This window comes from Quercus lobata, unplaced genomic scaffold (genome assembly GCF_001633185.2).
Source record: "Quercus lobata isolate SW786 unplaced genomic scaffold, ValleyOak3.0 Primary Assembly Scq3eQI_2002, whole genome shotgun sequence".
Classification (NCBI taxonomy): domain Eukaryota; kingdom Viridiplantae; phylum Streptophyta; class Magnoliopsida; order Fagales; family Fagaceae; genus Quercus; species Quercus lobata.
Window position 1 is genome coordinate 1671 of NW_022154761.1, and position 72089 is coordinate 73759.

Consider the following 72089-nt stretch of genomic DNA (forward strand, 5'->3'; position numbering starts at 1 on the left):
ACCGGAATGACGGCTAAGTGCTGCGCGATGCGTGTTGGAGCGATGTCCGAGTACGATAAACTCTAAGTAATTCGTCCGAGAGGGTAGCCGAGTAGCGAGGGGCTTTGGTTGTGCTTTTGGATAATATGTTGCGTCGTATCGCATCAACCCCTTTGATATTGGGGGATCAGAGGGTAGACCGAGGAATCCACGCAATCAAGGTATTAACCCATCTGTTAACGCGGAGCTCTCTTCGGATGGGTTTTGAGGTTTATGTGCCATAGTTTTTTTTTTTTTTTTTTTTTAAGATAGTTGGTTCCCCATCCAGGTAGTTGGTTTCCCCAGAGGCTTGAGTCCGAGGACTATACAATGCCTTGGTTCTGTCCAAAACCTAGTTTTCACATCCAGGTAGTTGGTTTCCCCAGAGGCTTGAGTCCGTGGACCAGCAATGCCTTGGTTCTGTCCAAAACCTAGTTTTCCACATCCAGGTAGTTGGTTTCCCCAGAGCTTGAGTCCGAGGACTATGCAATGCCCTTGGTTCTGTCCAAACTAGTTTCCACATCCAGGTAGTGGTTTCCCCAGAGGCTGAGTCCGTGGACCATGCATCCAAACCTAGTTTTCCACATGGGTAGTTGTTTCTGAGTCCGAGGACATGCAATGCCTTGGTTTGTCCAAAACCTAGTTTTCCACATCCAGGTAGTTGGGCTTGAGTCCGAGGACTATGCAATGCCTTGGTTTGTCCAAAACCTACCACATCCAGGTAGTTGGTTTCCTTGAGTCCGAGGACCATGCAATGCCTTGGTTCTGTCCAAAACCTAGTTTTCCACATCCAGGTAGTTGGTTTCCCCAGAGGCTTGAGTCCGAGGACCATGCAATGCCTTGGTTCTGTCCAAAACCTAGTTTTCCCACATCCAGGTAGTTGGTTTCCCAGAGGCTTGAGTCCGAGGACCATGCAATGCCTTGGTTCTGTCCAAAACCTAGTTTTCCACATCCAGGTAGTTGGTTTCCCCAGAGGCTTGAGTCCGAGGACTATGCAATGCCTTGGTTCTGTCCAAAACCTAGTTTTCCACATCCAGGTAGTTGGTTTCTCCAGAGGCTTGAGTCCGTGGACCATGCAATGCCTTGGTTCTGTCCAAAACCTAGTTTTCTCTTTGTGCGGGGTCTTGGCTTTAGGGGAGTTAGCTCCTCAGCCGAGCCCCTAGAGTTTATCCATACGGTTAACGTTACCAAGTGCCTAGTTTGCTCTTTACAGGGGACCTTGGCTTTAAGGGAGTTAGCTCCTCAACCAAGCCCCTAGTCAAGAAACGCAGTCCCTAACAGGACTTTACACTAGAACTCTATAACCAACGGTTAAATATAACGAAGAAACTCTATCGACCCACTCCCTATACCAACACACAAGCCTTCCCCACAGACGGCGCCAATTGTAAGGACGCGATTCGTGGCGGACCGTAACAGTGTCGGGTTCGCACGTGAAAAGGCCCCTAACAATATCATTTGTAGAGCGTGGGTTTGGAAGGCTAGGCCTTGATCGACAGGCGGTGGGTTTTTCGCGGTGTTCGTGCAAGTTTAAGTTTTCTTACACCCCTGGAGTCTTTCTCCTAGAGGTGGGCTGAGAGGCTCTGGTTTTTGGCCTTTTTTCCCAACCCCCTCTTTTAGGTTCCTTCTTTTTCCTTTTATATTCGCCTACGTTCATTGTCCTTCGTCCACGTATAAGGTCAACCTTTCCAAAATTGATACTTGTCCCATCAGCCCATATTCAAAGTCGTTGGGGGTGGTTGTAAAAGCCAAAGACTGCGGCTCTGTCAGGTTCAGAGCATTGAATGATAGTAAGAGCAGCTTTCCCTGGATATTTTAGATCTTTCGTCCTGGTTTCGGTCTTATACCGTTTTTACCCTTCCTTCAGGGGGGGAAACTTTGGGTCTGCCGAGGACTGAGCCGTCCTCGGCGATATCCACAGGCTATTTCGCCGAACTCGGGCCATAGCCTTCCTCGGCTTGGGCCTTCGGATTTTCCCCAGGTAGATGGGCCTGGCCCGTAAATCATTTGGGCCCCACAATTATCTAAACATCAATCTTGTCATCAATACTCTCATTAAAATCTCTGTTTAAAAATCTAAAGTATGTTCTTCTTCGCTTCCTAACTATAAAATCAAGCCATCAATTGTATCAATTGACAAATAAATTAAAATATATATCCAATTTTAAAATCAAATCATTAATTGTTTCCTTATTGACAAACAAATCATAAGAGGTATCCAATTTTAAAATTAAGAAATAATAAACCAAGCATTCAATTGATTACGATCACCCGAAATAATAAGAAAAACATTATTGAATTCATATTCAGAATACTATCTTTATCAATTGATATAAAGCAAGAACAATTAAAACTACTAGTGAACAATTATTATGGGAAAAATTAAATCTCATAAATAAATATTGGTAATTCTCAACATGGTTTCATCCTCACCTTAATTAGAAATTTAGCTATTCAATTTCATTCAAATAAAATATTAAACAAATAAAATAAAATAGAGAAAAAAAAATAATAGTCACTGTGATTTCATGGAAGCACAGATGCAGCCGCCATTGGCTGCTCTTTCCTCTGCTTCTCTCTCTCCTTCTCTTCTTTTTCTTCCTATTAACAAACTAATCTAAAGCCTTTATATATAAGAAAAGCCACCTGACACTTCAGCCCATTGCTAACACCACACAGCGGAAATCATTCTCAAAAAATCCAAATCGGTGTTGGTGCCGTTGGGTTAGGGATTTGGTGGGTTAGGCACTCAAGCATACTACGGCATTAATTTCTATTTTCTGGTTTTTTTCCCCTTTTACTAACAGCCTTATTATTTTGAAAAAATAATAAAAAATTATTTCTTTTATTAAATAATATAAGTGAGACCAAAACATTGCTGTTTTGGTTGTTTTTAACTGAGGAATGCAACAGATACTAATTTAAAGCCTTAATTGATCAATTTTGAAGTTCAAATGGTTCAATTGAATAAAAGCAAAATTAGAGGACTGAAATAAATTTAATGAAACTTAAAAAATAGTTTTCTCAAAACAAAATTATAAGGGGACAAAAATGTACAATCGTTGAAGATCCGTTGTTCGGCATTTTGTCATCAAGGCATTTTTATTTGCGTTTGGCTTACTCCTGGTGGGTGGTGAGCACAAGGTACTCAACAAAGTGCTCAACAAAATAGACCTAATTCTCTCTTTTTAATAGAGGTAAAGATAAAGAACTTATAGGTATTCAATGAACTTTAAGTTACATTCATACCTTTAAATTGTGATCTTTCAATCGGAAAAAGGGTCATTCGTACTATAGCTTAGTGGCGATATTATAGTTTTGTATTAGAATCTGTTTGGAAGCTTATGAAAGTTTTAATTTATTTTGGTTTTTAGCTTCTTTCTTGTATTTTTCATAGGCCTTGTTACATTTTTTGGTATTATTCATTGGTTCTATTATACTATTTAGCTAGCTTTTAACTTTTTTTTTTTTTTTTTTTTCTACACTTTCAGCAATAAATCTTTAATTTTAACTAACTAAGTTGTTACCAAACGAACCCTTAGTATATTGTAGGATTAGGAGCTGAAAATTGCAGTCTCACACAATGTTTACATCCCAAACGACATGAAATGGGCTGAATATACCAAAGTCCGCACAAAGTTCTAAAATGCTAATGAACATAGGAGGCGTTATAATCCAGTGTGCACCTTTTTTTTTTTTTTTTGGCTGAGAATCCAATGTGCACCTTCATCTTTCATTCTTGTTACGTTATATTCAGACAACAGAGAAACAATTCTATTTATATTGTATATTCTTAATCATTAATTATGGTAAGCAAGATGGAACAAATGAGAACAAGCACCAATATTAGGAGATGGTCTGGTAACTGCAGGCTGTCTTCCATGTTGATCTTGTACGTGCTACTGTTGCGTTCCTTTTATGCAAATTGCGAAGCTAGAGACACAATGAGGCCAGGAGAGTGGATTATCGACAATGGAGAAACTCTGGTTTCGGCTGGAGGGAAGTTTGAATTTGGATTCTTTAGTCCTACTGGAAGCTCTGGCAACAAAAGATATGTTGGAACTTGGAATATGGTACCACGAGTGGGATGATAACCGAACAGTTGTATGGGTTGCCAACCGAAACTTCCCAAGTATCAATGCCATTGGAGTTTTCAACGCTACAGAAGAGCTGGGGCTCATGGTATTAGATACGACTGGAAAGGAATATTGGTCTTCAGATATAGGTACTAATCCTTTTCACATGGGTTTGCTTGCTTTTACTGAGTTTTTAAAATTGCAACCACCTGCTGTTTTTCAGCAGGGTTTTGATTGTTTCAGGTCCAAAATTTCCACCTTCTTTTACATCATAGTTTAAGTATGGATATTCTTGAACAGGTTTAGATTTTCTTACATTATCTCTTTTTTCACGTACACTTTTATGTAATAAAATATAGACATTTTTAAAATATCGATATTCCCGCATTGAATTATTGTAAAAAAAAAATTTAACTTTCTTGAAAAATATGAATATTTACTAGTCTTGATAATCTGTGAAGTAGTTTATAATTATCTAGATGTGCGAAGTAATAATTAGCCACTTTTCACTAAAGTAGATGTAGAAATGACATTAGAAATATATAAGATGACCTCAATACAAAAAGGGGAAAAAGCATTTGGATGGAGGACTAGAACAGTGCCAAAATTGTTTGAAATCACCACCAAACACGAACAGTTGTTCAAAATGAATTTTATTAATTAAAAAAATAGTCCGAGTTCAATCATCTCAGGTTTTGTAGAGTTTCCAATAAATCAAGAGATAAAGATAGCATCTATGAAACCAATCTTAAATGAACTAAATACTAATCTTTACTAATCCAAATACTAAACTAATCCCTATCATAACTCAAACTAAATAAATAAAAACTTAAAATGTGGAATAATCCAAAGAAAATCCAAAATAAAATCTTTTAAATAATTTATGATTGTACTCCTACATCACATTTTCCCCTTTATGTTTGGGGTAGTTCACAATTCCTCCCCTAAACATTAAAACCAGGCTATTTCCCCCCTTAAGTTTTGGAAGTAAGCAATAACTACCCCTACAACTCTCTCACTTGAAACCCAACGGAATCTTTTAATTTGTGGAATATTCTATTATGTAATATCTAAAATACCCTTACTAAATAAGTAAAACTCTAAAAATACATTAGTTCTATTTAATTCGATTGGTAAAGTTTCTTATCATCAAGCAAGAGATTTGGGGTTAAAATTTTTTTGTCTACACCAAAAACTAATTGCTATTTTGGTGATAATCTTGTCTACACCAAGGGCAAGGATTTTTTTTAACCAAAATAAATAAATAAATAAATTAATAATTTCATATTGCTTTTTTAAAAAAACTAATTAAACTTTGTGTTCTCTGTAAATATATATATATATATATATATATATATTACTTTCTTTTTATATTAAAATTTTCATCTACTTATTTTATGATCGAATTTTCTTGATATATATATATATATATATATCTACACACACAAAATCAAAACATGCCCATATGAAGATGCTTTGCAAACAAACAAAATGACATATCAATTGTTGTCCAACAATGCTTAATTGGACCAATTAGGAAAACAATTTGTTATTGATAATCTATTAAGATTATTTTCTTGGCAAAAGCTACATCCTCCACCCAAAAATATTATCAAATAAACAATTATTAGCAAAATCTCATAATTAAGTTTATATATACATCATTGTGAAAATAATAAAAATAATAATAAAAATACTGTGGGGCCCAAATGATTTACGGGCCAGGCCTATCTACTTGGGGAAAATCCGAAGGCCCAAGCCGAGGAAGGCTATGGCCCGAGTTCGGCGAAATAGCCTGTGGATATCGCCGAGGACGGCTCAGTCCTCGGCAGACCCAAAGTTTCCCCCACTGAAGGAAGGGTAAAAACGGTATAAGACCGAAACCAGGACGAAAGATCTAAAATATCCAAGGAAAGCTGCTCTTACTATCATTCAATGCTCTGAACCTGACAGAGCCGCAGTCTTTGGCTTTTACAACCACCCCCAACGACTTTGAATATGGACTGATGGGACAAGTATCAATTTTGGAAAGGTTGACCCTATACGTGGACGAAGGACAATGAACGTAGGCGAATATAAAAGGAAAAAGAAGGAACCTAAAAGAGGGGGGTTGGGAAAAATGGCCAAAAACCAGAGCCTCCCAGCCCACCTCCAGGAGAAAGACTCCAGGGGTGTAAGAAAACTTAAACTTGCACGAACACCGCGAAAAACCCACCGCCTGTCGATCAAGGCCTAGCCTTCCAAACCCACGCTCTACAAATGATATTGTTAGGGGCCTTTTCACGTACGAACCCGACCCTGTTACGGTCCGCCACGAATCGCGTCCTTACAATTGGCGCCGTCTGTGGGAAAGGCTTGTGTGTTGGTATAGGAAGTGGGTCGATAGAGTTTCTTCGTTATATTTAACCGTTGGTTATAGAGTTCTAGTATAAAGTCCTGTTAGGGACTGCGTTTCTTGACTAGGGGCTTGGTTGAGGAGCTAACTCCCTTAAAGCCAAGGTCCCCCGTAAAGAGCAAACTAGGCACTTGGTAACGTTAACCGTATGGATAAACTCTAGGGGCTTGTCTGAGGAGCTAACTCCCCTAAAGCCAAGACCCCGCACAAAGAGAAAACTAGGTTTTGGACAGAACCAAGGCATTGCATGGTCCACCGGACTCAAGCCTCTGGGGAAACCAACTACCTGGATGTGGAAAACTAGGTTTTGGACAGAACCAAGGCATTACATGGTCCATCGGACTCAAGCCTCTGGGGAAACCAACTACCTGGATGTGGAAAACTAGGTTTTGGACAGAACCAAGGCATTGCATGGTCCACCGGACTCAAGCCTCTGGGGAAACTAACTACCTGGATGTGGAAAACTAGGTTTTGGACAGAACCAAGGCATTGCATAGTCCTCGGACTCAAGCCTCTGGGGAAACCAACTACCTGGATGTGGAAAGGTTTTGGACTTGCATGGTTTTGGACAGAACCAAGGCATTGCATGGTCCACCGGACTCAAGCCTCTGGGGAAACCAACTACCTGGATGTGGAAAACTAGGTTTTTGGACAGAACCAAGGCATTGCATGGTCCCGGACTCAAGCCTCTGGGAAAACCAACTACCTGGATGGAAAACTAGGTTTTGGACAGAACCAAGGCATTGCATGGGACTCAAGCCTCCAACTACCTGGATGAGGAAAACTAGGTTTTGGACAGAACCAAGGCATTGCATAGTCCTCGGACTCAAGCCTCTGGGGAAACCAACTACCTGGATGAGGAAAACTAGGTTTTGGACAGAACCAAGGCATTGCATAGTCCTCGGACTCAAGCCTATGGGGAAACCAACTACTTGGATGAGGAAAACTAGGTTTTGGACAGAACCAAGGCATTGCATAGTCCTCGGACTCAAGCCTCTGGGGAAACCAACTACCTGGATGTGGAAAACTAGGTTTTGGACAGAACCAAGGCATTGCATGGTCCACGGACTCAAGCCTCTGGGGAAACCAACTACCTGGATGTGGAAAACTAGGTTTTGCAGGTCCACGGACTCAAGAACCAAGGACTAGGTTTTGGACAGAACCAAGGCATTATATAGTCCTCGGACTCAAGCCTCTGGGGAAACCAACTACCTGGATGGGGAACCAACTATCTTAAAAAAAAAAAAAAAAAAACTATGGCACATAAACCTCAAAACCCATCCGAAGAGAGCTCCGCGTTAACAGATGGGTTAATACCTTGATTGCGTGGATTCCTCGGTCTACCCTCTGATCCCCCAATATCAAAGGGGTTGATGCGATACGGCGCAACATATTATCCAAAAGCACAACCAAAGCCCCTCGCTACTCGGCTACCCTCTCAGACGAATTACTTAGAGTTTATCGTACTCGGACATCGCTCCAACACGCATCGCGCAGCACTTAGCCGTCATCCCGGTTAGTTCCAGGAGTCTAATTTATTGATGATTAATCTTGTTATGCTTGATAATATTTGTAAGTCTAAACTAGTAGGAATCTGTGTTAAGGCGTTTCTCTGCCTAGAATATCATTAAGGGCAAGCTCATATTTAATATTCATGCATAAAGTAGTGGTTACGGAGAAGAAAGATATGTATAGAGAAATAGACCCATATTTTATTAAGACAAAGGAACAGTACAGTGTACAATGGAAAGCTGAAACAAAACTTACATCGAAGCCAACTACGTAAGTAACGAAGAATACAAGAGAGTGAAGATAAAGCCGAGGAGGCAGTTCAGAGGAGAGGTTGGCTACTGCCTCGAGACCTTATTCCTCCTCCATGCTTTTGCACGCCCATAACTCAGGCAACAAAAGAACCTAACTTGGGGCCTGCACCGATGAAGAAAAGGTGCAGGGAACCTGACCTCAAGCTAACACCATCTACAGAAAAGGTGCAGGGAGCCGGAAGCTGGGAAGCCCCCGCAGAAATTTGTCTGCTACAAGGCAGACGGCGCTGATGGCGAAAATTCCTTTTTCTGACATACCAAAAATCTGGCATGACCAGAACCTGCTTCGGATTTTGACCAAAAGAAGGAGGAATACCATTTTCCTCCTGTCAAGACGGAGGACTGGCTTGAACCTGTGCCATCCTTGTCCATACCATATCACCTTGAGGATTCGGTGCCTCTGAAGCGTGCGGAGACCTTTCATCCCTATCCAAGCCTCAAACATCTTGCTTTGAGGCAGTGGCACTAGAAAGAGAGATCGCGGATATGGAAGAAATATGGTTCTGAAGGGAACGGGAGAGTTCATGTGCAAGTAAAGTGATCCCCTATCCCATTTATACCCAGAAGTAAACCGGTGGCATTTAATTCGCGCAGCGTCCCAAGGAACGCTACAGACAAAACGTCTCTGGCTCGATTTCCAACGTCGTCTGCAACCCTGAGGTTAAAGGAGTCTCGAGAAGGTGCACCTCGAACACTGGGACACCAAAAGGTACCGCGTGATCAAAGGTTATGAAAATACCTCTTAATTTGTGGGCCCAGTGAATTCGCGGCCCAGGCCCGTTCAGCATATGGGCCCAGGGACAGAACCAAGGCTTTGTACGGTCCTCGGACTCAAGCCTATGGGGAAACCAAGTACCAAAAAAAAAAAAAAAAATTATTATAAAAATTACAAGTTTTGGACAGAACCAAGGCCTTGTATGGTCCTCGGACTCAAGCCTATGGGGAAACCAAGTACCAAAAAAAAAAAAAAAAATTATTATAAAAATTACAAGTTTTGGACAGAACCAAGGCCTTGTATGGTCCTCGGACTCAAGCCTATGGGGAAACCAAGTACCAAAAAATTATAAAAATTACAAGTTTGGGACAGAACCAAGGCTTTGTATGGTCCTCGGACCCAAGCCAATGGGGAAACCAAATACTTGGATAAGAAAAGGTTTGAATCTCGTAAGATGGGTTACTTGATAAAAATGTCTGGTCACTTCATCCACGGCTTAAACACCATAAAACGCTAAGGCCAATAAAGGTGAAAGGAAGGGGGTGGAGCGCCCCAACACTTAGACATATAAGAAGGCCGCTCATTTGGTGGGTGCTATATCTTCAAATGGTTATTCCTTACATGACATCAAGCCTTCGTTTTTCTCCTCGGCTAGCATGGGGTAAGTATTACTCTTCACTGATCGGCCTTATTATGCCAAGCATTTCTATTAAAGTTATGGCGACGTCTTTTTATTATCAAATCTTTTGGTCTTAGCCGTCATTGATTTAGATGCTATATTATTGTGCCGAGCAGCATTTGTAGATCCAACAAAAAAAAAAAGAAGGCATAGAGACAAAACATGCGAAATAAAATAACAACGATTTTTATTAATACGAAAAATTATTACAATGTACAAAGAAGGGCTCGAACGAGCCTATACAAAATGTGAACTTCCTAAGCGATAGTTACATCCGTAGTACAGATAAGTAAACTGCTAGGCGTTTTTTAAACTCGTCTTCAAAGTCTCTCCAATCTTTGCATCAATACTGCTCATATTATGATAAAAACCTTCTTGGGGAAGAAATGGCGGAGGAGGAAATAGTAAGGAAGAAATCAATGAAGGAGATGGAGGAGATGAATGAAGAAGATGGAGGACATGAGTAAAGAAGGAGGAGAAGAAGAGAGAAGAGATGAAAAGAAAGAAAAAGGAGCAAAAGAGGGAGAAGTGAAAGCACCAGGATGGAACTGGTGCTGGGAAGACTAAGAAGGGGAGACGGAGAATAGCCCCAGTGAAGGAAGAGAGGAAGAAGTAGAGACACTTAGTCCCTGCCTCGGTCCTGACTCCCAACACACTGGAGCCATACTAGGTATGCTCATAGGAGAGCGGTTGGTACTGATGATGGGTGTTCTCGACTCAATCACGCCGAAAGTTTGACGTGACGAGTCCCTGCTTCGGATTTTGACTGAAAGAAGGGTGAGGTTGATTTTGAGTCTTCGCCACCCCTGTCCCGATCGAGCCATAATGAGCATTATTGGGACATGGTATTTATGGGAGGGGTTTGGCTCATGCATCACTCGTTATTATGATAAAGCGTATCACGATTTAGTTTGTGAAACAGTGGGTAAAATGAACCCTAAGGGAGGCCAAATATTTCAAATCTCAGAAAGATGAGAAGGAATTCTTTACAAAAACAATAACCTCCGCTTTTCCTTCTTATACTGAGGGTGGAGCGGGAGACATTTAATAGGTTCAGATATCCAAAGGGATCTGCCAACACAAACATGCCGATTCCGTTTCTCCACCCCATCAAAACAAACCGCCGAATTAAAGCAGTCTCGTAAATAGTGGTCATTAAAAGCACGTTTTGGGATACCCAAATGATAAGAGCGCATCAAGCGCAAAATCAAAAAGCTGCCTCATAGACCGGCGCATTTCTTGGACAGATGAGGAGCCGCCAGCATTATTAAAAGGCCAAATTGATTGGGCCGTAGGAAGAGGTTTGGCATCACCAAAACCCCCCTTTCCAACCAGGAGGTTGGACAGCCGGGTTTTGAAGGGCTATTGTGGGGCCCAAATGATTTACGGGCCAGGCCCATCTACCTGGGGAAAATCCGAAGGCCCAAGCCGAGGAAGGCTATGGCCCGAGTTCGGCGAAATAGCCTGTGGATATCGCCGAGGACGGCTCAGTTCTCGGCAGACCCAAAGTTTCCCCCCCTGAAGGAAGGGTAAAAACGGTATAAGACCGAAACCAGGACGAAAGATCTAAAATATCTAGGGAAAGCTGCTCTTACTATCATTCAATGCTCTGAACCTGACAGAGCCGCAGTCTTTGGCTTTTACAACCACCCCCAATGACTTTGAATATGGACTGATGGGACAAGTATCAATTTTGGAAAGGTTGACCCTATACGTGGACGAAGGACAATGAACGTAGGCGAATATAAAAAGAAAAAGAAGGAACCTAAAAGAGGGGGTTGGGAAAAATGGCCAAAAACCAGAGCCTCCCAGCCCACCTCCAGGAGAAAGACTCCAAGTGTGTAAGAAAACTTAAACTTGCACGAACACCGCGAAAAGCCCACCGCCTGTCGATCAAGGCCTAGCCTTCCAAACCCACGCTCTACAAATGATATTGTTGCGAACCCGACACTGTTACGGTCCGCCACGAATCGCGTCCTTACAATAATCATGCAGTAGTTTGGGAAAGTTCAATGATCATAAACATATTCTAATGTGAATTACAAGGCGGACTACAAAGCCTTAATCATTTTCTCTTAGCTGTTTACATTTTTTTTACTGCCTTTAATAATCTCTTTGCTTAATTTAATTGTCTGCTAGTTTTATTTAATTTTTAAAATAATTAATTTTTACTGAACTAGATTAGGATGTACTTGGTTAAGGTTTGATTAATTTTCTTACATTCATATAAGTCTCTCTAGGTTTGACCTCGTGCTTGCCAAACTATACTTTGGTACGGTTTGTGTGCTTACGAGTAGGGACGGACCTAGGATTTCAAGCAACGGGTTTGGATTATAAGCCAAAAAAAAAAAAAAAAAAAAAAAAACTCCAAATAAGCATCCATATCAAATTTCTGGATACTAGAATTGAATATTTTGCTACTAGTGTGTATTACTATACTGTTTTAGAATAATGCATCGAATTTATATTATTATTTTGTGGGACTTATTATTATTGTTAAATTAAATTTTTAAATTGATTATCAAATGAAATATTTAAAAGAACTAATGAATTGAAGTAATGGTATTTTTGTAAATAGAAAAACAATGTAATGGTAATTGTAAAAGGAAGCACCTTCCTAGAAGCTTCCTATCTACCCTCCCATATTTTATTATCACCACCTATTTAGGGTGAGTTAAAATGCTTTTGTAAGTGGGTGGAAAACAGTATTTTGAGTATAAAATGGGCATTTGTAAAAAAGTTATTAGAAGTTGTGGTTCTAAAATAAAGTTTTGAGTTTTGAAAATGCTTTTTTAAGTTCTCAAAACGCCTAACCAAATGGACCCTTAATCTCCCTTATTTTTTATTTCTCTCTCACCATTCCAATTCTCAAAGTCCTCCCATCCCTCATCTTCTTCTCCAAGTTTGTAACTCTCTCATTCTGACCTCTCATCCTTTTCTTTTATTTTTTATTTTTCTTTTTCTTTTTTACTGTCATTCTTGATCCGTTCATCTTCTTTCTACATCTTTGATTTTTTTTTTCTTGTTCTTTTCTAATTCAGTTTGTCTCTTCCATGGCTTTCCCCACCATCACATCCAAAAGTTGCTCTTTCCTTTTTTAGTTTGGTTTTTATTTTTTGTTATAAAAAATAAAATTATGTAAATTGAAAATTACATCCCTAAAATTTAGGAGTATTAGTATTTTACACCCTGAAATTTGGCGGTATTTGGATTTTACACCCTGACATTTCAGAATTTAGATTTTACCCCTAAAGTTTTAGGATATTTGGATTTTATATTTCCAAATTCTAAAACTTCAAGAGTAAAATTTGTGTGGTCTCTATCTATGTTTTTTGGCACGCAGGAAATACTGTTAACTTTTCATGTTGAAAATCTGGCAGGGCTTTAGCTTCTTGATTTTCACAGTGAAAATTTGGCAAAATTTCGCATGTGTTGTGCATTTGGCACACCAGCAGGGTCTTGCTCTCAAAGTCAAAGAGATAAAATAGTTTTGATATAGATAGAGACACTCACACATACAAGCTAAATACAGCGGGCATGCACCTAGTGCGAACATATGAACCGTTAGGCTTTTTCCATGTCCCATGTACGTGCACAGATAACTCTACCCAATAGGATTTCTTCTGTCTTGGATGATCTCTCATCCCAAAACATACTTGACATGACTCAGATATGATGCATCGGAAATTTAATATAGGCATATGCCTGAATTTAAATAGGGAAACCAAACACTTAAATTTAACAGGGTTATTGAGGCTAACCTGGACCAGGGTTCTGAAGTGAAATCATTAGTGATAAATATCAATGCAGTTTAGGACCCGTTTGGTAATATTGTTCTAGTAATGTTACTTGTATTTTTTGAAAATACGTGTGAGAGAAAAATATGTGAAAATACGTATAATATTGTTTAAATACTAAAAACTATTGTTTAAAATACAGTACCAAATACCCTCTTATTTCTTAGCAATCATGCAAAATAAACACAGAGAGATGGGTTAAATCCAAGCATTTTAATTTAGCACATTCTTGGTCCGTGAGCGGTGAGCCCAACAGACATGGGTCAGGGCCTAAGAAAATAAACTTGATGGATGAGGTACCCAAGGTAGGCTCTCATTTCCATGTAACAAAATGGGTCGTAACCCTCACAAAAACCCTAAAATAAGTCCAAAAAGTGTTTGTTTATTTTTTTGGGTTTAACACAAGTAAAATATTCAAGAAGTGCTACGATCGACATTCAGAAAAATTATAGGTGATTAGTTATTATAGATTTTAATTTGAACTTATAATTGAAATTACTTATTTTTCCCACCAATAATAGCTCATAACAACCTATCACTTAGAAATTATAATGAAAGTATTATGAAAATGTTATGTATATAGCATTTCTCAAAAAAAAAAAAAATATTACACTATGGATGTGTGTGTCACGACATGTTATTTAAATGCCTGAATGTAGAGAAAGATCATGTCGGGTCCATGGAAAATGGCCTAAGCCTACATGGAAAAACTCTACTTAGGGTTGAAAAGAAAAATGACTTTATTTAAAATAACAAAATGTAAATAACAATCCCATCTTTTTCTTTTTTTCTTTTTTGGGCTGAATAAATAACAATCCTATCGGGTCCACAGAAAAATGGCCTGAGCCCATATGGAAAATCCTTGCTCAAGATTAAAGGAAAAATAACACTATTTAAATGACAATGTAAACAATAATCTTGTCTGGCCCATGGAAAAATGGCCTAAGCCCACATGAAAAAACCTTCATCAGGATTTAAAGAAAATTAACGTTATTAAATGACAGAATGTAAATAATAATCTTGTCGGGCCCATTAAAAAACCATCATCAGGATTGAAAGAGAAGAAACAAACGCACAAATAAAAAATGAGCAAACAAGCCCAACGATCACAAGAACAATCAAGCAAATATTCATAGATCCACAATTCCACATTAACAAAAATATAGTGATACTATTTAAAATATGCCAACGCACCCTTAATTGTAGTGGATAATAGCGGGGTTCGACAATTAATGTGTATTCAAATACTAGGAGCTAGTAATTGAAGGTCTGCTCATATTGGTAACGTTATTGTTGTTGTAATCAAGGAAGCAATACCTAATACACTGCAAGAAAAATCCGAAGTGATCATAACTGTAATTGTACGTACTTGTTAAGAACTCAAACGATAATATATATTTTTTATTATCAAACATAGCTTGGGCATATACTGCATATTTGTTGGTATTTCAAGTTGTCTCCATGCTTTAAGACTGGTTTCTGATACCACCCCTTTTCTTTTGTACACAGTGCTGCCACCTCCATGATCACTGAGATCAACTCACATATTGGCACTGCTGCATAACTGCATCTACTCAATCGCCATCAATTGTCTGTATAAGTACTCATGTGAAGACAACCGTTTTTTTGAACACCAACAAGCTGGTAATTTGAAACGGTTTTGAAGAAGGGATAGAGAGGACAACAAATTCTAAATGGCGCACAGCAGGAAGCAATCTCAATTAATATTTAAGCCCTCCATTTTTATGTATTTTTATATAGGGTCCTTTGGACGGTGCCATTAATTCGGGCATTTCTCAATGAGCTATTTTAGGAAAGTTTTTATACCATTTTTATGAAAAAAAGAAAAAATTATCAAAAAGTCAATTTTTTATTTTCTTTTCCTATAAAAACTTTCCTAAAATAATTTACTAACAAATGCATTTAAGGCATTTGTTAACAAAATTCATATATATATTTTGGTCTTCCTTACTCCAAGCTCTTTTAAGGGGAAAATTATTAGGTACTCCCGGAGTATTATAAATGCGTACTCCCTCCTCTCACATAAATAGTGATTCCCACCATGAATTTAATTAGTGAGACCCATCATTCATGTGAGAGGAGGGAATACGCATTTATAGTATTCCGGGAGTACACAATAATTTTCCTCTTTAAGGTATTTTGGTTTACAAATAGTGTCTCCATAAATCATATTGCAGCTTTCTAACAGTAAATTTTGTCTCCACCAAAATTGACACATAATAGAATCAATTTTTATTTTTAAATTTTTACAAGGGTTAATGTCTATTACACATTGGTACACAGCCTTGGAAATTGTGGGTTTAAAACACGATTTCAGTTATGATTTTGAAATGATGATTGTCTCGAAAACACAATTTTATAATCTAATTAAAATAATGTTTTAGACCAACAAATTCAACCGATATGGCCCACACATACCTTACACACCAGTGTGTAAATAACAGCCCTTGCAAATGGCAGCTGGAGCCTGGAGGGGATAGGGCCACTTGCTTAATTATAATCTATGCACGTTCCCATTAACAACCAATGTTTAGTTTAAGTAGTTGTTCTTCTCAAAAAAAAGTATTAAGTAGTTGTTGGACCAGGAAGGTACCTGGAAGAAGAGGAGGGCTACTTGCACACCAACTCTAATAAAAAATGAATTGTTTATTTGTGAAGGTCGGAGCCTCTGTCTAATAGTGCCCATTAGCAATATACCTGCAATTTCAACAATTGAAACTAGAAGTCTCTTTTTGTTGTTCCTAATCCTATATTTCTACAAGTCTGAAACTGCAACACTCTCTGGTATATCGTTTTACAAGCTAGTATATTTCCGATTGCTTCCATGACCATGCCAGCAGCCTCTTCGTCTTCTTGGAAATTTGATGTCTTCCTTAGTTTTTGCGGTGTTGACACCCGCAAAAATTTCATAGACCATCTCTATACTGCTTTGAAACAAAAAGGCATCATCACCTTCAGGGATGATGAGAAACTTGAGAGAGGAAAATATATTTCTCAAGAGCTCTTGAAAGCAATAGAAGGGTCCAAGTATGCAATTATCGTTCTCTCAGAAAACTATGCTTCTTCAAGGTGGTGTTTGATTGAACTAGCAAAGATTGTTGAATGCATGAAGGAGACCAAGTTAACAGTTTTGCCTGTCTTTTACCATGTGGATCCCTCTCATGTACGGAATCAGACCGGGGCTCTTCTTGAAGCCTTTGCTAAACATCAAAAAGATCCCAAGGTTAACCTAGAGGATGTGCAAGAGTGGAAAGCTGCTTTGAAAGAAGTGGGAAATATCTCTGGATGGCATGTTAATGATAGGTATCATTTGTCTTTTGATAAGTAATTTTGTTCAAATTAATAATTTTATCCTTTTTTTCCAGTTGTTTGCTATTGTTTTCTTAGAGAGAGAGAGAGAGAGAGAGAGGGGCCGGGGGGGGGGGGGGGGGGGTTGTTAAATATATCTTCATGATAAATCAATTATTGCATCCTCCTCCTGAAAGATTAGATTTTGTAGAAGAAAAACTACCTTAAAAAATGAAGATCTGAAGTGTTAAAATAAAATATAAAGACATATGGTAAAGCTAGAAATAACATAACTAGATTCAAATCTGATTGTATCTATTTTTCGTTTTTCTTTAAAAGAAACATAACAAGGTAGTGTTAGAAGTTAGAGCCCAGAATTTATTAAGTATTTATCAGAAATCAAGAATCATGTAAAAATTAAGCAGTGGTCAAATTTCATTATGAAAATAAATAATTGGCAAGCATTTTAAAGCTGTAAAATTGCTTTGATGAGCAAGTTTGTTTGTAATGTCTTGGACACGTGGTTAGGCTAGAAGCAGAAGTATATTGTAAGTGGTTCAAATTTTCTTTCGTTATTTTATTTTATTATGTAGATGACAGAAAATGAAAAGGAGTATAATAATTGAAATCCAAGAAACGTACAACAAAGGACTTAATTAATTAAATTAGGCACACTCCCAACTCATTGAACTGTTATAGTCATAACAGTGCTATTTTATATACTTTCGAATTCCCCTTTTGCTACTGAATGAAGCTAAGATTGTGTTTATTCTGAATGTTTTGTCTCCTTAATGTTGTTAGCTCTGTCTCATCAAAATAATTTTTATGCTATCTTCTTTGCAGCCATGAATCATTAGATATCCAACAAATACTTAAGAAGATATTTAGCGAATTGAATTGTAAATTCTCAAATATTGTTTCCAAGGACCTCGTTGGAATAGACTCTTGTGTGAAAGAAGTGTTGGATTTATATTTGGATGAAGGATTGGGTGGTGTACGCTTTGTAGGGGTTTGTGGGATGGGTGGAATGGGCAAAACAACTCTTGCACAAGAAATTTTCAAAAGAATATCTAATAACTTTGAAGCTAGTAGCTTTATTGATAATGTAAGAGAAGAAACTAGAAATCAAGGTCTAGTTTCTTTACAAAAACAACTTCTTTCCAAGATCCTTATGGAAAGCGAAATAAAGATATGGAACTTTTCAGAGGGAATCAATGTTATAGGAAATAGACTACGTAATATAAAGGTTCTTATTGTTCTTGATGATGTGGATGGAGAAGAACAACTAGAAGCATTAGCAGGGAACCATGATTGGTTTGGTCCAGGGAGTAGAATCATTGTAACAAGTAGAGATAGCCATGTATTGAGAAGATGTGGCATGAATTTTATATATACAGTCAATGGGTTGAATGACAATGATGCTTTGGAGCTTTTTTGTTGGAGTGCTTTCAAGAAACTCCATCCTGAAGAAGATTATGTGGATTTGTCTAAGGACTTTGTAAATTATGCTAATGGTCTTCCTTTGGCTCTTAAAGTTTTAGGTTCTTTGTTGTTTGATAAAGAAATAGATGAATGGAAAAGTGCTCGTGATAAACTAAAAGCAGAGCCAGATAGAAAAATTTTAGATATACTTAAAATAAGTTATGATGGGCTAATGAATACGCAGAGAGACTTATTTTTGGATATTGCATGTTTTTTCAAAGGAAAGAACAAAGATTGCATAAGAGATATGATAACAAGTTTTGGTTACTATCCAGAATACAATATCGGTGTTCTTATAGATAAATCTCTCATAACCATTAATGAAGAGGGAACCATATTGATGCATGATTTGCTACAAGAAATGGGTCAAGAAATTGTTCGTCAAGAATCCCCCAAAGAGCCTGGTGGACGTAGTAGGTTGTGGCTTTATAAAGACGTGCTATATGTATTAAAGAATAATACTGTAAGTTGACTAGTCTATACCTAAACTTACATAACTATATATATTCTTACAAGTTCTTCTAAAGATTTTCCAATTACTCTAATTTTGTTATTCTTCATTATTAGGGAACAGAGGTGGTTGAAGGCATAATGCTGAACATGCCTATTGAAATAGAAGAACACTTGAGTGCTGAAGCCTTCTTAAAGATGAAGAAATTGAGATTGCTTAAAATAGGCATTGTGCAACCTCCACAAGACCTCATTAGAGGTCCAATCCAACTTCCACAAGGCCTCAGTTATCTTTCTAATGAGTTATGCACAATAGATTGGCATGGATATCCTTTAAAATCCATGCCGACTAGTTTCCAAGCAAACAAACTTGTTGAACTGAGAATGCATTGCAGTGGCATCAAACAACTATGGAAAGGAATTATGGTAAGATTTTCACTTATACAAATGTGTATTTCCTTCATTTTCATTAAGGCTTGAGTTTATCTAAATTATTTATTGGTTTATCACAGATTTTAAATGAGTTAAAACTCATTGACTTGAGTGGCTCTCAAAACTTAATTGAGATCCCAGATCTTAGTGGAGCCTTAAATCTTAAGCAATTAATTCTTAAATCTTGTACAAGACTATATAAGATTCATGCATCTCTTGGGGATCTCAAACGACTTATTCGATTGGATCTAAATGGTTGCAAATATCTTGAAAGCCTTCCTTACAAGATCAGCTTTGAAGCTCTTGAAACTTTCGATCTTGGGGGTTGTTCAAGATTAAAGAAGTTTCCAAAGATTGTGGAAAATATGTCACATTTGTCAATACTTTGTTTGAGTGAGACTGCTATAAAAGATTTATCATTATTAGTGGAACATTCAACTAGCCTTATAAATTTGGATCTAAGACATTGCAAAAATCTTTCAAGTCTTCCTAAAGCCATTTGTAGTTTGTTGTCTCTAAAAACTCTCATTTTATGTGGTTGCTCAAGACTTGACAGATTACCAGAGAACTTAGGAAATATTGAAGGTCTAGAGGTGCTAGATCTAAGTGAAACAGCTATAAGAGGACTACCTTCATCCATGGTTCTCTTAAAAAATCTCAAAGTACTCTCTCTCCGTGGATGTGATTTTCTATCATCTAAGCCATCGAATAAACTCCTCAATTTTCCTTTATTGCAAAGAAGAAGTCCGGATCCTTTGGGCATGTTAGAGTGGTCTTTATCAGGCTTATGTTCCTTGACAAATCTAGATCTAAGTTATTGCAATATTCGGGCAATCCCTGATGCTATTGGCTGTTTATCCTCTTTAAAAAATTTAAATCTAAGGGGAAATAATGTTGTATGCCTCCCTAAAAATATCATTAGACTATCTAAATTGGGCTATCTTTATTTGAGTGGTTGCACTGATCTTCGACTGTTGCCTGAGCTCCCATTAAATATTACATGGATTGATGCACAAGGTTGTACCTCACTGGAAACATTACCAATAAGACAAGAAGATAATTTTCTCCCTAGTCTCCATCTTCTTAACTGTGTCAAATTGATCAACAATCAAGGTTACGGTGACATGTTCTTAACAATGCTAAGTCATCACATTCAATTTCAGGTCTCTCTCTCTCTCTCTCTCACATTCAGTTTCAGGTCTCTCTCTCTCTCTTAGTTCTAAACATCTTGATTTGTATGTTTCAGGGATCATATTCATGGCAATTTCATTTTCTTATTCCTGGAAGTGAAATTCCGAAATGGTTTAGCCATCAAAGTGAGGGGACATCACTGAATCTGCAAGGGCCTTCAGACTTTATGGGAATGGCTATGTGTGCTGTTTTTGTGCTCCGCCAGCATCGTTCACCTCAGTACCATCGCATTTATTTTTACTGTGATGTCATCGGAACTAAAATTTCAGAAAACTTAAACATTGGTTTTTCCGAAGAATTTGGTAAGATTGATTCATATCACCTTTGGATAAAATATTTTCCTTTCAAAGGGAAATGGGAGAAGGAATTGAGTGAAATCAATGCTAATGGATCGAGTCAGATTGTTGTTAAATTTGAAACCTTCGGTCCAGGCTTGGAGGTGATGAAATGCGGGGCCCGTTTAGTATACAAGCAAGACATTGAAGATCTCAAACAAACTATGGCTTGGAGCAGCAAGTGCAGCATCACTCCTTATGAGGATGATTTAGACAATTCAGCAAAAGATACCAAAATTAGGCGAAGTCGTGATGACTCAAATGGGGACGGGGCGGGACCTAGTGGAGAAGGTAACTTTGATGAAGTAGACGAACCACACCCAAAGTGGATACAACACCCTAATCTAATTGAAAATTGGATTGGGAATTTATGCACACAAGGACAAGGTAACACCAATTGTGAGGAAGAGGAATCCCGGTGACAATGGTAGCATTGATAACTCTTCAAGGCTGATAAACCTTCTATCTTTGATTTTTTGTAAGTCACCATCTTTCTCTCTTGTACGGATCTTGTTTGTTTGTAGTTGTATATTTATTCATTTATTTATTAATTTTTAGATTCATTGGCAAATGCTTACATTTCCTTTTCTTTTTAATCTGTTACAACACCATATGATTTTAAGTAATTTGTGATTCCTATATCTACTAGTTGCCTCATACTGGCTACGAAGAAGTTATTGGACTTTGTTGGAAAGGAAAAACTGTCACATTGCTAGCTGATGAGAAAACCTGCGCAACTGATTGTATGGTAGTCATTTTTGTTCAATTGTGGTATTAAATTCGGCACTCTTGCTGCTCTCTTTTTTATAGTATTTACTAACAACTTTCCATATGAGAATGCAATAGATGCATGCCACTCCAGTGTTGTAAAATCAAATAGAAAGAAAAAAATTTGGGCCCTGTTTCGAAATTAGTCTCAAGAGAGTATTCCTTTTGCTTCTTTTAAATAATTTTATACCACTAGGTGGGGGCTTTGGGGGTTTACAAGTGAAGTTAAATTTCAACGAAGGTGATCACATTATTTGCCAACTTTTCTTGTTGAGTAAAATAGAACTAATGCAACTTGGTCGCTTATGTTTAGAGATCTAAACTTTTTATATCATTTCAAAGTAGGACTACTATTTTAAAACATAAAGGACCCTTCTTTTTCTCCTTTATTTTATTTTATTTTTATAAAATTTTGACCACACACCACCCATTATTTGGTTGATTAGAAACCTGTGGAAATTTTGCCTTCTTGGTATTTGGATTTTGTGCTGAGTTTGCCATGGAATTAGACCTGAAACAGTTGAATTAGGTTCCATCTGAGTCCTGACTTGTTTTTCTGGGTCCCGATATCTATAAGAAACTTACAAAAAATGTCATTATTCTGTGTTTTTATTGGAACAATTTATTTAAGGACGAAATTTTGTCTAGAACTCCTGATGTGTGTGTATGTCTGACAAGTTAGCTTGGTTGGTTTAAAGAGTAAAGCTATAATATTGATTCCTTTCTTTAGAACTACAATATTGGTTTTTTTGCAAGCACCATCTTTTTCCCTTTAAAGGATTCTGTTTGGTTGTAGCTGCATATTTATTTATTTTTTCTTTTTAAATTCATTGGCATATGCTTGAATTTGTTTCTCTTTTTAATCTGTGACAAGGGCTATTTCAGTTCAGTAATTTGTGTTTCGTATTTCTCCTAGTTGCCCCATGCTGAATGTGTAGACGTTTTGGACGTTGTTGGCAAAGACAATTTTTCGCACTGTTAGCAGACAAGAAGAGAGGCGCAACTGATTGTGTGCTCATCATTTTTGTTCAATTATGTTGGAGGGTAAAATCCGCACTCTCGTTGCTCTCTCTCTCTCTCTCTCTCTCTCTCTCTCTAAATATATATATATATATATATATATAGTATTTAGTACAATTTTCCATTGGAAAATGCAATAGGAGCATGCAATCTTAGCGTTGTAAAATCAAATGAAAAGAAGGAATTTGCAATAATCTGCACTTTTATTGCTCTTGTTGTGCATTATTAATTTCTTTCTGTAAAATATTTGTAGTTGATGGATTATCTGCTATCAATTGAAGATCAGTAACCGTGTTATTGCTGATCAGAATCATCTTTATTGAGGGTTCATTCAACTGCTAGAAATTGGCCAAGCTCGACAGTGCAGAAGTGTGGATTAGTCTTATAATTTCTAACATGCTGATATGTAAAGACGGTAGAGTAACGTAAACAATTAAGAATCATGTGGCCTCTTTTATTTTATAATTGGGATCCATTTATCAATTGATGATTGATAATAGCCAAAGAAATTTGCAAAACTGAAATTATGAGGCAATAACTAGTAGAACTAGAAGCTCTGAGGAGGAAAACAAGTTTTAGAATAACCTATCTATTACTTGTACAGCTGCCTTCTTTAGTCTTCTCTTCTGTCGTATAATAATATAAAAGACCTCATTTATTTCTTCTTTTCTTTGTGATCTGGTGAGATAAATATTTCCATGGATAACTTTGAATCGCATTGTTTTTAATACTTAAGAAATTTATGCATTTGCTCTTTTTAATTGTCCTGTCAATCAATTTTTCCAAAGTTGAATACTGTCCTACTTAATATTTCAACTTATTGTTTGATATCCTATGGCTATCAATTTATTTAACATTTCTGTCTGAATCCATATGTACTTGAATTCTAGATCAATCTATAAACATGAGGTTTATTTAGATGAAATCCATTCCTAGAAACTGTTTTGTTTGTTAAATTATGTTATCTTTCTCCGCTCGAACTCTGCATCTCTAGTGAAGAATATCCCGAATCCACTATTGCGCAACCGACCCACCACCTCTGCGGCTTCTCTCCATAACGATCCTATGTGCTCTTTCTCAACCTCGATTTAGCTGTTGCTGACTGCACTTCCCAGTAAGTTCTTTCTCATTTTTTTTTTTAATGATCTCTGTTTGGTAGCTGGGAAAACGAAGGAAAATAAACTCTGTTTTGTGGGATTAAAAGGTTGTTTTGATCTGGGCCTTGTAATGTGTGTGGTTTTTTTTTTCATGATTGTGATTTGTTACCTTATACTATAAATATTTGTTGCCATAAAACCACATGCAGTGCTGGAAAGAATGACAATTGTAACTTGGTAGACATTATATGTGAAAGTTTGATAAACGGTATGTGTGTCATGACAAAAAGTCATTTGTTGTCAAGAATTTGAACACTTGTCAAGAAAATGACAAATTAAAAGACACTTAACCACCTCCATCCTTGCTTTGTGGGATAGTTATGGGCTAGGAATAACAACCAAGCACATCTAAGAGAACTTCTTCAAGGCAACAAGCATTAGACATAGGGTAGTTCTTTTACTAGGATTGGTTTAAGAGAAATCTTCTTGTATGCAATTTAGTGATCTTCAACATTTATATTCAAAGCGGTTTTCAATTTGCTTTAACAAAGATTTTACAAGAATTGTGTTCTTCGATTTAGTTCAAGTAAATTTAATCAAGCCTTAGTTGTTAGCAACATAACTTAGGCCATAGTCTAGGGCCCCTACTAAAGAAATGCCCTTAAATGTTGGGGTAATAAGGGGCAATGCTACGTACAAAAAGTAGTACACAAAGCATTTCATAACAATTGAGTTGATAAGTTTTTACGGGGTCTTATCTAATCCCAATACTGATATCACTTTTTAAAATTTGTTGTCAATTTTTTTGTGTCTATAAACTTTATCAGTTAATAAGTGATTTTTTGTATTTTTTTTTTTAAATTAATTTGTATATCTTTTCTTTTACTCTTAAGAAGGCCCAAAAAAGAAATTGAGTAATACTAGAAATATTACAAATTTTACCACATAAATCCTACAAATTGATGTATCACCAATCACAAGATATAATCCAGATATCCATTTATTATCTTGTTGAAATGTCATCAATCACATTCATTTTCAAGAGCCAACAATCATATTTATTATCACATCAATTTGTAAATATTTTGTAATAAAATTTGTAGTAACTTTAGCAAACTTTTTTGGTTATGCTTTCTCACTCTGTCTCTTGCTTTTCTTTTTTTTTTTGAGAAACCAGACCTCAAGTCTGGGACTTTATTGAACTGAAAATAAAACTAATGAACATCAAAGTCTACCAAAACGGCAATGTCTGAAGGTAAAGCATTCATCCAAACTTGGCTACCAACGTTGGAAGAAGCCTTTTTTGCGAGAGCATCCGCAACTAAATTACCAGTGCGGTTGACATGACTAAAAGTAGCTGAAGAAAAACTAGGAAGTAAATCCCGAATATCGTCAACAATATTTCCAAAGGAAGATAATAGTGAAGACCCCTGGTTTACTGCAGAAATGACTGTGGCCGAGTCACCTTCAAAGATTACGCATTGAAACTCCAACTCTGCTGCTAATTGGACCGCTCTGAGACAGGCCAGCGCTTCCATATCAGCAACTGATGAAGATAGCGGAATAGGCATGGACAAGGCAGCAAGGGAAACTCCTCTCCAATCACGTACGATGATGCCAATACCAGCTGTGTTCGTCCGTTTGAAGAGTGCCGCATCGAAGTTCACTTTGACTGCATCTGGTTCTGGAGGGCGCCATTGATGCTGAGCAGAAGGTTGATGGATAGGGATTTCTGGAATCTGGCTAGCAATGAATTCCTGTACCAGTGAGCTAGCAACGGAACTGATATTCGCCATGGGATTAGCTGGGCGACCAAAATGAAGAGCATTTCTTCTGTTCCACAAACACCAAGCGATTGTTGTGAACAACTCTGTTCTGAGATCATCCCGAACCTGCAAAAGCTTGTTAAGTAAATCACAGAAATTAAGGGGAGGGGGAGATATCATGGTTTGGAACCAGTGGAAAGGTTGCCACACAGGGGCTACGTGGCTGCAAAAGCATAGAGCATGAAGGGCATCTTTCGGGGTATCTTTGCACAACTCGCACAAGTCTGACTCTGTAATATGACGCCGCTTCAGGTTACACTTGATAGGCAGAGCATTGTTACAAACTCTCCAAACAAAGTGTTTAATCTTGTTGGGCACCTGCAGCTTCCAAATTCCTTTCCAAAAACTTCTCTGAGAGGCCTGATTGGATGAACTTGCATGGGCTGTTGAAGCCGAGGCAGCTAGCAATTTATAGGCGCTGCTTGTGCTATACTCCCCTGATGGAGTGCATGCCCAAGTCACACGGTCAAGGGGTTTTCTGTGGCTAAGTGGAATCCCCAATACCAAAGAAGCTTCATGAGGTAGAAAAATTCGGTTAACCTCCTCAGATTTCCACACACCCAGCTCTGGATTGATAAGAGAGCTCACCTTAGTTTCCGCCATAACTGAGGGGAGAGGGGAGAGGATTACTCTACTTGGTTTTACCGGGAGCCACTTGTCTTCCTTAATTCGAACAGATTGACCATTCCCAATACTCCACATCATACCCTTTCTAATAACATCCCGAGCACCAAGAATGCTCTTCCATGCATAGGATCCGGTATTTGACTCCTTGGCATCAAGAATAGAGCAATTTGGGAAGAAACGGGCTTTGAAGACCCTAAAGCAAAGGGACTCCGGGTTTTGCATCATCCGCCATACTTGCTTAGCAAGGAGGGCGTCATTGAACTTCTCAATTTCTTTGAAACCCATTCCACCCACTTCTTTTGCCTCACATAACCTCTCCCAACTAACCCAATGCACCTTCCTGGAATCATCATTATAGCCCCACCAGAACTTCCTAATAAGGACTTCTAGCTCTTTGATCAGCCCTTTGGGTAGCTTGAAACAACCCATAGTGTACGTTGGTATGGCTTGAATGACAGCTTTAATGAGAACTTCCCTACCTGCAATGGACAACAGCTTTTCTTTCCACCCCTGTAATTTCTTCCACACCCTTTCCTTGAGATAGATAAAACTCCTTTTTTTCGCTCTCCCCACTAGTGCTGGCAAACCTAAGTATTTTTCATATTGTCTGATTGCTGGGACTCCCAACAAATGTTGGATGCGAGATTGGGTTTGTTGTAGGGTATTGGAGCTGAAGAAAATATTAGTCTTCTCTTTATTAATTTTTTGACCTGTTCCCCTTTCGTACATAGCCAAGATATCCAGGACCCTCTGACACTCAGCCTCAGTAGCACGACAAAATAGGACACTATCATCAGCAAAGAATAAGTGTGAAACTCGAGGACCCTATCTACTAATAGCCACCCCCTTTATCTTACCTTCCATCTCTGCCTTTTTCAATAAGCCTTGTAGACCCATGGCACACAATAGGAACAGATACGGTGACAAAGGGTCACCTTGGCGGAGCCCCCTAGAGGGTTTAATGTTTCCAACTGGCTACCCATTGAGAAGAATTGAGTACGACACTGACTTCATGCATGACATAATTATTCTTCTCATCCTCTCCCCAAGCCCCAAATGTTGCATTATTGCCTCCACAAAACTCCACTCCACCCGGTCATAAGCTTTACTCATATCAAGCTTTAGAGCCATAAAACCCATTTTGCCTCGTGTTTTTCTCTTCAAATAATGAAGCGTCTCAAAAGCCACAAGAATGTTATCAGATATCAACCGACCTGAAAGGAAAGCACTCTGCGAATCTGGCACAGAAATAGCTAGAAACTTTTTTAAACGGTTAGCCACCACTTTAGCAATAAGTTTATAGATGACATTACACAAACTTATTGGCCTAAAGTCTGAAACTTTCTTGGGGTTTTTAATTTTGGGTATGAGGGTGATGAAAGTAGTATTTATGGATTCTGGAACAATACTTGAGTTTAAGGCTCGGAGCACCACTGCAGTCACGTCTTCCCCTACAATGTGCCAGAAAGACTTATAGAATACAGGGGACATACCATCAGGACCAGGGGCTGTGAGGGGGGCCATTTGATTGAGAGCTTCTTTGACTTCACTAGCTTGGAAATCACCCTCTAGCTGCTCAGTCGAATCCATCCCCACAACACTTTGGATACCACACAAGATAGTGTCAAAACCATGCGGATTTGAACTGGTGAAAATTTGATCAAAATAGCCCTCCACCACCTTCCCCAAGCCAACCTCATCTTCTACCCAAATTCCATTGTCATCTTCCAATCCTGTAATCAAATTCCGCCTATTCCTTTGATTTGCTCTACAGTGAAAATATCTTGTGTTCTTGTCCCCTTCCTTAAGCCATCTGTTTCTAGATCTTTGCTTCCACATACACTCCTCTCGTGCTTGTAACTGTTGGATGTCATCTCGTAACTCCTGAATCTGAAAAGGATTGTTTCTGTACCCTCCACTCTCCTCCTCCGACTTCAACTCAGCCAATTTTTTCTTTAGAGAATGTCGAACATGGCCAAAAGTATTTTTATTCCACACTCTAAGATTTGTTTGGCAGGTAGAAATTTTGCTATTGAAACCCCATGCCGTGGCTTGTACCATCCCAACTCCCCAAGAATCTCGAATTACCTCTTCACAGGACCTGTCCCTTAACCACATGGCTTCAAACCGGAAAGGACGTCCTTTTTTATAAAACCGGTTTTGTTCTAGATCTGGGCTTAGGAGAATAGGCTTGTGATCAGAATGAAAAGCATCCAAATGGTGAATTCTGGAGGTAGGGAATTTCAGAATCCAGTCAACGGTAGCAACCCCTCTATCCAATCGAATCCAAACATTTTGATTTCCTCGGCGCCTGTTACACCATGTGAATGGGAAGCCATTAAACCCCAAATCCTTCAACCTGCAAAAATCAAGAGCATCACGAAAACCCTGCATTTGCCTCTCCGGTCTATCAAGCCAACCCTGTTTCTCATCTGCATATAAGATTTCATTAAAATCACCAATACACAACCAAGGGAGAGTAAACCGTGTACTCAAAGTTCTGAGCATGGACCAGGAGTTTTCCCGGCTGGCGGTCTCAGGGTCTCCGTAGAAACCAGTGAACCGCCAGGCGTCATCAACTCCATGGTCAATAATGGCATCAATATGATTTTCTGAAAAAGATTGAACATCCACATTAGAATCAGCAGTCCAAAACAAAGCAAGACCACCCCCAGTGTTATGACGTGGAACCTCAAAAAGATTAGCATAATGTATCTTTCTACCAATACGTACTAAAACTGATTTCTCAACCTTGGTTTCCATTAAGAAAATCAGCTTGGGATCTTTGTTACGTACCAACGTAACTAGTTCATCTTCTGTCTGTGGGTTCCCAAGCCCACGACAGTTCCAGCTAAGGCAACTCATTGGGCCCGGTGGTGCTGGGAACCAGCCACCACCTTCAAGTTTTCTTTTTCATGATAGTTACATTCTGCCAAACATAATTTTTTCCCTCCCCTCATATCAACTAGTTCAATGCTAGGTCTTCTATCAATAACCATAGGAGAAGAGATTGGAATTGGATTACCTGGTTCACGGGCCAACTTCTTCCAGGTTCGAATGGATACTTGTGGATTAGAATTGGGAACACTGTTTGTGCAATCTTGCAATGGAATTGGATTAGTTCTCGGGCTGAGGGGGAGTGAGGCTTTACGTGGTGAGCATTCGGCCCTACCCCTGTTGGATGGAATGCTGTTTTCTTGGAGAGACAAACCAACAACATCTTCATCCAATCTCACTGCATGGCTCGGATTGGTTTGTTTCAGACATGGCCCATTAGCAGATTCACAACGTTGTCCTTCATCCTGCTCACTGCCCACTCCAGTATTGCCTTTCTTGAAAGCCACAAAGTTATCCATGTAATGCTCGGCCTCCATAGCAGACTGTGCATCATGGTGTACATCATCTCGACGTGGAGCTGGGGTTTCATTACTTTTGCTTGATTGGTTTTTCTTCCACCATGGCGGCTGGTTGCGTGCATTGCCTGGGATAACAGCCACGGTTTTTCTGCTTTGGCGAATCGGTTCCGCTCTCAACCACTCGCCATATTGTTGATCCTCTCTTCTCAACTTCCCTCTTCCCCTCAACCAAACTTCACAATCTCGCTCCCCATGTGTAACACGACCGCACCAATAACAAAAGTTAGGGAGGCGTTCGTATTTGAGTCCCACCAGCCCTAACTGTCTTCCCCCTGATCGTAGTCTTGAGCAGCGCGGAAGTGGCTTGGAAATATCCATGGTTATTCGGACTCTCAAGAACTCGCCGCCCGTGCCGTCGTCTTCCGGGTCAGTCACTTGAACCACCATCCCAATTGAGTTACCTACTGCTTCACCGGTTTCCTGGGATAGGTTCTTCAATGGAATATTGTGCAACTGCACCCAGAAAGTAACCTGACCGAAATCAAGATGGGGTATCTGTTCAACGTCAAGAACCCTTTGGAAAGCTATTAAGCTTTTGTCATACGACCAAGGTTCGTATTCGAGGACTCGTTCAAGGTCCAAAACATCTTCAAACTCAAATATCAACACATTATCACCCGAGTCACGAATCTTTAACTCACCCGCCGGTTTCCATAGTGGCTTGAAGGTGCGAGCCACTGCATCAACATTTAGTGTTCGTTTCGTAAAAAACTTCCCTGCCAACCGGTAAACCTCCACATCCTCTTTGTTCGGAACGTCTGCACCCCCTTCTTCTTCCTCTGTAAGAGAGAAACGTGCCCACATATCTTCCAGACCAGCCATGCTAATAGTTCGAAGCAGAAACATAACAGGATTCAGAATAGCACTACACCGACTAAACGCACCGTCCTATCAGTCCGGAGACGTGAAGGGAATAGAAAACCTAAACTAGGTTAGGGACAATATTCTACACGCGGCTGAGAGAAAAAACCCTAGCCGTCATGAGAAACTTCATTTTTGGTTCTCTTGCTTTTCAAATTGGTAAAATATGCACGCTTCATCAACTTCTTTATTTGTCTCCAGCACCATTGCCTTCGGGTATATATTTTTGGTCATTATTGACTCTGTCCCTAAAACTGTGTCAACAACAGCATATAGGGAACCTTGTGGAAGCACGTGCTCCAATTAAACCAATGTACCGTGTGATAATACAAAGAAAAAATTTCGAAGATTTTGAGACTAAAAAGTAAAAACTCGAGTGAATTACTTTGGCAAATGGCAAGTCAGTACAAACTCAAGGAGAGATTGATGCAGAGGAAATCATGAAAAGAGCATTTAACTAATGTTCATATTCGGTTCAGATCTCATCTATATGTTGGTTTGGGCCAGAGCAACTTTATTTGGTCAGACGGATCATTGGATTTTTTAGTATGTGATGCGTATCAAAATTTTACAATATACCTAATGATCATTATGATGAATTAGAGTAACTTAATATAGCTCTTAAAATCCTATTGATTGATTTTGAAAAGGATACTGTCACATCATCAACCATTTAATTAAAATACCATAAAATGATCCTAGGTAAATATTTAAATTTTGACGAGTCATAAATCCAATGATTTGTCCTACAAAATAAAGTTGCTTAGGCCTGCTCTAATATATTCTTTCTATTTTCGTTTCTATAATTATTATTCTAAACTGTTAGAGACATGAAATCTTCAGAAAAAGACTGAGTTATTGAAAAAGGGAAAAGTAAATCCCTTTTGCCAAAAATATTGTTCTTCTTTATTTTGGCTATTAATTTAATTAAATTCTTTCCAAAAAGTAAAAACTTAATTTTAAGAGTAAGGATTTGCTGCAAACTAAGCTACAACAACTCTTATAAAATGCACACATGTCAAGTGGCCATTTGGTGAAAAATTTAATCTTGACATGGAAGATTTCATTTAAATATAAGCTCGGACAGGTGTCTATTTGAGGTATTGACACATATGCATTTTTACAGGAGTTGTTGCAACTTAGTTTGCAGCAAATCCTTGCCCAACTTTTAAAGGGCACTAGGATTACTTAAGCATTTCCATCATTCCATGACTTTTTATTTCCAAATTGGATGGAAAGCATATAGCATATACAGTTTTAGTCCCAAAATTTTTGGGATAAGCTATTAACTTTTAGTAAAATTAGTTAGGGTCAGTTACATGTATTATAGGAAATGCCCAACGAATATTTGTATTGGATCCCTTCATAATAAAGTGACTAAATTTTCCAACCACAATGCTCCTCCTTTTCTTGGGCTTAGGACCAACAGTGAACAAAATATATGACACTAATTACTAGAAAAATGCATAATTAAATTGGGCAAAAAGCATAAAGTGGAAAACTGATGAGCACCGTAAAAAAAATTTCTCCAATTTTTCTTCTCTCCTCTTATTCATTCTAAAAAAGGAAAATATATCACTCTAAATAGCTATGCCACATTAGATATTAAAATAATAATAATAACAATAATTAATTGACATATATGTGAGGTTTTTGAGTTTTTATTTATTTATTTCAGTTTTCAAACAAGAATTGAAATCAAGGCTCCAAGCTGATCTCTAGAGCATCTTTTAATTGTTTCTTGATGAAAGATATCTATTAAACAAAGATGAAATCATTTCATCAAAATAATAATAATAATGATAATAATAAGCTGAAATCTGAACTGCAACAAACAAGGAGACAAGCCAGCAAACAAGCAAAGAAAGAAACAAAGGAGATAGGGAGAACATGCAAAGAACATACTAACAAAGGGAGCCAAACGGGGGCAAACAAGGCATGCTAAGCATATGAAAGGGCATGCAAGCATGTTATCAAACAAAAGAGGATGTTGTAGGAGGACAAATTTAGGTTTGGATTGAATGCCCATAGTTCCATTAGATTGAAGTATGGACGACACACAGACTTGTGCATGAACATGTAGGCAAGCAAGCAAAGAGAAAGCATAGAAGCAAAGAAAGCCAAACGGGTGGCACAAAGCAAGCATGGCAAGCAACATCGCACGGGACAGAGAAAAGGTATGCATCAAGCAAACTGGCATCACGGGGATGCATCTCACAAGTGGTTACACCCCAATAGGCCATGAGGGGGATGGATGTAACTACACAAGAACAAGCCCACAGAGGACACAAAACATGGCAAAGCCTAGATTTAGAGAGGCAAGCATAGACATAACGCATAGAAGCAAGCAAACATACACATGCATATAAGGAAATGATTCAAACCCTTTAATATAGGCTTAGGTGTATGGATGTAGACCTAGACCACGAGATCTAGATCTACACCCCACCAATAAGGGCCAAAACACAAGAAAAAGAGACATCAACAAACAAAAGGGCTATAGAAGCACATGGCATAGCAACCAACTTATAGATCTAAACACACAAGCATGGCGTGGCACATAAACACATAGATCTAACCATAGGCATGACACGGGGCCCATAGAGGCATAGATCTAAACATAGGCACGTAAATCTAAGCGTTAACATGGCAAAGAAAGCATAGGCATGTAGATTTAAGCTCAAGCATGGAATTTAAACATATCCTAGCCCAAGAAGGCTAGGCCAACAAAATCAAGAGATAAATCATGGCAAAAAGTAAGGGAACATGCTATAAAAACCATAAAACATGCTAGGAAGCAATATAAAGAAAGAACATGCTAGGAAAAGCAATAAAACATATTATTGAACAAGAAAAAGCTATGAAAAGAAAAGGGCGTGATTGTAGTTAAAAAGCTACATCCACACCCCTAATCCTTAAATCCAAGGTATGGAACCAAGAAGAGGAAAATTGGATGCAAGAACATTACCTTGTGATTGTGGAGAAAAGAGAAGAGTCAAAAGTCTTTGGATGTGTTTGTGAGAAAAATTAGAGAGAAGAGAAAGAGGATCTGCCTAGAAAACTGCCCAAAATCTTCTTTATTTTGCAAAATAAGGGGTCTAGAAGCATTTATGGATAAAATCTGACCCTTTAGCTTCTGTCAGCCTTTAAATGGTCACTGGAACTACTAATGTCAGCTCTGTTGACATCAGCAATTTTAGCTTTTTCGGGTCCAACTTCGGACGCGTAAGATTAAGCTGATATTGGTGTCCCTAGAAAGCTCTGGATGTCTAATTTCCATAACACTAAAGAAATTGGAAATCCAACAGTCGAATCAAAAGTTATGGCCTCGAGAGGCGTGTTGATTCGCTTTGCACAATTTTCTGGATATCTCATCCGTTTTAACTCTGATTTCGACACATGAATAGTTATTGGAAATGGAATTTAATAATATCACAATGGGACTAGTCCCAACCTGTTATGATGGTCAGATCAAAATTTGGGTTTTTAGTACCTCCGAGAGTTAGCATTGGGTCAAATTTGGTCAAAGTTGACAAAAATCTCCGAGTAGCTCAAGTTTGATGTAAAAGCATGAAAGTTGTTGTTTCAAGAGGACTTTGACCTCGTTTGACTTTTGGTCCACCCAAGATTAACTAGGGACATTTTGGTTAATTTGACCATAAAATGCACTTTAAGTACTTTAATGCTTGAACGGTTTGCGCCATGTCAATTTAGATGTCTCCGCATCCCCATGGAGAAAAGATAATATTTTTGAAATTTTTAGGATCTAAAATGTAAGTCAAGGACAGACAAAATACGGTATCTACATTAATTATCCATATTTCAATGCACAACCTTGTCAACTTATAATTATTGGTTAAAAAATAAACAATGAAGGCTTAAGGTTAAGGGTATTTCTTTGAAACCAAAATCACAATTAAGAAGTATTATTATTTTTAATATTATGTTGAAGTTTATTGTTCTTTTGTTTATGATTGTGTATTGTTATTAATAGTAAGAAGTCACAAACATGCACAATGCACATGAAAGTTTAATACAAAAATGATAAAACAAATTCTGTAGTACCAAAATTAATATACACACACAATATTTCTCAAAAATGCAAAGGTGAGTTAAGAAAATAGTCATTTCTTAATAATAATTATTTGACGAAAATGCACTTTTGGTCTTTACATTTTGAGCCGATTTTCAATTTGGTCATAAATTGATTTCGCTTCTAGGTTAGTCCATAATTTCAGAAAATCAATTTTATTCTAATCTCTGCCGTCAACCTAGTAACAGAAAAATCTAAGATGGCAAACAGAATGTACTGTATACACAATAAATGCTAACGTGACTAATAAAAAAATACTGAAAAATTTTATTAGGCATTTATTAAATGCCACATCAACATTTAAAATGCCACATCAGCATTTAAATTAATAAAAAAAACCAGGTCAAAAAAAATCTAATTAAAAAAATAATTTAATAATATTAAAAAATTTATTATATTAAAAAAAAAAAAAAAAAAAAAAAACAACAACAACAACAACAACGTTGAATTATTTTCTTTTTTTCTTTTCATTATTTTCAGAAGAACAACAACAATAACGTTGAATTATTTTCTTTTTTTCTTTTCATTATTTTCAGAAGAATAAGGGTAACATGTTCTTCATGTTCTTCGGGTTTCCCAGAAAATTAAAATAATCTAAGATTTAAATAATCTAAGATTTTCTTTTCTTTTCTTAACAAAAAAAGATGCAAAAAATTCATACCAAATCCCTATCATCCACCAAATCCTCCAACATCAAACCTACATGAAAAAACCAACCTAGAAAAATTATCAAACCCACATGTAAAAACCAAACCCAAAAATTTAAAACAAACCAACACCCGTAGGGAAAAACAAACCCAGGTCAGAGAACCCAGGTCAGAGAGAGAGTTCTATAGACTGGAGTCGATAAGGACATGCACGACGACATGAAGAGAGTCCCCAAGGAATTCATGGACTCAATTAGGAAGAACAAGGTGGGTTTCTGGGTAGATCAAAGAGAGAGTTTTGTTTTATTTGGCCATGGGTGTCTGGGTTTGGAGCTTGGTGTCTTTTGCCATGGATCGAAGAGGTCTGAGAACCGCTGATCTGGGCTTTAATACTGAATCGGCGACATCTGGTGCCTCAGGAGGAAGAGCTTGTGAGCGAGCATGAGGTGTGGTTGTTGAGTTCCCTCCTTGCTATCCATGGCGGCTGTCGACTCGATGGCTGACTCACTGAGTCTTGAACGAGATGGGTTTTCTTTCTTTTTGGCCTTTTCGATTTCTCTCTGCCTCTCTGTGTAGGGATTTTGGAATGGTTCTTATTCTGATCTTACACTGGGGAGGGGAAATTAAGAAATATATAATAAAGTAAAAATAAATATTAGATTGAAGGTTTTTTTTTTTTAATTGTTTGACATGGAATTTTAAATTAATTAGATTTAAGGTTTTTCTTTAATTTTTTTTTTTTTTAATTTCTGAGGTGGCTTTTTAAAAAAAATTAAAATGTTGACGTGGCATTTAATGAATGCCAAATAGTTTTTTTTTTCTTAATTTTATTAGCCACGTTAGCATTTACCGCACACACAATGCATTCCGTTTGTCACCTTAGATTTTTCTGTTATTAGGTTGACGGCAAGAACCAAAATAAAATCAATTTTTTGAAGTCAGGGACTGACCTAGGAGCAAAATCAATTTAGGGACCAAATTGAGAATCGACCCAAAATGTAAGGACCAAAAGTGTATTTTCACCTAATTGTTTATAACATTTTATACATCCTTAAAAAGCATGTTAGAAATTGAAGATTATTCTTTTAGTTTTAAATTAAATTTGTCAAACCCAAATTATTTTTCTTCCTACAATCCAAATCTCCCAAAATGTATCTCAAAAAATAATAAAACACAACCAAACTACAACTCAAAACCAAAATACAAAAAATATTTACTTCAACACCACTTATATGAAATTAAATCAAAGTTGGAATAACTGGGGGAGAAGAAAGAATTATGGGGAAAAAATTTAGTATATTATGGGATCCTTATTCTTTTTCTCATCAAGAATATAGGTGTGAAACTCTTTCTTAGAAGCTTAAAACTCGGCCTTTACCCCCTACATCCCACAAGCACTTATACTTGTGGAGTGACCATCGCACCAAGAGTATGCGGTGATGATTGTAGGCTTGTAGCCATATATATGACAATTGTAACACTTTTTCCTTAAATAAAAAAACAAATATATATATATATATATATATATATTTTATAATATTTTTTTCTTAAATAAAAAAATATTATAAAAAAATCCTAGAGTACAAATCCCAAGGGGAAAAAAGGTAAGAGGAAAGTTTTTGAAAAAAAAAATTGTGTAAATAATGTCATAAACTAATCCAACATGGAATAATCGTACTCAGAGATCTAGGAACGGCGTATAATAAAGACATAATAATTTGTTGCTAATTTGTCAAACAAGATATTTTAAAAAAAAGGTGAAAGGAAACAACATAAAATTAATTTGGGTAGACCATCTTCTTCCATTGCAAAAATTGTCACTCACCATTGTATTGTTTTCCCAATAAACTAAGACGTAACAACAACAAGAAGTAAGATATATTATAATTTGATTTTTCCCCTCAACTCAGGTCAACAACAAACATCATTAATTAAAAGCATTCAGTATTGTAAATAAAGTGCCAAAACAAATACTTGCATGATGGATCATATAAAAAATTAATTAAGGATAGGATAATGAGGATACAAACCTCTTGTAGATCTACAAAATGCTTGATTTGAGCTCATCCTACAAGGCAATTGTCAAGTTATATCATCAAAGATTAAACAAGATTAGTTAATACCTTCTTATATACATTATTTATAGTTGTTTTTCTTGTTGAGAATATAGACATTATTTATATTGATTTCACTGTTCAGTTATAAACAACCTAAATCAAAGTAGATGAATATGTATAGGCAAAGTTTTTTTTTTCTTCACTAATTTCAATGTTTAGTTACAAACATTCAAATTAAAATAGATGAATATGTAAAGGTAAAGTTATATGTATAGTTAAATCCACCAAAGAAGAATGTGTAAAGTCAATAAATTCATATTGTAAGAAAAAAAAATTTTGACTAAAAAATTGTACATTACACTAGCTAGTGAAAGAAAAGTGTGCTGACTTGGTTACATCTGGGCCGTACTCGCGGACAAATTGTGAGATAAAAGAAGAGGGATGTTGGTGAGGGGAGCTACACCTTTGGCTTGTGCCAATAGCGTGATCACCATTGGGGAAAGAGAAATGCACAATTTGGCATGGACACTGGCACTACCATGAAAGGGAATTCAATCTCTATTGATCAGAGGTTGTAAAACACCCCACATTGGTTAGTACCAAGCTGGATTACTACTAGAGACACATACAACGCCCTCAGGGTCCATGCAGTCCCTTTCCTTGTTGATGTTTGTCCCTCACAATGTATTAGAGCTACCTTTCATCCCAATATCCTGGCAAAAGCATTTTTTCTCTCTCCTCCAGCCATGATATAGTATAGTAGCTGTATTAGCATTTGTGGGGGAGAAATGAGAGTGAGACAACTGTTACTATACACCCAGCAGCATTCCTTGTACTGTAAGAGGAGAATGTTGCTAAGCAAATATGGTGGAGAGGTAGGAAATCTTGGAAGGAAAGAGAGGCAAAATGATAGGTTTTTGGGAAGAGCAACACCTTGTGTAACCTTCAACTTTCCATATTATTACATATCTTTCAAGAGTGAAGGATACTTTGTCCTTCACTCACTGTGTTTTTTCATCCTTACACAGGGTTTTCCGCATATATCCTTGTTCTTTACTTTCTTTATTCTACCATTGTCTTCCTTTTCATGTTTTGGTGTTAAAGTTTACATTTTTATTGTTCACCAAGTTTGACACCAAAATGTACTGTTAGGCTTTAGGTTACACACATTCAAGTTGTCTTAAGATCTAACCTGCAACTACTACTTGTCAAAAGAATTAAGGTTAAAATGCAAATTGCATCATTTAAGTTTGACTAAAATTCATTTCAGTCATCTAACTTTATTTTCGTTAAATTAGGTCTTTTAAATTTCAAAGTTATTCAATTCAAGCCTTCTGTTTAATTTCATTAAAATTTTTCCATTTAAAAAAAAGTTTTTTACATGAAAAAAAAATCTATAAAATTAATAAAAATATTTTTATATTTTTTATGTGAGATTTTAAAAAAAAAAAAATCATTAGTTAACCTCATTTTTAAAATATAGGGCCTGTTTGGATAAACTGTTTCAAAATGTGCGTTTTAAAAACTAGCATTTTTAAAACATGCGTTTCGAAAACTTCATTTTAAAAACCATAGATAAGCGTTTGGTAAAAATGTGAAAATATGTGTTTTCTATTTTTAAAGCCAAATTAAGCTTTTGGATAAGCTGTTTTAAAAATAATTGTTTTGAGTGTAAATTCCAAAAAAAGGACTTAACTATATTGTTAAGGCTATCTTAATTTTTCTGTGATTAGAATAAGTCCTTTCGCTAAAGACCAAACTCAAATTACAAACTAGTTTCTAGAAATTATAACAGGACAACAAAAAACATTTTGCTTCTCCTCTAGGACCAAGATAACCCCCAATTATTACACAACATTCTATTAAGAATTGAATTACAAACATGTCTCTTTGTAGCCATCCTAGCTTTTACAGATTTGCAAATATCTCTTACCAACTGCTCCTTTGTTTAAACTACCCCATTATGTACCCTATTGTTCCTTTGGATCCAGATGTTATACACCATTGCACATCAAGCCATCTGGAATTCACAAACACTAGAAACTAGGAACAAGTCAAAACTTAATCACATAAGCTCATAATCCGAACAAAGAAAAGTTCCTTCCCAAAGATACCCATTGCCAAGAACTAAAAACCAAACCCAAAATTTCTATTGAAGTAAATTGTTAAACCCACCATGCAAAAGCTCAAATCTATAGTAAAAATTCAAGAATAATGAAAGAGGAATATGGTTACCTGCAATGTTCTTAATACCATTTCGGAAACCATTTCGGTTTGTCAATTGGAATGGAATATTTCGGTACCGGTCTATTTCGGTATGCCATTTCGGGTTATAGCTATTTCTTATATATTGTAGGTTATTCATCAAAATCCATATAAATTTTTAAGAATTTTATAATTATAAGTTCATATTTCAACTAATATGTCAAACTTATTAAGCCCAAATCCCAGATATCACTCAATAATAATAATAATAATAATTAATAATAACAATAATTAATTAATAATTATTTTTTAGATTATAACAAGAGTAATGATAAAAGTCAAATTAAAAGAGGAAAAAAAAATTAAAAATGGTGAGGCATAGGTTAGCCACTTGGAGTGGGGTGTCTTAGAAGTCAACACAAATGACTAAAGGCCGAAACTTTCAGCTTTCCCAAGTGACTCATGTGTGAAGGGCTCACAAAACTAAAAGAAATTAAAGTATTAACTATTAAACAATAAATCAATATAAGGCAGTGAAGGCAGACTACACACAAAGGACTGAAAAAGAAAAAGAGAGGAAGCAGAGAACACAAAAACGCAAAAGAAGAAGCAAAAAAAAGAAGAAGCTACCAGCTGTGAGGAGGTGGGTTCCTTCAAGAAACCAACGACGTGTTGGTGACTGCTGCCACAGGATCATTTCATTCAGAAAAATTGTTTAAAACGTAAAAAGGTATATTCTTTTCAGTACTACCTGGAATTGATATATCGGCCAAAATTCAACGAAGTAGAGGTTACTGAGGAAAATTGGAGAAGAGTGAATATTGAAAGAGAAAAAAAAAGGGGATAATATAGCCAGCTATTTGGGGGTATTTTTGGTTTTTTGAACGAAAAAAATAACAGTGCGAAAACGTTCTATTTGCTCAATATTGAAAATGCAATAAGATATTGCTTCTTTGAAACCACGAATTTGTGTGATTTGTAAATGTGATTTAGTTGAAACAACTTCTCCAAACGATTGTGTATATTGCATTTTGTATCAAACTGTGCGTTTTTGTCCAAGAAAACGCCTATCCAAATGGGCTCATAATTAGAAGGAAGACTTGAATTGAATAAATTTGAAACTTAAATGACTCAATTAATCGAAAGTTAGGTTAGAGGGCTAAAATGAATTTCAATCAAACATTAATGGTACATTTTGCATTTTAGTCTAAAATTAACTTTTCCGTTCTACACCATTTTATCTCATCCGTTCAAATATTTGGGGTTCTGCTTTGGTCCCACCGAGGGGTACCACATTATTTTATCATTTATGTTAATGAATTTTTTTTTTTTTTTATAGAGTTTTAATCTATAACGTTTGCTCCTGTTGATAACTCTTTATCATCAAAGAACCCACGGTTAATGATTATTCTTGTTACACACACACACATATATATATACTCTCTAAACACATTTAAATTCAATCAAATTTATTGTATATTTCGTAAAATGGTCCAAACATTGCTCGTGTATCATTAAAATTTTTCGCTCAATGCCCAAAAATACAATAATAAATTCTTCATCAATTTGTTAAAAAAATTTCTCTATGATATAATTAAAATTTTGGAAAAAAAAATTCATGCTTAAGAAATGCCTATATAATCTATTTTAATATTATGATATTTTGACTTGAAATATGATACTTTGCGATTATGCTGTTAATTTTAGACTTTGATCATTTATAGGGATAGATAATTAATCAACTGTTCGGCACTAGATGTCAGGAGCGGTTCATCCCATTCCTATTCTTTTTAGGTAGAGATTTAGCACTCTTAGGGAAAATTTGATATATGCAGATTTTTGGAATAATTTTGTGCAAGTTTTGACATGATAGTTTCCACTTATGTACTTAAGTCAATAGAAGTATGGGTTTATAAACCCATACTTCTATTGACTTAAGTACATAAGTCATGACAAACCATCTAGCTAGTTCAATTAATTAATGGCCTGTTTGGATGGATGGAGGAAGGAGGGGGAGTAGAGTAGTGTTGATTAAAAATAAGTTAATTTTGTACTCTACTCTCCCTCCCTCCCCCTCAATCCAAACAGATCATAAGATTCGATACCTGAACCTAAAAAATTGGCAAACATTGCTAACCAAAATTACCACTAGCTGCAATGTCAACCCAACTGTGACTAGCACTGTAGCTTAGTAAAACAACTTTTCTTTGGAAATCTATCCTTACGTGAGAAATTGGTTACATATGCCCAATACAGGTTTTCTCAATGAACTTTTCTTTGGAAATCTATCCTTATTTGAGAGGTTGGTTACATATGCCCAATACAGGTTTTTTTGATGTTCAAGGGTTAGCAACTATTCGTTGTAACAATGGCTTAAGGGAATGGAAAGATGAGATAAGGAGCCGTGGGATTGTGAAAATTGAACCGTTACTGTCAAGACTTAGGATCAATAATGGAGATGCAAGCATTTATCAATGGTTTAGAGAACACAATGAAAAAGTTTTGTATGAGTGTTGGCGAAGGTCTTGGATTGACACTTGATTTGGACCAAAGGGAACCATTAGGACGGGTTGGAGGTCTAATTTTATCTTTTGCATCATTAAATCAAGTTTTCAACTAGAATTTGGATAAAAATTTTAAATAAGCTGGTATGAATATTCTAATGTCATTTTTAACCTTCATATTTCCACAAAACAAGGATTTCACCTAACTTGAGAGTGTAGCAAAAGGGGGTAGAGAACATGAGAAAGGACTCCCAAGTTAAAAATGATCCAAATCTGTCATTTAGAAATAAACCAAGTCTATGTTATGGAGTAATAATCCATTACAAATTTATTTTTTAAATGTCAAGTTTTAATAAATAATGATAGCTAAACTAACAAACTACATAATGTAAATCCGAAGAAAGACATATACTATTCCTTTGTCCTGGGGAACGTAGAATTTCACCAACAAGATTAATAAAATTCAAATAAATGAATAAAATATTATGAAGGCTATGTTTGAATTGATTGAAAATATTTTACAGCCTAACATGTGTTTGGGTCAACTAAAAAATCCGATCAACCTAAAATCATTTTCCCTTTAACTGTAAAATAGGGCTGGTTTTGGTGTGAAATGAAATACACTTTTGGCTGTGTTTGGTTCAACGTAAAATGTTTTCCGAGTGCAAAATATTTTTCGGAAAAGAAAATCTTTTTAGGTGTCTAGTTGCATTCCAAAAAATGCTTTGGAAATTATTTTCAGGTGTTTGGTTGTGTTCCTAAAAATGCTCTAAAAAATACATATGTTCTATTAGTTTCTCACATTTCCCAGCTTCTGCGAGAGGTTCATGGGTTGATGGTTCGATCTGGAGGCAACAACATTGATGAGTTTCAGGTGGCAACAATAAGATCAGTTGTTTGATATAGAGGTGGGGGCGATCCAATTGATCGAACCACCATGACTACCCAACCACTAATGCATGACAGCCTCCATGACCACCCACCCAACAAGATCTCATTGTCACCAATAAGATTTATAACATTCAAATAAATGAATAAAATATTATGAAAATAAATGTAAATCATTTGTATTGTAAAATTTTTTTGCTTTGAGCAATTAAAAAAAAAAGGCAAGCACCCACAAGACACAAAATTGAGCATGGTTTGATGAATTCTATGACTATATTCTTTTTTATCTAGTGGGCCACAAAGTTCTTCGATTCTATTCACGTGCAATGCAAATCAAAATCCACTATCAACATTATTGATTGCAATCACTCTTATAAACTCTCACAAATATAAACTAACCCTAATCCTAAATACACCAAAAGTGCTCTACACTAATTCATTGGACAAAAATACCTTATGCCCTTTTCACTCAAATTATATAGCCTTATGCCCCCCTTCCCAAATTAATTAGGAAAATGCCCCTCTTTTGTAACTCAATTTTCTCAAAATCGAGTTTTTAAAAAAAAAAAAAATTCTAGAACTCTATAGTGACGTTTTTAAGGACCTATAGTGACGTTTTGTAACTCGATTTTATGGAGATCGAGTTACAAAACGCCATTATAGGTTCTTAAAAACGTCACTATAGGTCCTTAAAAACATCACTATAAGGTTTAACTCGATTTTGAGAAAGTCAAGTTTCAAAAGAGGGGCATCTTCCTAATTAGTTTGGAAAGGGGGGCATAAGGCTATATAATTTGAGTGAAATGGGCATAAGACAATTTTGTCCCTAATTCATTAGAAAAGATTTTTTCTTCTAATGTATATTTTAACCCCAAAAGAACTAATAAAAAATAAAACCCAAAAGAACTGGCAAACTACTATATATCTGAAGAAACTTATTCTATTTTCATCTAAGAGTCTTCTTCTCTTATAAATGAGAGGACGTTTTGGGTCAAAACCATCGAATCATTTACTAGATTATTATATTCCAATTCCTACTCCTTGTAGACAATAAGTACTATATTACTTCTTTAATAATTACTATATTACTTCTTTAATAATGAATAAACTTTCCTTTCATATTAAAAATATTTAAATAGGTAACTATGCCTAAAAAAAAAAAAAATTGAGTTAATTTCTTTCACCTTGATTGAACTAGACAAAAATTTGTCTTCTAATTCTCACATAAGAGTATATTCCAACCTCAACTACCAAACTCTTATGAGAGTCTTCGTCTCCTCATATAGGACATCTTTGGTAAAAACCTATATATTCAGTTTATACTCCTATTCTTGGCGGAAAAAGAAAATATTAAAATATGTTTATTTGATAAGCAATAAATTGTCCTTCCACACAAAACTAGAATCAACTTCAAACAGCTTTATTATTATTAAATAGTCAAGGTTTTTCTAAATCTATTTAATTAGTCAGGTTAATTTTTATTTAAGTTGGCATGTTTGAAAAACAATTTCGAAAGTAAGACTTGGACTCAAATAAAGATCAATAAACATAATGAAATGATTTTAAACGAGCTAAACTCAATCAACTCGATTTGTTTATAGCTAAGTAACACCAAAGAATACATCTATGAGTTAAAGAATCTTGGTACGTATATGCCAACCCCTTATTGTAAGAAGTAAGAAAGAACTAAGGATGTTATCAAAATAAAAAAAGATCTAAGGAGCAAAAGAAACAAGAGGTAAGTGACCAAAAAGTTTTAAGCGGGCCCATGTATATGTGACTCAGGCCATAAATTTTGAAACTCCAAACGGTGCCCTTAATTATAAATTATATTATATCATAATTACTGGCACAAAGAAACAAGGATTTCACTTTCTCTTTTTTTCTCCGAGAATACTAACTATTTTAACACACACAGAAAGATGGGAGAATGTCTTAAAGAAACTAATAGTGATATATATTTAAAAGAATCTAACTCTTAGATACACAATATAAATAATAGAATACACGAAAAAGAATTTTAGAGAGTATGACAAAGGGTAATAGAAGACCTTTAAAACAATAAGTTAAATAGCAATAAAGCCTTCATAAATTAAATACAATATATATATATATATATATATATATATATTGTTTAGTATAAATAAAGAATAGGTGAAATTATTCATCTATAATATATTTAAAAATAATTACAATTTTTATTTTAATAATCAAGTCATAAGATAATTATTAATTTTAAATCATGGGCAAAATCTAGGTTCAACTCCAAGGCCTCCCGCCACGATATATGACTACCAAAGCAACTTTGAAGATAATTAATGTGGTTGGAGAAGTATCATGTCCGAAGGAGTCTAAGGAAATTGATGGGGGTAATTTTCTACGTCTCAAGGTGAGGATAGACTTATCTCTTTAGTTGTGCCGTGGAAGATTAATTTCATTAGAGAATGGGAAGCAAATTTGGGTAAGCTTCAAATACGAAAGATTGCCGAATTTATGCTATTGGTGTGGTCGCCTCACCCACGATGACAGAGATTGCGAGATGTGGATAGAAAGTGAGGGAATTCTAACACCGGAGGAAAGGCAATTTGGCCCGGGATTGAGAGCACAAGCCTTCGTCATGACAAAAAGGACAGGGTTAACAGTACCGGGATATTATGAGGCAAGGAAAAAAACAGCTCCTAAAAAAATAGCCCCTAGCTCTACCTGTTCTGCCATGGATGCCGCGAACTCAGGGAAGACGACGACGGAGCCCAGTGAAACGGTGCAATCAGACGGTGGGAGCACCAAGAAGGGTAACAGTGCAAATCCACGAGCCAATCACACGCTGAAGCGTAACGTTAGCACTGGATTAACGTACAATAATGAAGGGTGGTCTGAATTATCGCATGACAAAGTTAATGATTGTAATGTGGAATTCATGTCCTGAGCCATTTCTGATTTGCACCAACAGGAGTATGATTTACGTCCAAATACATTTGATTCCTCCAAGTCAGGTGTAGCTACGAAAAATCAGGAGTTTAATATCCAATTAGAAGCAATTAATGCTGAGTTGGTAAGGTCTGATAGTATTGAAGAATCTATTATTGCCTCAAATAAGTCCAATCCACGTGCAGCAGTAAAATCCATAAGTGACGATCATCTTAATGAATCACGTGACCACCAAAAGACTTCTAGGGTTCCAAACTCTGGCTTCCAGGGCCGTGTACTCCCAACTTGGACTCGAAAAACCTGTGCTGAAGGCCGTAATTCAACCCCTCAGTTTGAACATCTTGCGGGGAAAAAAAGAGTGGCTATGGCAGAAGGCAGCCACGCAAACATCCCTTCCAAACGCCAACAAACCCGATCAGGTGACAATGGAGTTTCTTTCAAAGTGGTGGAGGCTGTTGACTAGTCCCGCCAATCCCAATGAATTGTATAAGCTGGAATTGCCGTGGTTTTGGGCAATCACGTGCAGTCCTCGAACTCACCAAGCTAGTGAAAAAAAATGCTCCCTCAATAATTTTTCTAATGGAAACAAGATCAAAGGACCATTATTTGAAGAAACCTTGTTCGAAGCTTCATCTAGAGAATGTACACATTGAGCCACGGGTGAACTCAGGAGGTGGCTTGGCACTTTATTGGAAGAATGGGACTGATCTCAAAGTTTTGGACTCCTTACTGACATATATCAACGCAGTAGTTAACCCAGGAATGGATGACGCCTGACGGTTAACGGGTTTCTATGGAAATCCTATAACGGCCAACCGGGAACATTCTTGGGCGCTACCAAAACATCTTGGTCTGAAAATGGATATACCATGGCTATGTGTAGGGGACTTCAACAAAATTACCAAAGCAAAGGAGAAGCAAGGGGGTGCAGATAGGCAGGAGAGACAGATGAGGGAATTCCGAAATGCCTTGGATTTTTGTGGATTGAGAGACTTGGGGTTTGTGGGGTCACCATACACGTGGTGTAATAATCAGTTTGATGGAGAAGTGACTTGGATTTGTCTAGACCAAGGGGTGGCAATTACTCCATCATGGCTTCAAATGTTCCCCACGATTCGATTGCACCATGTACAAGGTACATTATCCAATCATTGTCCATTGTGGTTATGTTCGGATGATGAAACTATTAGATTTTACAATAAATCCAGGCCATTCCGTTTTGAGGCTGTATGGTTGAGAGGTGAAAGTTGTGAGGGTGTCATCAAAAGTGCATGGATTCGAAGGGACTATGGAGGTCCGGTGGAGAGGCTAATTGGGAAGGTTGATGCTTGCCATTCTAAATTACAGACTTGGAGCAGATTGTCATTTGGCAATATTCGTCGATTGTTGGCTCAAAAAAAAAAAAAAAAAGAGTTGGCAAAAGCTGAGGTATTGTCAATGGCTGGGGTGAATCATGAACAAGTGAAGGAGCTTAGGGGAGAGGTGTATGAGCTTATGGTGAAGGAGGATTGTTTATGGCACCAAAGGTCTTGGGTAGATTGGTTGAAGAGTGGGGATCTAAATATAGGCTACTTTAATAGTCGAGCAACTCAACGCAATAAAAGGAATTTTATTTCTAAACAGATTTTAGATGATGGTTCAGTGGTGGAAGATAGCAAGAAAATTGGGGAAGTGTTTGTGGGTTATTTCAACAATATTTTCACTTCTACCTCACCCTCAAGCTTTGATCAAATTCTCGGTATTGAATCAAAGATTACACCCTCTATGAATGTTGATTTAATTCATGAATTTATTGCCCATGAGGTTGAACAGGCCTTGAAGCAGATGAAACCATTAACATCACCGGGACCAGATGGTATGCCTCCAATTTTTTTTTTTTTAAATCTTGTTGGGATTTTATTGGTCAGGATGTTATTGCAGCTTCCCTAGCTATACTCAATTCGGGTGCTATGCCAGAAAGCCTTAACCATACTTTCATCTCACTTATACCAAAAACAAAAAACCCAGAAAAAGCCACTGATTTCAGACCTATAAGCCTCTGTAATGTCTTGTATTAAATTGTCTCAAAAACCATTACCAATCACCTCAAAAAACTCCTACCAAAATTGGTGTCAGAAACACAAAGTGCTTTCATATCTGATAGGTTGATTTCAGATAACATTCTGGTAGCATTTGAAACCCTTCATCATCTGAAAAATAAAAAGAAAGGCAAAGAGGGGCTCATGGCCATCAAGTTGGATATGAGTAAAGCATATGATAGAGTGGAATGAATTTTCCTAGAAAAATTAATGGAAAAATTGGGTTTTGAAACCAGGTGGATTTCACTTATTAGTTCTTGTATCAGATCAGTTTCTTTCTCGATTTTGGTTAATGGCGAACCACATGGTCATTTCACACCTAAGAGAGGCCTCTGACAAGGGGATCCTCTATCACCTTATTTATTTTTATTGTGTGTAGAAGGATTACATTCACTCATACAGCAAGCTGAACTTTCTGGCTCAATCAAAGGAGTCTCCCTTTGTAGTACAAGTCCAAAGGTCTCCCATTTGTTCTTTGCAGATGACAATTTGCTCTTTTGTCGGGCAACCACACATGAATGCAACACCATCCTTGATATATTGCACCAATATGAAGAGGCGTCGGGACAAAAAATCAACCAAAGCAAAACCCAACTATTTTTCAGCCCCAACACCACCGATCATATGCAGCAAGAAATAAAATCTCTCCTTGGAGTAGCGGCCACTACCAATTATGAAAAGTACCTCGAATTACCATCCTTTGTGGGTAGAGCAAAAAAACTAAGTTTCAACTACATCCGAGAATGAATTTGGCATAATGCAAGGGTGGAAAGAAAGACTTTTATCGCAAGGTGGAAGAGAAGTACTGATAAAAGCGGTTCTCCAAGCAATGCCCACTTTCACTATGGGATGTTTTAAACTTCCTAAAAGTTTATGCAAGGATATTGAATCATTAATTCAGAAGTTTTGGTGGGGTTACAAAGGGGAAGCAAGGAAAACACATTGAGTAGCTTGGAAAAAACTTTGTTTGCCGAAGAGTCAAGGGGGTTTAGGATTCAAGGATATTGAAAACTTCAACTTAGCGATGTTGGGAAAACAGGTATGGAGATTGTTACACAACAAAGACTCTCTTTTCTACAAGGTCTTTAAATCAAAATACTTCCCCAATTGCTCTATTCTTGATGAAGGTGTGAAGGTCAAGGGATCCTTTGCTTGGCAAAGCATTCTTAAAGCACGCAGGGTTGTTAGCTTGGGTTGAGATGGACAGTAGGTGATGGAAAGTCTGTCATGATACGGGGGGACAAATGACTGCCGGATTTGTATTCTAGCCGTGTGGTATCGCCTCAACAAAATCTGCCAAACAACACACGGGTGTGTGCCCTTATTGATGAGGAAAATGGCAGATGAATTGAAGACCGAGTGGTGGGTGAATTTGCACCCCACGAAGCTACTGCTATTCTCGGACTACCCCTGAGTTCTGCCCGGGCTGAGGACAAACTGATTTGGATGGCTACACCGAATGGTTGCTACTCCACCAAGTTAGCATACCGCCTCCTTTCAACTGAGGCAGCAAAGAAAATTCCCGGACCGTCAAACACGACAGCTCACAAGAAGTTTTGGTTGGATATTTGGCAATTAAAAGTGCCAAATAAAATTCGACATTTCATTTGGAGAGCAGTCAATGAATCCTTGCCAACAAAAAAGAATTTATTGCAGAGGAACATCACGGGGAATGCCATCTGTGACCGCTGCAACAGTGAAACAGAGGACACAATTCATGCAATCCGGGAGTGTGCAGAGGTGAAATCAGTTTGGTGGGAGCTGGAGCGTTGTAGACCTTTTTTGGCTGAAAAGCTGGTTTGCTTTCGTGACCTGTTCCGAGGTATTTTAGCACAAAACACTCCTCATTTGGCTGAGCTGTTTGCATATATGTCTTGGAGCATCTGGTATAACAGAAACGCTCTAAGAGTGGGAACAACCGTTGTGGCTTTGGGAAGGATCTATAGTGATGCAGTTGATCGGCTTCATGAATTTCAATTGGCACAAGATAATTCAGTTCAGCAACAAGTCGTGGCACACCCAACCCATTGGCTACCTCCTCCACCAAATCAGTACAAGGCAAACAGTGATGGGGCGATCTTCATGGACTCGGGAACGGCAGGTTTGGGAGTGGTTGTGCGGGACGCCGAAAGAATGGTGATAGCAGCGTTATCGAAGCGCATTGCTCTGCCACCCAAGGTGGAGGACGTGGAAGCTTTAGCATGCAGGAGAGCCATTTCATTCTCCATAGAGCTCGGGCTACAGGATGTTGTCTTTGAGGTAGCCTCTGAGATCATCCACAAGCACCTTAAATTGGACTCACCCTGCCTGGCTGCCTTTGGTCATATCATTGATGATGCGCGTCGGCTAATATCAAGCTTGAGAAATGCTTCTTTCACACATGTTAGGCGAAAGGGTAATATAGTTGCAGACAAGCTCGCCAAATTGGCAAAATTCTTGTATGAACCTCAAATATGGTTAGAAGACATCCACAGTGATGTAACCAATTTTGTATTACTTGACAAAAGTTTGATGTTTACATAATAAAACTGCCTTACCGGTTTCTAAAAAAAAAAAAAAAAAAAAAAAACTAAATAGGTATAATTTTATCTTCTTTATCATCCAATCAAGTTTCTTCTTCAACCCTCCCTGAGTCCCTAATTGTTGAGTCTTTAGAGATAGCTTCTTCAAAATATACACTTGACTCAACTTAACTCATTTAAATGAACAAGTTCTCAATTCAAACTCTAAGCTAGGCTCAGCTCATTTTATAACCATGCCTTAGCTTTTTCAAACTAAAGATGGTTAACAAGAAGAAAAACATAAAGATGCATATAAGAAATTCATCAATAAGATTAATAAAATCTAAATAAATAAATAAAATATTATGTAAATAAATTTAAATCATTTGTATGTTGTAAACAATTTTTGTTGTGAGCAACGTGCGAAACAAAAGAGACAAGTATATCAAGATACAAAATTTAACATGGTTAAACAAATTCTGTGACCATATTCAGGTGCAATGCAAAATCAAATTCCACTAGTAATAATATTGATCATAATCACTCTCACAAATATAAACTAAGCTTAATATACGGAAAGTGTTCCACAGTAACAAATTAGAAAAAAAAAAAAAAAAAAAACTATATTTTAACCCCATAAGAACTAGCAAACTAATATGTATTCAAAAAAGTTCATTCTATGTTCTTCTAAAAGTCTTGTCATCTTTGCAAATGAGAGGACCTCTGGGTAACTATTGAACTTTTTTTCCCCGATGTTTCTATGGTAAGCATTCAAAGTACAAATCTCCTATCTCTCAAAAAAAAAAAAAAAAAAAAAAAAAAAAAAAAAAAAAAAAAAAAAAAAGAGGTTCAAATCTTCCCTTTCATTGAAAACTACTTAACTCACTCCTAAATCTCCCCCCTTTTATAGGACTACCTATATATTTAACTCACTCCTATATCTTGGTAAAGGAAGAATAATAAAGTATTTATTTGACAAAGAATATGTAAAGTTGTGATCTACAAATAATTTGTGTTGGCTTTAATTTTGTACTAAATTTGATTGTAATTTTGTTCAATCTTTTGTACCCTATATTTTATGTGGGATTTTGTTGTAAGGGTTGTGTGTGAGAGAAAGTGTGAAGACTCAAGGCAAATTGAAGACTAAAGAAGTTTTCACGGGTAGCTCGTGAGAAGCCTTCTCGCGAAGTGAAGCATGTGCTCAGCACATAACTGGAATGCGAAGAATCATGACAGATGGTAACAGCTGGTTTTCGCAAGTGTCTCACAGGTAAGGCCTTTTCGCGAGATACTCACAAAACATTCTGTTTTGCCAATTTGTCATATCTGATACACCAGGTCTCTACCCACACTATATATACCCATATTACCCATATATGTTGAGAAATGCTTTTCAGAGAGAAAACCCTAGCCATTACCCTTGAGAGTGAGAGATTGTCATACCCACAATTCTCTACACAATCCATTGTGATTTTCCTCAAATCCTACCTCTCCATTTCCAAATCTTTGAGAGATTGATAGCCCAAACACTTACCACACCCATCTTGAGTGTAAAGTGAGGTTTTAGTGCTACTAGGAAGCATTGGAAGAAGCCATTTGTTTGGTGGATGCAATCGGCATGAATTGCGTGATCCAGAGAGCTAGAGAAGATAAGGTTTTGTTAAGTCAGTTGGTAGCAAGAGCTTAGAGGGCTCGAGTACATGGGGTATACTAGGCTTGGAGAGTCTTTTGTTATTTGTGTACTCCAACTTATTCTCTGGTGGATCGATTTACCGCTTGGAAGGCAGCAGAGAGGTTTTTTGCTGAGTTATTTGGTTTCCTCTTCAATAACACATCAACGTGTTATCTAGTGTTTGCATTCTTCTTCCCTACTCTTTTAGCTTTCATTTTACTGTTGTGATTTATTGAATATGGCTTAGAGTAGCTATGTTGTTTATCTGCTTGTATTTACTCTATTTCGCACTTAGTTTAAGTTAAAGTAAAATCAACCGAGCCGTAATTTTAATTTGGGGGGTCTAAACAGCTCTTGTGTTTTCACACAAATTCGAGCTTTCAATTGGTATCAAAATGGGTACAGTTGCTGTGGTTTCATTACCAAAGTGTGATCCTAGACCCCTTGGCTTGCTATGGATAGTGCTATGGCAAAGGCCAACATGAAGCATAGTTCATGTGTTTGTGATAATGACTCTATGAGCATTTTTGGAGATTGTCATAGCAATGAGCTTTTAGAGTTATTCAAATCAAAGAAACATGCTAGAATTTTTGTACACATGTTGAAATCTTTAGAACATAGGAATCATGATATTCATAATAGCTTCTGTGAGTTGAATTCATTAATTGCTAAATATAAGAGAAGGAATAGACAATTGTGTGATAAGCTTGATTGTTTGAAAAGAAAGCTTCACTCATCTATGAATGAAGTAAAGGAAGATGAGTCCTACTTTAATGGTCAAGAATGTCTATAATATGCTTGTCTTTTTGTACATACCGCATTGAAAGTGTTTAATTCGTGTCTGTGATATCTTGACAGCGGATGTTCAAGGCATATGACAGGAGATAAATCATTATTTAAAACTCTTAAGGAGAAGGAAGACATCTATGTGACATTTGAAGATGGTAGTCACTCACAAGTTCTTGGACAGGGAACCGTTGATATGCCGGGACTTCCCTTATTAACTGATGTCCTATACATCAAAGGATTAAAAGTGAACCTATTGAGTATCACTCAAATATGCGATGAAGACTTCCTTGTTCAATTTTCAAAGAAAGGTTGTCTAATCCTCAATGAAGAAGGGGTTCAAGTATTAAAGGGACTTAGGACCACCAACAATTGCTATGGTGTTATTCCCAAACCAAGCATATCATGTCGGAGTGCTCGAGTAAAACTTTTGGAGTTATGGCATCAACGATTTAGGCATGCAAATTACAAACAAGTGGCAAAAGTCTCAAAGCTTGAAGCAGTGGTTGGTTTGCCAAAGTTTGGAAAAATTGAGAAGAATGTTTGTGGTCCATGTCAATTGGAAAAACAAACAAAGTCAACACATCCTAAAGTAAATGTAGTTGCTACTTCTCGTCCTTTGGAGTTAGTTCATGTGGATCTAATGGGTCCAACAAGAACGGAAAGCATGGGTGGAAAATGTTACATCATGGTGGTAGTTGACAATTTATCGAGGTACTCTTGGGTTGAATTTCTTAGAGAGAAGTCGAAGGCATGTGACAAGATGGAAAGGCTATGCAAGAGGCTCCAAAATGAAAAGGGAGTTCTCATAGTCAAAATCAAAAATGATCATGGGAAGGAGTTCGAAAATGCAAAATTTGAAGTGTTTTGCAGTGAGTATGGTACCAAAAAGGAATTCTCAGCACCAAAGACTCTACAATAGAATGGAATGGTTGAAAGAAAGAACCAGGTGATCCAAGAGATGGCGAGAGTAATGCTTCTCAACAAAAACCTTCCACAGAAGTTTTGGGCTAAAACGGTGAATACATCGTATCACATTGGGAATAGGATTTTCTTCCGAGCGGGAACAAAGAAGACATCATATGAAATTTGGAGAGAAAAGAAGTCGAACGTGAAATACTTCCGAGTATTTGGAAGCAAATGCTACATTCTAAATGATAGGAAGAATCTTGAAAAATTTGATGCTAAGAGTGATAAAGGAATCTTCCTAGGATACTCCACAAACAGCCAAGCATATAGAGTGTACAATAAGCGCACTAAGACGGTGATGGAATCGATAAATGTGGTCATAGATAACACCATCTCAAAAAATGATATTGATGAGGATGGCAAAGGACTAAACCTTAAGAAGAATGAGGGTGATGACAACATGTCTCAAGGTGATGAGGGTGAGAGAGAATCACTGGAAAATGAGTCTACACCTCTTACATCAAGAAGGGAGACTAGATCAACATAAGGATCTCCAAGCCCTCTCACCCCTCCAGAAGTTCAACCTCTAATATCTCGTGATAGGGAACCCTCAACTTCCAAGAAACCGTCATCAAGAGTAACTCTCAATCATCCCACAAGTAACATCATTGGTGATTTAGATGAGGGATTTTGTTTGAGAAAAGGATCGAGCTATAGTGTGAATCATGTGACATACAACTGTTATCTTGCTCAATTTGAACCCAAGAAAGTGGAAGAAGTTTTGAAAGATGAGAATTGGGTAGAATTCATGCATCAAGAGTTGCACCAATTTGTTAGAAATGATGTATGGGAGTTCGTACCAAGGCCCAAGGATACACATTTATTCGGCACCAAGTGGATCTTCAAGAACAAGACTGATGAAGATGGTGAAGTTGTTCGGAACAAGTCTAGATTGGTGGCTCAAGGATATACCCAAGTTGAAGGCATTGACTTTGATGAGTCATTTGCTCCAGTGGCAAGACTAGAGTCAATCCGAATTCTTCTCTCCATAGTGTGTATCATGAAGTTCAAGTTATACCAAATGGATGTGAAGAGTGCCTTCTTGAACGAATTTTTGTACGAAGAAGTGTTCATTGAGCAACCAAAGGGGTTTCAAGACTTGCACTTTCCGGACTATGTGCTAAGACTGAGATAGGCATTATATGGGTTGAAGCAAGCACCAAGAGCTTGGTATGATCGCCTCACCACATACCTTTTGGATCATGGTTTCAAGAGAGGTTAAGTCGATCGAACCCTTTTTGTTAAAAAAGATGAGAAGTCTCTCCTTGTTGCTTAAGTATACGTGGATGACATTGTCTTTGGATCCACAATTGATCACCTTGCTCAAGAATTTTCGGAAGAGATGAAAAAGTAGTTTGAAATGAGCATGGTGGGGGAGCTGAACTACTTCCTAGGGCTTCAAGTGAAACAACGGAAAGATGGGATATTTATATCTCAAGAGAAATATGCCAAAAATCTTGTCAAAAGATTCGGTCTAAACTTTAAGAAACATACTTCCACTCCTATGAGTTCCTCAGTAAAACTGAGCCTTGATGCAACCGGTGTGGAAGTAGATCCAACACTCTATCGAAACATGATCGGCAGTCTTTTCTACCTTACTGCGAGTAGACTCGACATCACCTTTAGTGTAGGGGTATGTGCTCGATTTCAAGTTGCACCCAAAGAGTCTCACTTGACAGCAGTCAAACGAATTATTTGTTATATCAATGGCATGTCTGACTATGGAATTTGGTATTCAAGAGACTCAAATGAGTGCTTAACCAGATATTCGGATGCTGATTGGACCGGGTGCATTGATGATAGGTAGAGCACCTCGGGTGGTTGTTTTTACCTTGGAAATAATTTGGTGTCGTGGATGAGCAAAAAGCAAAATTCAATCTCTCTATCAACAGCTGAAGTTGAATACATTAAAGTAAGGAGTTCTTGTGCACAATTATTATGGATGAAGAAGCTCTTACATGACTATGGAATCACTCAAGACACTATGTGTGTGTTATGTAATAACATGAGCGCCATAAACTTGTCAAAAAATCCAGTTCAACACTCGAAATCGAAGCATATCGAGATCCAGTGCCACTTCATTCGAGACTTGGTGGAGGAGAAGATTATGTGCTTAGAGTTTATAAACACTGACAACCAGAAGGCAGACATATTTACCAAACCTCTTGATGGTCCATGGTTTGAGTCTCTGCATAAGACTATTGGTGTCGGTATCATCCTTTGACTTCTATCTCGTGTGACCTTACTCTACTCACAGTTGCATACTTGCTTTATAGGTCACACTTGTTTAGTTAGATCATGTTTTTGTTCAAGTTTGTTTTTGTGCTTGTTATTTTTGTTGATCTTACTTTACATGTTCTGTTTTTGAGTGTGTTGAAAAATTTAAAAACCTATAAAAATTGAAAAATCTCCAAAAGTTTGATCGCTTGTGTTGTGTATATCATATGTGAGTTTGACCTAGTATTTTTGTAATAATGGCGTAATGCATTTACGAGCTTAGCTTGTTATGTATGCACATCAATTTTTGTGGAAAAAATCTTGAAATCTATGTGTAACTGTTGTAAATCGATCTTCAAACTTGTCATGAATGATTGGTCAATAGTCTTGATGGTTTTGATACATGCATAGACTTGTGCCTAGATATCTTCTCACACTTTTTCTGTTTTTGCTTTATAGCTCAACAAATGTCAAATCTCGAAAAGAGAAAATGAGCTATAAAAGCTGTCACACATACTAATATTTGACTAGGAAAAAGGGAAAGCGACTTGTATTGAACTGTATGGTGTCCAAAAAGCTAAAGGCTTATTCTCAATTCTGAAATATTAAAAATTTCGGGCACTGATCTCAAAATAAAATGTTTTGTTCAAAAAATAATCAAATGTTATGAATTGTAAAGGAGCCAAATGAAAAACTTTAAAGATATGTAATCATTTTCTTGTGGGAGGTCATATATGTTTATTTATATAATTGAAATAGACCACTTGATTTAGTACCAGTTGTGTATGACTTGATTGAATTGATCATTGAAACTTCACTTTGGACTAAGGACTATTCCACATTTGATACTCACACACAACACACAAGATTTTTGATTCAATGAATGCTTATTTCATTTATGTGATTGTACATGTTCAAATGTGATGTGTATACTCAATTGCTTGTCGATCAAACCCAAAAAAAATTTCGAGTATTTTATATGTTTTTTAAAGTGTTTTTATGCTTTCGTGTTTTGAATTTTTGTTTGAAATTGCTTGTTTCATGTTTTTCATCAAAAACTTCTTTAGAGGGATTTTTGTGAGAAGCTCGTTACTAAGAACTTCCCACGAAAATGAGTTAAGGCAAAATGTGAAAACACAGAATTTCAAACAGAAACTTTCGCAATTGGCTCACGATTGTCTCACGAGTAATGCTTACCGCGAAAAGTTTTGTGCTTTAGAGGCATTTTTTCGTGAGTAACTTCGCGAGAAGCTAACCCGCGAAAAACGCATGTTTTCAGTTTTAAAAGGCTGATGTAGACATTTTTTTCAAACACATCCTATTTCCCTCATTTTGCCTCCCTCGGGCCTCTATCTATCCAAATCCTATTTTCACTCAAAAACCCAACCAAATCTTAAAAGGAAATCTTCATCAAATCTTTTCTAAGGTATGTTCATACAATCTTTTCTATTTATTTCCTTAGATTATGCAAAAAATGTTAGGTTTTACTTGGTTTGGGTATTTTTATAAAAAGGGTTGGGAACTTTAAATTTTGTCAAAATTTTTTCAATTTCTTGATTGGGCTCTGTCCCATTTGATCTGTTTGTGTTTGTGTTGGCCAATTATGGCATTTTAACATGTATTTAGGCAAGATTCACACATGTTCATGTATTGCCCACATGTTAGTTTTATAGGTGTATATCAAGTGTTTGATAAAATGCCCAAATGACAGTTTGATATTGTTTTGAACTCCAATGAGTTCCAAACTTTGGATATTACCATGATTGGGCTTGTTTATCATGTTTTGATCATTGGTTGTGTGTTTTACACACTTTGACCCAAATATGCTTAGTCATGCCTTGCACATGCATCACATATGCATGCACACTTGATGCACACACGTGCACAATTGTCAATTGTTTTGCATTTCATTGATATTACATATGTCAGCTCCTATAACATGATTGTGTGACTTTGTTTTTGTTCCTCTTTAGGACTTTGTGCTTATTTTATGGACTAACTTGATACTAATCAAGTTTGTGTTTGTGTTTTGTGTTTTTGCACTTGTTTCTCTGCTTTGTGTCTGTTTGTGTAGATGTCTCCCACTAAGCACTCTGCTTCCAAGAAATCCTCAAAGCGTCCACTCACGGACTCAGAGAACTTCGGAACCATTAAGGCAGACATGGCCTACAACGATTGCTATAAAAGGGCAACGATAATCATGGAAAGGGTTGTGCGAATGGAGACCCTTGAAAACACTTCTATCCCTAAAGTGTTAAAGGAGAGAACTTGGATAAAGTTGCTGAATTCAAGTGGAAATGTATATGCTGAACTTATAAGGGAGTTCTTCGCTAATGCCACTGTGGAAGGAGACCACATCAACTGTTGGGTGCAACAAAAGGAATTCATTATCATAAGGGATTCCATTCAATAGTTCTTTGAAGTTCATCCACCATCTCAACCAATCTCCGTACAATATGATGACAAATTGGACTCTCTTGAGCCAATGGCGGAGCTCCTCGGTGGCTTTCTCAATAAGAAGTCAATGAACACCACCCCTTTCAATGCAGAGATGAGGACATTGGCCTATGTCATGATTCACAACCTCAACCCGGTGACGAACTTGACAACATTGTCTGGACCAAGAACCATTTTCCTATATGATCTCTTCACCCATAAGGAGATCGACATATGCGGTCATATATACCACCTCCTGACCAAGAGCATCACCAAGAGGAACTCAAGGACAATACTGCCTTTCCCAAATCTCATTATGGGTTTCATAGCAAAGACAAAGCTAAAGATTCCAAGCAGTCTTACCATCGTGCAAAGAGATTATCCCATTAGTTCTCACACCGTGACTCGAAGCAAAGCCCACATCACCAGATCAAGAACAGGCGTTTCTCAAATCCCAAGGGATGATGTTGAGGAAGAAGGTGGGGATACTGAGGAAGAAATTGATAGGTTCACCTCAGCCCCGGAGGGCTCTGCATAACCATCTTCCCAAGCACAAGCACAGGGACCCGATCGTCTTGATCGCCTCATTGCAAAGGTAGAGTAGATGTATGGCATGCTCGAATCCCATGTGTAGCACACCTCAGATCAGTTTGCTTATATCCAAGGCCAGATTACTGCACTATCATCACAAATTGAAGATATGACGATGGAGCGGGGATTAGAATCAAAATCTGAGCAGTTTTAGCCTCTTTGACCATTCCAGTCAAAAAGGGGGAGAAAATTTTGATTGGGAGATGCACAATTTGAGGGGGAGCAGAGCAGATCATAAATATTGGTTTATTTTGGTGGTTCAGTGGTTTAATATTGTTTTTACTTTTATAGTTTTTATAAGTTTTTATAACTCTTGGATATTTACATTGCTTTCTTTTAAAGCTTTAAGTACTTTGGTTTAAAACTTTCAGTTTATATTCAGTACTTTTTTTTATATCCTTGCTTTGTAGCATTTTTTTCAAGTACTTTTAGATTTTGTTGCATTATCTTGAGTACTACACACTTGTGCCCTTGTTGAATCTTGTATCCTTGATGCAAATACTTCTTGTATTTCGCTTTGGTTGTGTATTGGACATGTAATTGATTTCCGCATTGCTCTTAATTGCATTGCGTGTCTGGATGATCATTTACAATCGCACTTTACTTACTCATATACGTATTGTGTATCCAACTTGTCATAAGCTTAATGAAAGTTTTGTTTGTGTGCAAGTGTTTCAGGTTATAGGTATATACATGCAAGTGCTTCACAACTTCTAGATTAGGTGTGAGTGAGTTTTATCACTGTTCCCAAACTCACGTTTAAGTCTAGAGTCTATTTTAGGGGTTTTGTCACGAAATAGCCAAAGGGGAAGATTGTAAAGTTGTGATCTATAACTAATTTATGTTGGCTTTAATTCCGTGCCAAATTTGATTGTAATTTTGTTTAATCTTTTGTACCCTGTATTTTATTTGGAATTTCATTGTAAGAGTTATATGTGAGAGAGTGTGTGAAGACTCAAGGCAAATTGAAGACCAAAGAAGTTTTCGCGGGTAGCTCGCGAGAAGCCTTCCTGCGAAGTGAAGCATGTGCTCAGCATATGACTGGAATGCGAAGAGTCATGACAAATGGTGAAAATTGGTTTTCGCAAGTGTCTCACGAGTAAAGCCTTCTCGCAAGATACCCGCGAAATATTCTATTTTGCCAATTTGTCATATCTAATACACAAGGTCTTTACCCACACTATATATATCCATATGCTACCCGCGAAGTGAAGCATGTGCTCAGCATATGACTGGAATGCGAAGAGTCATGACAAATGGTGAAAATTGGTTTTCGCAAGTGTCTCGCAGGTAAAGCCTTCCTGCGAGATACTCGCGAAATATTCTGTTTTGCCAATTTATCATATCTGATACACCAGGTCTCTACCCAAACTATATATACCCACATTACCCACATATGTTGAGGACTGATTTTCAAAGAGAAAACCTTAACCATTACACTTGAGAGTGAAAGATTGTTATACCTACAATTCTCTATACAATTTATTGTGGTTTTCCTCAACTCCTACCTTTCCATTTCCAAATCCTTGAGAGGTTGATAACCCAAACACTTACCACACCCATCTTAAGTGTAAAGTGAGATTTTAGTGCTGCTAGGAAGTATTGGAAGAAGCAATTTATTTGGTGGATGCAATTGAGCTGAATTGCATAATCCAGAGAGTTAGAGAAGACAAGACTTTGTTAAGTTAGTTGGTAGCAGGAGCTTGAAGGGCTCGAGTACATGGGATAAACTAGGCTTGGAGGTTTTTTGTTATTCGTGTACTCCAACTTATTCTCTAGTGGATCGATTTATCGCTTGGAAGGCGGCAGAGAGGTTTTTCGCCGAGTTCTTCGGTTTCCTCTTTGATAACACATTAACGTGCTATCTTGTGTTTGCATTCTTCTTCCTTACTCTTTAGCTTTCATTTTACTACTATGATTTATTGAGTATAGCTTAGAGTAGGTATATTGTTTATTAGCTCGCATTTACTCTATTCCGCACTCAGTTTAAGTTAGAGTAAAATCAATCAAGTCGTAATTTTAAAGCTCTTGTGTTTTCACACAAATTCAAGCTTTCAGAATCAATTTTCCTTCAAGACAAAAAATAATTAAATAATTTTTGGAAGTTGAAATAGAAATTTGAATCAATTTCTAACAATTTTGTTTTTAATACATAGTCTAGGTTCTTATAAATCTATTCAGCCAAGCAAATTTTGATTTAAGTTGGCATGTTTGATAAACAATTTTGAAAGCAAACTTAGTGTCCGTTTGGGATTCGTTTATTTTGTTGAAACTAAAACTTCTTACTGAATGTACTATGAAAAGCAAGAGGATGCATCATCAGCTGCCACACTAGTGTAGCACAACATGCCACCACCCAGTGCAGCAGCCAATGCATCAGGTAAAGCATCACCAACTGCCTCACCAGTGTAGCATAGCATGCCAGCCAGTGAGCAACCAGTGCACTAGGTGATGCAGACTCAACTGCCACACTTAGTGTAGCACAGCATGCTACCCAGTGCAGCAGCTCGTGCATTAGAACTGCCTAGACAAGCACTGTACCAACTCAAACAAGAAATTCAATATCAAGGACAAGTGAAGTTCAAATTAAAGATTCAAGTAGAAGTCCAGATTGTATTTCAAAGTTAAAGAAATTGAAGAGTTGTAATTACTCCTCTGAACGACAGTGTGGTTTACTTGGTTTGCTTGATGAGTGTACAAAAATGGCATGTAGCTTTGTTAGTTACTTTGGTTAGTTTTAAGTTAGACACGTGTGTGAGTCCGATAAGTTTGTTGCATTGTGTTCACACGTGCTTGTAGCGGTTAAGTTAGTATATATATAGTTGTATACTTACTGAATTAATTAATGAAAACAGTTTTCATCAATTTCTCATATGTACCGTAGATAAAGGTAAAATTTAGCTGAAATAGTATAGTGGGACTTATGAATAGTATCAAAAAGTGCATGAAACTCATAAATAATAGTAAAAAAAAACTAAATAGTAAAATAAATTAGCAAAAATAATTTTTGCCAAATGCATACTTAGACTCAACTCATCACATCAATTCAATAAACATAATCAATTAAAGTTTTAAACTAGCCAAACTCAATCAACTCAATTTGTTTTTAGCTAAGTAATACCAAAAAAAATGCATCTATGAGTTAAAGAATCTTGGTTTTTTTTTTTTTTTTTTTTGAAGAGAGAATCTTGGTATTTTCTGAGTCTCCCCATCAATAATGCCAATCCCCAATAGTAAGATCGAGAGAGAGAGAGAGAGAGAGAGAGAGAGAGAGAGAGGAAAAAAAAAGGGTAAGTAATAAGTGACCAAAAAAGTGTTAAGCAGGCCCAGATGTACATGTGACTGGGGCCATAAATATTGAACTCCCAACGGTACCCTTAATTATAGATTATATTATTCACATTATTAAGGCCCGTATCTTTTTTCTAATCTCTATTTATGGTAAAGTATTACTAACTTTTAATAATGAATTTAGTATTAAAAGTCAAAGAAAGCAATAGAAATATTGGAAAAGAATAAACTTGGAAAGAAATCAAGAATCTTTCCGTAAAAGAAAAAAAAAAAAAGATAGCCTGGCGCAAGGAGCAAGCAAAGTAAACCGCGTTGAGCTCAGCATTAGCAAATGCACAATTATTATGGCGTGTACTGTCGCGAAGTACTTTTCGTGTCAATGACTCTCACGCGGTATCCCAATAAAAAAGACCGTTAGACTGACTGTACCACCGTGGACCACCAATCATCGTTTATAACACCACGACCTAATCCAACTAATATTGTATGTTTCTCATTGGTCAGTCAAACACCCAAAATCAGTGGTGGTACCGCGCAACTACTCAAACCACAAGTCAATAACATATTTTTATTTTTTAAAAAATTTTAATAAATCACATCATGAAACCAAACTTAAATTCCCAATTGAATCCAAATTTATAACTGCCTAATTATATTGAATACAATTTTCATGAAACCAAACTTAAAATACAAACCCTAATATTAATGTAATCTAAGTATTTGAATTTAATTTAAAATTTAAAATAATTATAATTATGTGATTGAATTTAATTTACGAGACTTAAAAACGGCCTTCTGAATGATTCAAATTCCATGGCTCCCAAATCCCAATAATTGAGTTATCAATAGAAATTATACCAAAAAAATAAAATCGCATATGAATCCTAAATTCAAAAACAATGTCAAAATTTAAGTGGGACAGAAAAAGCATTGGAACTAACAACTAACAACTAAAAACTCACATGAAAAAAAAAAAAAAAAAAAAACCCCACAACATCAAAACATTCACGAGATTTTCATGAAACCATTAAGCAATAAAATCCAAGCGAACCTAATCCAATTTCCAATCCTTTTTTTTTTTCGAAGAGGAACAAAGCACAAAGATTAAAGATGGAAAGAAGAGAAAGGAGTTAACACAAGAAACCGTGTGTACAAGTTCAATTAAACTATGTCAATGCATTAACTAAAATCTCCGACTCCAAAGCTACATTAGGATAATTAGAAGCCCAATTGGTGGAATATTTTAAACATATTTTCAGTTTTTAAACGATTACACACATCATCACACACTTTTTCACCCACCACACATATTTTTAAAAAATAAAAATATTACTCAAACTACACTACCAAACCAAGTCAGAAATCTAAACTATCAGAGGCCTCTCTAACCTTGTTTCATCATATTTTTGAACTCATCGAAATTGACATGTCCATCACCGTCCTTATCGACCGAACTAATCATCTTCGAACACTCGACAAGCGTGCACTTCTCTCCCAACCGCCTCAGAACCTCGTGTAACTCCTTAGCCGAGATTAATCCGTTCTTGTCGAGGTCGTACAAATCGAACGCGTCACGAAGCTCCTTCGTAGATGAAGCCGATGACGATGATCCTCCCATGTGAAACTCAGCGAACTCGTCTAGACTGATAAAACCGTCGCCGTCCTTGTCAATCTCTGACATTATGCGACTCACCTCGTCGGATGTCGTTTGAGAACCCAACGCATGAAGAATATCCTTCAACTCGTCGCGCGAGATTTTACCGTCTCCGTTTTTGTCGAACTTGTTGAAGACTTTCTTCACTTCGTCCGTAGTCCCCAGAGAACTGCTGCTGCTGCTACAACGTTTGGAGTTTTTCGCAGCCATGGGAGAGACAAAAGAAAGAGATTTTTTTCTCTCTAGGGTTTCTTTTGTGTTTTTTCTCTTCCGCAAACCGAAGAGTTTTTATAGTGTGTCTTTCACGCGGTTTTAGTAAAACGCGTTTGAAGGTAGGGTACCGAATTAATGGTTTACTTTTTGCACTAAAGGCCGATCACATGTGGTCCGGTTAGCTGGCGTGGGTTTTTTTTTTTTATTAAAAAATTAATTAGTTGGGGAGACAATGGGATGTGAACGCGTGTCCATATCAAGCGCACAAAATATTTTACATGTGCCAAGTTATAAATTCCAGATTCGTTTGTAAAAAATAAATAAATAATAGATTTTCTTTTTATGAAAAAATTTTGGTTTGATGAGTCATGACTAATAGGTAAAAAGTAGCGACAAGCTATAATTGACTCTTATATACATTCATTATTAACAGCATTTTTTATTTGTTATTATTGATTTATAATCTCTCTTCTTCTTCTTTTTTCTTTTTTTTTTGAAAAATAAACACATAGTGAAATGGGGATGAAATTCTAATACAAAGACTCAGCCTCAATTTTTTTTATTTTTTTTTATTTATTAGTGTGGTTGATACTTTTATAATAAAAAAAAAAAAAGGGATATTGATAGGTGGTTGTTGGTGACAAATAAGAGGTTGATGAGTTTTGAGGATTGGGATTTGGTGGGTATTGCACCTGGTGCAATAGTAATGAAGGTTGAAATTGAAAGATACAAAAAGTAACTTTCAATTTCAATCATTAAATAAAAAAATATTTTAAAAAATAAAAGTTAAAAATGTAAAAAAAATTTGTGAAGAAAGTAGTGTAATTACATAGTGCAATTGCTACCTAATCTCAATTTGAGTTTTGAGTAAGACTGAGCTGGGATGAAAACAATTATTATGTTTTGTTCGGGGTTGTAAGAGCACTAGTAATAGTGGTGCTAAAAAGCTATTTTTAGCACCACTACATATAAATAAGTGGGTTGCAATAATGGAGCTCAAGGTAAAAATTTTACCTTCATTGCTACAGTGCACAACTATATATGGCTATGCACTATAGTTGAGAGCTAAAAAGAAAAAATCATTTTTTATTTTCCAACCGATTAAAATAATATTTTTTCCTTTGTTTTTTTTTTTTTTACTATTCTTTTATTCTCCAACGGGCAAGCCCTCAAACAAAACAACTCTCAACTCCCGCAAACTCACTCTCTCAAACTCTCACCTCTCTGTCTCATTGCAGCTAGCCCGACTCGATCCTCAACATCACCGGCCCACTGAAGCTTGATGTCACTGACCCACCAGCTGACCCAGTTCGTCGAACTCCCAAGCCAACCCAAGCCCCACGCCTCAGACCCACGCCTCCGATCCGTTGCCAATCCACGCCTTCGAAATTCTTGAGGAATTGATTTTTTTGATTTCGAAATTCTTACAAACAAACTTGAATCATGAATTCTAGTTTTAATGAGAAATTGTTAGTTTGGTTTTGAGACGCTCAAAATTGAATTTGTTTTTTTCTTTATTAGTGGGATTAAGCTACATTTCAAATTAAGTATTATGCATAATCATATTCTATTGTTATACTTCTAAGTATTTTAAGTTTTGATGAAAATGTTAGTTTGTGAGTTTTATTGTAATTTGGTTTGAGTTATGTATGTGAGTAATTTGTGGACTACATTGTTCCAACTATAATATGTATTCTATTTTATATGTTTTCTTATAAAGTTCCTTCATTTTATAGTTCACATTGTTCCAAGATTGCTTCCGGACAATTGAGATGATTGTTTTAGTCAAAGATAAATTTGTATATATATAATTTGTTTTTTTTAAAAATAATGTTGTTATTGGGGGTGTCCAAACCAACCCACCAACCGACCCACCCGGCCAATCCGATCCAAGAACCGGCCAACCCGACGCCGTGACGGGTCGACGGTGGGTCGCTGCCTCTAGAACCCGAGACTGCGAGTCGGTTGACGGATTTGAACATGAAAACCTGAAAAAACCGATCCGACCGTATTACACCAGAAAAAGTCCTCGTTTTCCATTGATGGGAGCGTTTTGCTGGTGGTTTTAGTCCGATCAATCAAGAAATGGCCAGATCTCTTCAAGATTCAACGAGATCTCATCGAGATTTGGCTAGATCTCATTGAGATTAGGTAAGATCTCATCGAGATCCGGCTAGATCTCAACATATTTGGCCGATTTAGTACAGGTCCGGTGGACTTTAGCAAATTCCAGCAGATTTTTGCAACTTTCAACCCTGACCGAGAACAGATCGGTCTTTGGGGAGGTCCGACCACCCAAACCAACCCCTTTCACCGTTCGGCTTTCAGCGGCGGGTCTAGAAATGGTAGACCTGAAGTAATCGGGTCGGTTCTAGGTTGGGCACAAACCCGACCCGGACCGAGCCATGGACAGGCCTAGTTGTTATACTAGATGATAATGGGCTATCATGATGATTGAAAAATTTTTGTAGTCGAAAGATAAATTTGTATATATATAATTTGGGGTTAAAACAAAATATTATTTTTATACTAGATGATTAATTGCTATCATGATGATTGAGAAATTGTTTTAGTAAAAAAATATGTATAAGTATAATTTGAGATTAAAAAAAAATCACTTGTTAACACTAAACGATTATTTGCTATTATGTGGCGATGACAGTGACGATGGCGGCAGCGATGATGGCAACGATAGTGGCAGCGGTTGTGGTGGTTATGGTTGTGATTATTGTTTATTGTAATGGATATATTATTTTATTATAGTTGATATATTATTTTATTATGATATTTATATTATTTTATTATGTTGAAAACTAAAATAGATTACTGTTGTTGGATATTTTGTAAAATAAATAAAGTAATTTTTTATAGTACTAAATAATTAAATTTTTTGATCAAATTTTTTGATCCACTGATGTTCTTAAGTTGTAACAAGTTACAAGGACTGAGGTTTTTTTTTTTTTTGAAAGAATACAAGGATTGACTTTATGGTAGGAAGTTTTTTTTTTTGTTTGAGGAACACTTTATGATTGGATCTCTCTCAATTCTCACCTGTTTTTACACGTTAATAATCCTTCCAAGCAAAGTGAACTGTACATGCTCCCACTTTTGGTATGGACATTTTTTTATTTATAGTTGGTTTAGTGCAATATTTTTGAGTAACCGCGTACACTGTGGATGGGACGGGAATTTATGGTTGGTATAGTAGTAGCTTTTGGTTTGAAGAAAGCAACCATTGAAAACGACTTGACCTGTTTTTTTTTTTTTTTTTAAGAAAAGAAAAGGACTTGACTTGTTAACGCGTGATTCAGCCAAAAGAAAAAAGAAAAAAGAAAAAAAAAAAAAAACGATCAACATAAAAAAATCAATCCTTGGAGTTGGAAGGTATGACAGTTGAATATCGTTGGAAAAACACTTTACTGATCAGTGCACAACCAGGGAGAATGGAAGGAACATGCACAAGCAGACCAGGAAGAGTGAGCGGAACCCCAATTAATGGGCTTTTCAATTGCTTCCAAGATAGCTGTTAATATCTCGAAACAATTAAGTCCAAAAAGAAAAGCAACATATGTCTTATTGCTACAAAATGCAAATGCAATTAAAAGCCCCAATATTTTCATGCTAGACGAGATGAGCTTGTTGACCTAGTCTGGGTTAGAAATCAATGGTTAAATAATTAAATTTATCATATTTTCATAATCTAAGTTTTTAGGACAATCATTAATTTAACATAATATCAGAACGGAAGGTCTTGAATTTGATCCATATCTTCTCCACTCTACCTCCACCTTAAGGGCATTTGGTTCACTCAGGGCGGAGCCATGTAGTGGCTTCGGGGGGCCTCGGCCGCTGCAATTTTTTTTTTTTTTTTTTCATTAGAGTAGGTAGAAAAAAAAATTTGGCCCCCCCCCCCCCCAATATTGGACAGCCCGCCCCCCCATGCCCAATTCTCAATTATTCTCCCAAGTCCAGCTCAAATATTCTCCCAAACTCAGCTTTAGTTTTAGGTCTTATCATCTTATGTACTCCAAACAAAAACAAGCTGGCCCGCTCAAGTCCAAATACTAAAAACAAAACTTCACTTTCTTTTCATCTCAAAAAATCCACCCACTCACCCACGGAATCCCTTTCTTTACTTCTTATTCTTTTGTTTTATCTTCTTTGATACACTTTCATTTGCACTAGTACCGTTGCCTACCTATCAGCCCCCAAAACTCCAGTCCTCTGTACTCACAGTCCACAAAAAAAAAAAAATCCTGATCAATTTTTTCTTTCTTCATCAGCTTTAGTTTTGAAACTTGGTGACTGATGAGTTTTCTTCTCTTTCTTAAGCATTAGATATTCATCTCTTTTTAGTGTCTTTTTTTGATTTTCTCAACTATCTACACCTAAATATTCACATGCTCTTTATATTTTTATAAATTTTTAGAGAAATACATGATTGAAGGTATGGGGAGATTGTTTGTGATGAGTCTTGAAGGAAAGATCTAAAGTTGGAGGCAGTCAGGTAGGGGCAGTAGGCATTGCCACACGGGTGACCCATTTTTGCACTTTGTGAAGACAAAGTTTCTAAGGTAAAATTATTTTGATTTATTACCTATTTTTGATTAGTTAGATATCATGTGGCTGTGGATGTGGCTATGGGTGTTGTTAAATTGTTTGGTTTATATTGTGTACCAATACTTGTATGTTTAATTTTTGTTTTTGTTTGAGGGGTTATTATTAATTAAAGTCATATTAAAAATGGGTTGTATGTTTGGTAGAGAAGTTTAAGTAATGTTATTTGTAGTTTTTTAAAATACGTGTGAGTTAAAAAGTTAAGTATGTGGAAATGTGTGTAATGTTGTTTAAAAACTAAAAATGAGTTATTTAACAACTCTACCAAACGAGGCCTTAATTACAGGGATGTAGTTGTTGGAAAACGAATTGGTTTATATAAACTTCCATGTTTTTTAAATATTTTTCTCTTAACAAGGCATCTTATACTATTATGTTTGAGGAAGTCGCAACATCAATTCAGATAATAGCAAAGTTCAGACAGCAACAAAAGTCCAAGCTATGTTGCAACTTAAAAGTACAAAGATTTTGAGTTGATTACATTTGAAGTTTGAAGTTGATTTGTAGTTTAAATAAATGATGATGCAATTGAAGATTTGAGTAAAGATATAGTAGAAACAGCATGTTAGGATTAGGATTTCTTTTAAATTCAAATTATACTGAGTTAGTTGCTATTTAGTTTAGATAGAAGTTGTTCCTATTTTGTAGGATTTTATTATGGATAAGATTATCTCCTTTTGGGTATTTCTATACTAACAAATGAATGAAAAGGCAAGATAAAATTTACCCAATTGAATTCTATATATGCACTTGTTATAGTTTGGAAGGTCATTTGTTGTGTTTAATTTAATAATATGATGATGAAAAATCATCTCCACTTACTAATATTGTTTAATTATTTTGATATCTAGGTTTAAACCTTCTTGCAAATTAAGTTCACTACTTTCCCAAAGAATTCAGAGAGACCTAGCTCTCTAACCTTGTTTCATCATGTTCTTGAACTCCTCGAAATTAACATGTCCATCACCATCAGTATCAAACGAGCTAATCATCTTCGAACACTCAACAAGCGTACACTTCTCACCCAACCGCCTCAGCACCTCTTGAAGTTCATTTGCAGAGATCAATCCATTCTTGTCGAGATCATACAAATCAAACGCTTCACGAAGCTCCTTGGTCGATGACTCAGGTGTTGTCGATCCATTCATATAAAACTTAGCGAACTCGCCAAGGCTTATGAAGCCATCACTGTCCTTGTCAATCTATGACATTATGCAACTCACCTCATCCGATGTCGTTTGAGACCCTAATGCATGGAGGACGTCGTTCAACTCATCGTGCGAGATCTTCCCGTCTCCGTTCTTGTCAAACTTGTTGAAGATCTTCTCAACTTCGTTTGTTGTCCCCAGAGAACTACTACGGTTCGAGCTTCTACTAGCCATTGGAGATACACAAGAAGAAAGAGATTTTAGGGTTTCTTTTGTGTTTTTGTATTTCTCTTCCACAAATCGATGAGATTCTTGTCTTATAGTGTGTGGTTTTATACCGTTTGGAGGGAGAATCTGCACAAATCAATCACACATTAATGGCTTAATTTTGTTAGTTGGCGTGGTTTATAAATCAATAAGTGCACTGTATCCAATAATAATAATAATAACTAGTCGCTAACCCGTGCTGTGCACGGGAACCTACCTATTTATGTGGTAAACTAAAATTATTTTATAAAATTTTAAATTGATTAAGAAACTACATTATTGCATGAATTGCTCTTGTATAACTTCAATTTGTGTTACAGTTTGATAAAGAAGTCATTGTTTGAACGTGCAATGACTTATGAAAAATATTAAAGAATAGTTCATGACTATAAACCTATAACTATTGAAAAGAATCAAAAGATTAAGAGCTTAAAAATTATAAAAATATATATGTGTGTGTGACTACACAACAGAGAAATATAAGAGAAAAATTTGTTACACTCAAAATAATAATTCATGGTTATAATCATTGAAATTTTCCAGATAGTTTTAGATATTACAAAAATATAACTCAAAAAGTCAAATGTTAAAACTTCCAAAAGGCCAAAAAATATTAAGGAATCATAAGATTTACATCCTATAAATTATTGAAACAAAAATATATATATATAGGATTTTATAATAGAGAAACATAAAAGAAAAATTGATTACCTTCAAAAGAATAATACATGGTATAGTTGTTGAAACCTGCTAAACATGTTCAAATATTGCAAAAACTAACACAAAAATTCAAATGTGAAAACTTCCAAAATGCCAAAAATATATGACTATTCAAAAGAGAAAAATAAGAAGAAGAAAAAAGTACATGAACCTATAAAGTAATAAGTTTTAAATTTTAATGGGTCTAAACTTTAAACAATAAAAAAAAATCACATGTTAGGTTGTGTTCCTAGCAACCTTGAAAGAAAAAGTAAAGGGGAAAAAAAAACCATGAAATACCATCAAGCAATAAGTTTTAATGGGTTTAAACTACAAACAATGAACAAAAATAATCATAAACAATCATAGGTGCAGGGTTTGGTTACCAAAATCAGATGGTTGTAAAACACAACCTTTCAACATTAATTTAGGGTTATGCAGAAGGCAACATAAATGACAGAAAATTGTTTTTACGTTGTCTGCTATGCCAACCATCTAAATATATTAATTCCAAAAAATATTAAATAAAATAATTCCTAAAATTATATGAGATAATTAAGAAGAACATCAAGCCCTTGCATGGATGTTATTTGTGGACGACTGTCCATCACTGCAATTCATAGACTTTGTTGTTAATAAGACAATCGAGTTCAAAACTAAAAGCGATTAGGTGGCCTTTGTACTACAGGATTTGTTCTCGTTGAAGAATCAACTTACTTCCTACTATGGCTTCAATTTGATATGTGTGTTTTCTTTGTGAAAATTTGAGTGAGTATGAAGGGTTTCGACCTTGGCAGAAGTTTATATTTGTGAAAATTTTTGTTATAGAATTTTAGTTGAAATAGAATTTTCAAGTTTTTAAAACATATATCTAATAGAGTTTTATTTAAACTATACTATTGTAATACTTGATAAGATATAAAACCAAAAATAAAAAGAATCTAAAATAAAAAGAAAAAGAAAAAGAAAGTAGTGATGACGTGAAAAATTGTGGAAGCTCCAAAGGCTTCAGTTTTATATATATATATATAGATAATAATAATATGTGCAGAAAATATTTCACACATGTCTCAAATATAAATGACATATTTATTATTTAATTATTTATTTAGTAAAATGTTACATATGAATGATAGATGATAAAGTGATATTAGTGATAGATTTGTGACTACCAATAAAAACCAATCAATAACTACTGTAATAATTTTTGTATAAAGAGTAGTGCTACCATGTTAACGATATTCATCAAAAAAAAAAAAAACCCATAAGTTGCAAGTTATTAGTGGTTTTCATCTATATTTACAGTTGACA

At 36.4% G+C, this 72089-nt stretch overlaps 2 protein-coding genes and 1 pseudogene across 2 annotated transcripts; 1 reads left to right on the forward strand and 2 right to left on the reverse strand.

Annotated features, from left to right (window-relative positions):
- The first annotated feature begins 16354 nt into the window (after nucleotides 1-16354).
- LOC115973279 (TMV resistance protein N-like) lies at nucleotides 16355-19081 on the forward strand. Its single transcript, XM_031093537.1, has 4 exons — nucleotides 16355-16827; nucleotides 17656-18757; nucleotides 18862-18975; nucleotides 19061-19081. The coding sequence occupies exons 1-4, from the start codon at nucleotides 16355-16357 to the stop codon at nucleotides 19079-19081; spliced, it is 1710 nt and encodes a 569-aa protein (XP_030949397.1).
- A 44203-nt stretch (nucleotides 19082-63284) lies between these two features.
- On the reverse strand, nucleotides 63285-64121 carry LOC115973277 (calcium-binding protein CML24-like). Its single transcript, XM_031093536.1, has one exon. It carries the CDS (start codon nucleotides 64042-64044, stop codon nucleotides 63565-63567), a length of 480 nt encoding a protein of 159 aa, XP_030949396.1. The 5' UTR covers nucleotides 64045-64121; the 3' UTR covers nucleotides 63285-63564.
- Nucleotides 64122-69578: 5457 nt separating this feature from the next.
- LOC115973278 lies at nucleotides 69579-70046 on the reverse strand (annotated as a pseudogene).
- Between the last annotated feature and the right edge of the window lie 2043 nt (nucleotides 70047-72089).

What these genes read in the sequence shown, in the direction of transcription:
- LOC115973277 (XM_031093536.1), bottom strand. Translation starts at nt 64,044, where the DNA reads ATGGCTGCGAAAAACTCCAAACGTTGTAGCAGCAGCAGCAGTTCTCTG.
- LOC115973279 (XM_031093537.1), top strand. Translation starts at nt 16,355, where the DNA reads ATGCCAGCAGCCTCTTCGTCTTCTTGGAAATTTGATGTCTTCCTTAGT. An exon ending in GGATGGCATGTTAATGATAG is followed by an intron (nt 16,828 to 17,655) that starts GTATCATTTGTC and finishes TCTTCTTTGCAG; the next exon opens with CCATGAATCATTAGATATCC. An exon ending in GATTGCTTAAAATAGGCATT is followed by an intron (nt 18,976 to 19,060) that starts GTGCAACCTCCA and finishes TATGCACAATAG; the next exon opens with ATTGGCATGGATATCCTTTA.